Source organism: Bos taurus, chromosome 2, assembly GCF_002263795.3.
Source record: "Bos taurus isolate L1 Dominette 01449 registration number 42190680 breed Hereford chromosome 2, ARS-UCD2.0, whole genome shotgun sequence".
Taxonomy (NCBI): Eukaryota; Metazoa; Chordata; class Mammalia; order Artiodactyla; family Bovidae; genus Bos; species Bos taurus.
In genome coordinates, this window is record NC_037329.1 from 15,507,248 (window position 1) to 15,579,336 (window position 72,089).

At 38.1% G+C, this 72,089-nt stretch overlaps 2 long non-coding RNA genes across 4 annotated transcripts; one reads left to right on the top strand and one right to left on the bottom strand.

Moving 5' to 3' along the window:
- Positions 1–16,232: 16,232 nt before the first annotated feature.
- Positions 16,233–27,140, bottom strand: LOC132342948 (uncharacterized). Of its 2 annotated transcripts, none has more exons than XR_009491507.1 (2): positions 27,060–27,140; positions 16,233–19,074 (listed from the first exon to the last, which is right to left on the bottom strand). It is a non-coding gene; the product is annotated as an uncharacterized lncRNA (long non-coding RNA). The 2 variants fall into 2 exon arrangements; XR_009491506.1 differs by lacking the exon at positions 27,060–27,140 and adding an exon at positions 23,974–25,078.
- A 1,022-nt stretch (positions 27,141–28,162) lies between these two features.
- LOC101905824 (uncharacterized) lies at positions 28,163–52,646 on the top strand. Of its 2 annotated transcripts, XR_009491508.1 has the most exons (4): positions 28,163–28,324; positions 28,736–28,807; positions 36,905–36,956; positions 39,706–52,646. It is a non-coding gene; the product is annotated as an uncharacterized lncRNA (long non-coding RNA). The 2 variants fall into 2 exon arrangements; XR_009491509.1 differs by lacking the exon at positions 28,736–28,807.
- The last annotated feature ends 19,443 nt before the right edge of the window (positions 52,647–72,089 follow it).

Below are 72,089 nucleotides of genomic sequence, written 5' to 3' on the forward strand. Positions count from 1 at the left end.
AGCATCTAGCTTCCAGACTCATAACTGCATTCTGCTGGAACAGGTCTAAATAAAACAAAATCCATCAGAAGTGCTTTTCCTCAAAAGATACATTGATTTTTCTTCTTCAGCTGAACTCTGTTCATCCTGATATACTGAAAAGAGGTTTGTAGTAAGAAAAAATATTTTTAACTATATTTTTACAACTTCTAAAACTGAGGAACTAAACACATACTTTCAGATATTTGACCTAAATTTGTTAAGTTTTGACTGATTTTTAGAATATACAATTATAGGGCAAATCTCCCTTCTTTGTAGCTTTCACTACAAAAATATTCCCAGTCTGCAAAGCTCTGAACTAAAACCATTCAACATCAGACTCGGAAATCTGCTGTACTAGCTGGATCTGAACAGAAGTATGTTCAAAAGACAAAACATTTTATTGACTTGGAAAGATTACAAAGCATGCCAAACAGATTTCAGGCAATTAAGATCATAAGAAGCACATCCAGAATATCAAGAATTTGCAAAACAGAGAGGCATACTCTTTCTGATGACTTTATGGCATGTACTTTTCACAAGGTCTATTATTTCTTCCTTGGGAATGAAATGTTCATAATGAAACTGGATAATCAGAAGTACTCTTTACCTAGGTCCCACAGTACTTGTAGGAATCCTTAGAGTAGCATCTGAAAATGGTGATGTTACTAACTATTCCAAGATGCTGCTGCTGCTGCTGCTAAGTTGCTCCAGTCATGTCCGACTCTGTGCGACCCCATAGACGGCAGCCCACCAGGCTCCCCTGTCCATGGGATTCTCCAGGCAAGAACACTGGAGTGGGTTGCCATTTCCTTCTCCATTCCAAGATGAGCACCCTCTAATTTTAATACTTATCAAACTGAACCATTTGGAAGAACTTTGTTTTCTCTTGCTTCTGAAGCTTATTATATTCATTACCTCACTTCAATCAGGCTCTGGATGACTTGTTTCTATTGTAGTTAGACCCTTTGTAAGAATGGTTTAATCATACTAATAAGTATTGGCCTGATTCTCCCATCTCTATGCCCATGTAACTTCCAAAAAGTAAAACCCTTTTTAAAGTGCTTTAACCTTGAGAATTCATATGCTGTCTATATGGAAATATCTATACATCCTAATGATTGTCTCTTTGTTGCTATTATTATCTTCTCCTCAAAACAAACAGAACAGTGTATGCCATGCCCATCATTTTCAGAGACAAAATCTCCAGAAAGTACTTAATGGTCCAATTGGAAAATGTTCTAACAATACAGCCTTTTTTGGTTCTTCAATTTACTACAGGTGGATAATCTCTGAAAAACCCAAGACAGTGAACAGATTGAATCACTTGTAACAATTTGATTCTTGAATGAATTCCAAAGTACTAAGAGTGAAGCTGTTTCGCCTTAAACTAATACCTCAAATAAAGATTAAATAAGTTTTTTGTTGAAAATTGGCCCAAAGTACTGGAAAATTGTGTGCTTAGAAAACCACATTCATTATAAGATGAGCATTTGGGCATTAGTTACACTGATATTTCAACTGGCATTTTTATAAATTTGGGGGTAGGGGATATCTCTTAAAATCTTACCTTGGTATGCTAAAGTTCTCTAAAAGAAACACAATTCTAATAAATCAAGAAATTAAGACATAGCTGGAATATAAAGGGGCTTTAAAAAGACAAGCTGCAAACTTTCAACTCTGAATACAGTAAGGTATTTTCCAATCTTATAGTGGGGTCTCAGAATTCTCCTTTGGTATAAAGTCATCACCACCATGATACAACTGTTCTAAATTTAGTACTAATTACTGTTTTAGGCTGAATTTGCCATCAACTAAAATAAAGGCCAACAAAGTCAAAGTGTCTATATGGCTTTAAAAGATGGCATGTGTTCTATTAAACTGTAACACATAACAAAATAAATCAAAATATAAAGTTTGCCCAACTAACATGAAATCTCAGATTTGATTTCAGTATACCCAAAAACAATCCCTCTTTTTAAAATATGTACATTAAGATGTTTTCAAAATTTACTTTAGATTTCCACTGTTGGTGAGCACAATCAAAACTACCTCTCCTGTGATTTAAATATGGCACATGTGAAAAAGAAAGATTACTGATTCTGGACATAAAGGAAACAGTACTAGCAACAATGCCCAATAGATCAATCACAGTATATGACAAAATGTACTTTTTATAGTCATCCTGTGTCAAGGAAAACCATTCAGTCGAGCCATCTCACTCTGCAGTGTGCCCAGGAAACGCTCACCGTCAAAATCACAAGGGTCAGTGACTATGGTAGAAACCCTGTAAACGAGCTCAGACTTTGTCCTAACTTTGGAGCCAACAGATTCCGGCCAAACTTTCACTGATGGAAAATATAAGCTATTGGCAAGGTGGCATAGAGATAATTTATACAGTTGCTTTTGAATTTGAACATTAGGGGAAAAAAAATCAAGATCAAAATTGGCACCTGTACTGTATAAAATGCATAGCTACATAAGAAAATCGCATCTTTTTTTGTAAAAACTTCTGTTTCCCCAGTCGCACTGCTTGAAAGTGAATCTGTGTACCAGAAGGTTGTTCAGGATTATGAAACTTAATGCATTTTACCATAAGCAAATATAAACATTTTTAAGGAAAGCACAAGGCAAGAAACATGAAAGACCATATGTTTTCAATGCTCTCTGTGTCAAAACAATACCAGTCTCCAAAAAATAACTGCTAGTCATATTGAATTATTTTGCCAGATATCTTCCAAAAGTTACTTGGAAGAAAGTACAGTGCACTCTATGTACTATGCAATGAATAAAAATAGATTTCACCAGACCAAACATATTACATTCATGAATTATCTTGTTAGCTGTAAAACTTCATAAGATTTCTGAGTTTACTGCTCATGGGTTAGTTGCAAAGGTAAAAACGAGATAAGAGAAAACAGCGGCTTATCTGGAAAATGTTTCTCAACAAGCTATGTAAACTCCTTTAGTTAAGCTAATGGGTTCAGTTCAGTTCAGTCGCTCAGTCCTGTCGGACTCTTTGCGACCGCATGGACTGCAGCACACCAGGCTTCCCTGTCTATCACCAACTCCCAGAGCTTACTCAAACACATGTCCATTCAGTCGGTGATGCCATCCAACCATCTACACAAAATAGGGTTTCCCCCGAGGCTAAGTTTATTTTTCCTCCTTCTACTGAGAGCCTTAAACCTTTCACAGGTTCATGCCACCCTTACCCTGTTCTACTTTGAAGTTCAAACACACACAGTGAAGAAATCTACCTGGGAAAATGTACGCTGGGGTAATGGCACTTTAAGCAGCCTTTCAATTCTAACATTTCACAGCCACCTTTTTAATCTGTATCGAAACACTGCTCAGCTGACCGCAGGGATGGAGCACTGCAAAAGATTTGCTAGATTTAGTGTCTTTTCTCTAACTGCTCTTGAAATCTTCAAGATCAAAGGAACAAACCACGCCCTAGAATTAGCCAGGGGTACTCATGATGGGGAAAGAAGAGCAAAAGTAAAATCAAAGGACTCTGCTCACGATTCTGTCAAGACTAGCAGTCCCTTCCAAAACTTCCCTCCTAATGTTTTTGTACTTTGAAGACGCCCAGTTTCCTTCCTAAGCCTTTTGTTTATCAGAACCCACCACGTTACCAGACGCTTTGCTAGACGCTCCCTATACCTAACCTCTTCAACAATCTAATGCATGTCTGACACACCCAGTAAGCCAAATAATTTGCAGGGCTCAGTACCTAATGAAAATATGGGGGTACCTGGTTCCAAAAGCCGGTATAATGTGTCATTATAGATACTAAAACACAAAACTTTTACCTTTCTTCCTTGGTCTCTCTCTCTCCGGGTATTTTTCCTTTGAGCTCCTTGAAGCGCAGGAGTAAACGTGCAGCCACCAGCCGCGCCCGCCCCACCTCACCTGGCACTTTTCACGTGGCGCATGCGTACCTGCATGTGGGAGCTTATAGCTGCCAGGAGCCCAGCCACTCTTACCAGCCACTCAACCCACACACTAGGCCTATCTTAGGAGCTGGGTGTTGAGCCAGGCATCTTCCCCTCCTCCTAGCCCAACACTCCAACCCAAGTCCTCAGAAATGCACTTGTTACCTGGATCCCCAGTGGGTAAAAGGCTTGCCCCACCCTCAGCCCCTGCAATGCCCCGCTCTGAAATACCCGGGGCAGGAGAGACCCGCTTCGTGCCTGCGCCCAGACGCCTGCTAACGGGGGAGGTCCCACCTGTTGCTGATAGAGCTAGAGGGAGGCTAGCAAGGGCCCAGAAAGGCAGGAGCCGAGGCGTGACCTAGGAAACAATCTCAGACTGGTGGGAAGGCAGAGCAGAGGTCCAAGTATGTCTCCATCCTCATATCCAGCTTCACGTACAGACCACAAAATCAAAGATAACGTTATTAAGGATTTTAGAATGGTGGCCACCATGAGTAAACCAGGCACAGGACTCTGCCGAATGCAAAGCCCAGTACGACTGCACTGGTCACGTGTCTGTGAAGCCTAGCACTGCCGTCACTGAGAAGACAATCAAATATTAGTTGCTTTCTCGCCCTCAACCATTCCCTCACTCTAATAACACTGACCACCCCCTCCCACCCATGCCATATAAGATTTCTTTGACAAAAATATAGCAGATATAGAGATATATTTTCACTAAGGGTCGATAAGAACCGTTTTGCCCTCTATGGCATTTTTTTTTTTTTTTTTTAACAAATTAGGAAACTGACACAGAGCTTAAGTGACATGCTAAGAGATAATCCACCTGGTATGTTTGTCTGTGGACCTAGATCTAAAACCAGGGTCGTTGATCTTTCTATTGTGTGCATCTGTCGGGAAACTAGAGTGGAAAATGCATAATGAACACTTCTTAATAAAATATTTTATATCTGACAGGGTTATAACCCTATTTACCATTGACTTTTAGGGGAAAAAAAAATAACCAAAACACCTTGGCTCTTCTAGCAGATGTTTAGGAAATATCCTTTTGTGTGTTACGGTTTTAATGAGAATGCAGTACTTACTTAGTAGAATAAGCGTCTTCTCGAAGTTGGTTATCATTAACTTGTTAATTACTCGTGTATGGTATAATGCATTAAAATGATTTATATTTTATAAGACATAGCTAATTGTAAGTTTATTCTTGTATTAGTCTTGAAATGCATTGTCAATGTCATCCTGTAATAGTCTCGAAATGTATAAGCATGTCATTACATAAGCCAATATATTTTAGATGATTTTTGTTTTATTCTTTAAATAAATTTTTATCGAAACATAAAAAAATCACATTATAGAAAATTTAGACTATGAGGAAAACAAAACAGGTCACCTATGATCTCTCCAGTCTCACACAACCCACTATTTATTTTGGTGTATTTTCCTTCCAGTATTGTTATATCAGCAACAATACGCATACATACTACAGTGTTTTGCTTAAATAAAAGGAAAATCTAAAGCCAAAAATAAGAAAAGCCTCTCCACATGATTTTATTATTTTTTCTGAAGACAGAGACATGGACTAAATACTTTGTAAAGACTGTTCTATATTGGAATTAAAATCATAACTCTGTAATCTGTAAAATACTAAAAAGAAAAGTAAAAATCTTCCAAAGCTGACCTAAGAAGAATTCCCTTCCCTATTTCATCTAATTCCCTCCCCTAGACTTACTCTTGTAGTTTGGTGTATATCTTGCTTAAAATTTCCCAAATCTACATTGGCATGTATAGAAATACATGAATTATTACAAATCTGAGTTATACTGTACATACAGGTCTGTAATTGTATTCGTATACTCAATAGTTTATCATCTACAGCTGGTACTACAATGTTAAATCGTAGTATTGACCTGCTTATGTTTATTAATGTCTATCTAAATGAGTAAAACCTAAAGGGTAAGATGTGTTCAGGTCAGAACATAATAAATCTCAATATCTTGTAATAACCTATAATGGAAAAGAATCTGAAAAAGAATAGATATAGATATATGTACAGCTGAATCACTTTGCTGTACACTTAAAGTATTGTAAACCAACTGTACTTCAACAAATAAATAAAAGTTGTTGTTGTACCAAGTAGTTAAAAAAAGAAAGAAAAAAAACATTTCTCACACTGGCATGTCTACAGGTCTTTTTAATGTGAAGATACTTCCATTGGTCCGTCATCAATCGAGCATCCTTCCTATCTGGGCAAAAGTACTTTGCCCACTCCTAGTCTTCCTTTATAACTCCTGCTGGGACAGGAAGTCTCTGTGTTTACAGTTAAATACGCAAGTGAAATCTTCTTAATTAAACTACAAGATGCTGAGGAAAGAACAAACCTAATGTATCTTGCTTTTCCTGAAGTCCTTAGAATAGTGTCTTATATAAAATATGCCCTTAATGTTTGTTGTTAAAATAAGGGCATGAATGACTAATCCATTGTTTCACAAATGGTAGTATTACATTTGCACTGATCATTCCAAGCCCTCATGTAGTCTTTCTTGGTGGACAACGTTAAATGACAGATCAGATTCAATATGTGAGCAGTGCCAGAACTGATGGGTCCAGTGCCAGAACCTCAAATAACATTTTGAAATATCCCCTCACATTTATTTAACCATTTTAAACCTATTTGAATAAATCAAGACAGTGATAAAAGTCTATAAAAGTTTGACCTGTTTAGTCTCGAGGAATAATTTTCCAAGTAGATACTTTTTTGTAAGATTTTAAACTACCAAATTACACACATATGCCTTAATTTATTAATAGATACATCCATGCGTATCTGTGTTTCCATTTTAGTTTCTCTGGTTTTATACTCACTTAACCTTGTAAATAGTGTTTTCTTTTGTTTTGATTCTCTATTTCTTTTAGATTAATTTTGCAAAATTTCAAATGTACACAAAAAGAGAATAGTATAATAAACTCATCCCCAAACCTCAACAAATTATTTAGCCAATGTTTACAATCCTAAAAGTGACATAATTTGTTTCTAAAGCACTGTACAACAGTTCTTATCAGGCACCCTTTCAAGCAATAAACAAGGCTCTATGCAAAAGTAAACAGGACAAGAGTCACCTCAAAACAAATGTTTCTTAGGAAGTGAAAACCAGAACCACATGTGCACCGTTAACTGCAGCTCTCCATGCAGGACAGGCCTTATACTTAAGTGTCTTGTTTACAAAATAAAGCAGGAGAATGCAGACTTAAGAGCAGACAAGGTTGCACCAGATGTCCAGAGTGCTACTGTGCACTCAGAAATTGCTGGACCCTGTAGAGTGCACAGGGTAAGTATGAGGCAAAGTCCTTGCCATCAAGGAATGCATGGATTTGTAGGGGATGATAAACCACATACTTACCAGAAAAACAGTGTATACATTTAATCTGATAATCCAGAAATGTCATTACAATTGTGTTGAATCATTTATTTGTATCCTATATACTTTTTTTTCCAAACCAAGTAATAATTGCACTTGTTTTCAAACTCAGAGAGATATTAAGGATAATAAACTTGCAGGTTGGTGGAGAATTCCAAGTTTCCTACCTTTATCAGCAAAACTACATGAAGCTTAAAAAAAAAAAAAAAAAAACTCAGTGCATATTACCAATGATTTTGTGATTTCTGTTGTAGCCCATGAGCCATCTTGACTGAAAAAAACATGTAACTTCTTTTCAGTTGATTTGGAAGCAGAAAAGTTTTATAAAAGTTATCCTTAAACTCATCCCCTTAACATCACAATCCATTCTGACCTGCCTCAGTTAAAAGATAGGTCAACTGTGGGAGAAAAAGGAGATAAAGAAAAATGAAGTGGAATCATAGTATGTACTCCAGTTCCCCATCCACTTAAGGTGCAAAGATCAGGAACTCAGGCATTGCCTGAAACTCATTAGCAATGCAGACTCTAAGTCTTCACCCAGCTCTCCTAAGGCAGAATATTTATTTTAAGAAGATCTTCAGCTGCTTCTTTTTTGCCTATTATAGTTTGAGAAGCACTGTCTTCAGCTTTCTTCCATCTCTACATGGATCCTATACAATGTTATTGCTTTGCCACATCTCTGATGACATTTTCTCTTCCGATTAGAGAATCAGATTTCACTTAACCATTTTTGAATGATATATATGCTCACTGATACATTTGATTTAATAATCTTTTTAATATGAATCTTGGGTTTAAAGACTAGTCATATTAGCTGCTCTCTTTTAAAATTAAAGTTAACTTATTTGGAAGTCTTAACTAAAGCACTGAAGTGGGAGTTAGAACCTTTGATTTCTGGAAATCAATTAGAAGTCTCAGCTAGAAAAGAAAGACATTTCACATTTTCATAATTAACAGATTCATCCATGTCTCTATATCTTACCAAGAAAGAGTGAAGAAAGAATAAATATTAAAACAAAATATTAGGTAGAATAAATGGAAATACTACCATTAGCATGCTCCAACCCAGGCCATTATAAAAACAATTAAGTACAAATTTCATAGCATCTTCTATAATAATTTCTTACAGAGGAAATATAGATTTAATCTTTAACATTTTATTTTCTTAATACCTGCAAAATAATTTTAATTGAAGATTTATGAGGTTAAAGTGCTTTTCATTCTATTATATTAGCTATTTTTCATTTAAGTGGACTATACTCTGGCTTTTAAATTTATTTAAAATGTTGAAGTGTTAGTTGCTTCGTCAAGTCCAACTCTTTGTGACCCCATGGACTGTAGCCTGCCAGGCTCCTCTGTCCATGGAATTTTTCAGGCAAGAATACTGGAGTGGGTTGCCATTCCCTTCTCCAGGGAATCTTCCAACCTAGGGTTCGAACCCAGTCTCCTACATTGCAGGCAGATTCTTTACCATCTGAGCCACCAAATATTTGGTAAAATAATAATAATAGTTAATAATAAATATTGGTTTCTACATACATTTTGATTCTAGCAATGATAAGTCTATATATGGTCTCTTGTCTGGGTTAGAATACGTATGTCATGAATGTCTTTATGAATCCACAAAATATTCAGCAGATCTGCCCAAATGTACCACTTTTATTAAAAAAGCTTCATCTGAACTCAAAAAACTAAGTTCATTCTGAAAACTGCAATTTGGTAGGGCAGAAATGAGAGGAACTGATGAACCAGAGGAGAGTTTGGCTTTGGTTGTGGGTAAAGGGTCAGACCCAGATATTGGACATGGTGAGTTCTAGGGTGGAGGTGTCGGGATAATGAACGTGAGACAACCCCCAATCTTCTTCCTTCTCTCTGCTTCCTCCTCCTCTTCCTGCAGTGTCACCATCGGCTCCTACACTTCTTTGTTCACAGATCAAAAAATTTCTGTCCTCATCAGCTAGGGAAAGTAAAGAAACATCTTCAGAAACTGTTCCCATAATTTTCCACAGACAGCTCATTAGGGATTGTCGCTAAAGACAGAGACATTTGGTAGTCTCAATTTTAAATTAATCATATTCATGCTTTTAACACAGAACATAAAATCACAGTTATGATTTTAGTAGTTAAGTACCCTCTTTAAAGTCTTTATTGGGCTTCCCTGGTGGCTCAGCAGGCAAAGAATCTACCTGCAATGCAGGATGTCTCTCAGGAAACAGGGATTCTATCCCTGGGTTGGGAAGATCCCCTAAAGGAGGGCATGGCAGTCCACTCTGGTGTTCTTGCCTGGAGAATCCCATGGACAGAGGAGCCTAGTGGGCTACAGTCCATGGGCTTGCAAAGAGTCAGACACGACTGAAGTGACTGAGCATGCACAAGAATTCTTTATTGGCTTCCCTGGTGGCTCAGTGGTAAGGAATCTGCCTGCCAGGAGACAAGGGTTTGATCCCTGGGTCAGGAAGATCCCCTGGAGAAGGAAATGGCAACCCACTCCAGTATTCTTGGGAAATCCCATGATCAGAGGAGCCTGGCGGGCTACAGTCCATGGGGCAAAAAGAGTCAGATACAGCTTAGCGACTCAGTTCAGTTCAGTTCAGTTGCTCAGTCGTGTCCAACTCTTTGCGACCCCATGAACCACAGCACTCCAGGCCTCCCTGTCCATCACCAACTCCTGGAGTTTACCCAAACTCATGTCCATCGAGTCAATGATGCTATCCAACCATCTCATCCTCTGTTGACCCCTTCTCCTCCTACCTTCAATCTTTCCTATCACCAGGATATTTTCAAATGAGTCAGCTCTTCGCATTAGGTAGCCAAAGTATTGGAGTTTCAGCTTCACTATTAATCCTTCCAATGAATATTCAGGACTGATTTCCTTTAGGATGGACTGGTTGGGTCTCCTTGCAGTCTAAGAGACGCTCTAGAGTCTTCTCCAACACCACAGTTCAAAAGAATCAATTCTTTGGCGCTCAGCTTTCTTTATAGTCCAACTCTCACATCCATACATGGAAAAATGATAGCCTTGACCTTTATTGGCTTAGCAACTAAACAACAACAAAAGTCTTTATTAGAATACATACCTATCCAATATGTTGGGACTTTACACAAAAGAGTGATTCAGCATCAGGCTTGCCAAGACCTAAACTGCCTGAAAAAAGGAAAATACTGGAATAAGGCAGACTTAGGGCTAAGAAATGAAATTAACTTCATCAGGGTTCAAGAGAATGTAGCAGAAGTCTAAATTAGGCCCTCCAAAAAGGGCATGGAGAGACCAGTTCATCCCTGGTCCCTTTTCGCCTCCGTAAGCAAAGGGATCCAAACCTGTAGGGCAACAAGGGGAGCTGTCAGCAGGGACAGTCCTTGAGGACAGCCGGGTGGTAGGGTTCATCCAAAATCTTTCTCTTTCTTTGATAAAAGATAGTGTTTTGGAAATTGGAACATAGATAACTAAAGCCTCGAAAACAGCTTCTGATCACTCTTCCTGCTAAGAAATACTTGCACAATTCCTCCTTTGGCTTTCCTTATGCCAGATTCTCCAATTTCAGTTTAAATTCTCTTCTCAAATCTGAGATTATCTTGACAGACTCACATGCTATAAGATGTTTCCTCTTCTTGTCAGATCCATGTGTTTTTCATCATAAGCAGTGGTATCAAAAAAATCGTACTAAAAACTTCATTATTTGTGAAGTCAGGGTTTTACTTCCCTTCTTCTTTCTATTCCAAACTCTTGACTTACAAATACAGGAAGAGTATTTGCTGTTGTTGTTATTTCTGTTTGTTTTTTCGTTTGATTTTTAAATTCTAGCTGTTAACCCAAACATTCAGTTTCTGTATTAGAAATAAAAGTTACAAAATTAAATATTCTAGATATTTTTCTAAGTGATTTTTTTTCTTGGTGTATTAGCAGAAGTGTGTAGAAGTTGATGGACTATGAGAATCTTGATACCTTGAGATGTGCCATGGAAATTACACCACAGCAAGTAGTCTCCACATACCAACATGATTTTTCCTCTGAGGCTGATGCCAAAAGATCACACTATTCCACAGAATGTGGGAAGGTTCTGCTTCAAAGGTCAGAGTTTTGAGAGAAGAGCCTTATATTTTACTAGATGAGCCTTATCTAACTCCATAAGCAGTTTCTTCCATTTTTTCTCTGTGACATAACATGTGTATTCACTCACCCGAATTTCACCCTAATATTTGTTTTCCTACACCTCCTCAAGCTATTGTGTTTTGTTCCTGTTTTATGCATCTTTAGGAAATAGCAACCTACCCCAGTATTCTTGCCTGGAATATTACATGGACAGAGGATCCTGGTGGGCTACAGTCCATGGGGTCACAAAGAATTGGACACGACTGAGTGACCAAGCACACACGGTTTCATGTAGAAGCTCTTCATCCTCCTGAATAAATTGGAACAAAACCAGAAACTTCTCAAGAGCTTTTTCAAAGTTTTGTTGTGTATTCCTCTACCAGGACTTCCCTGGTGGCTCAGACAGTAAAATGTCTCCCTACAATGCGGGAGACCCGGGTTCAATCCCTGGGTTGGGAAGATCTCCTGGAGAAGGAAATGGCAACCCACTCCAGTATTCTTGCCTGGAAAATCCCATGGACGGAGGAACCTGGTTAGGCTACAGTCCATGGGGTCGCAGAGAGTCGGACACGACTGAGCAACTTCACTTTCACTTTCTTTCCTCTACCAGCTTATAGTAACATTTTTACAAACTTCTTTTGTGTTATATTTTTAAGGTTTCCATATATCATTAAACTTTCTATCTCTCCCTAAAGGTTATATTTTCCTCAGGAGACACTGATTTTTTTAAATTTAAATTTATCTATTTTAATTGGAGGCTAATTACTTTACAATATTGTATTGGTTTTGCCATACATCAACAAGACACTGATTGTTAACTAACACTGTAACCACCATTGCCACCACTGAGTGTAATATATCTGTGACGTCAAATACGGATCCAATAAATTTTTGTTGAATTACCAAATGAGCCAAAAACCATTCTTTTTGTGGCCCAAATTCTTTTGGTTCCATATGGATTATAATCCAGTATAGTAGAACACTAATGCAAATTCTTAAGTAATAGGAGATCCCTTTGAACTCTGAATGTCTACCTCTTGGGTCCAAAATCTACTAATTTCCAAGTATTAGAAATCAGCTTCGTAAAACACAATTGGACCTAAAGATTATCATACTGAGTGAAGTAAATTAGACAGAGAAAGACATATTTTATGACATCCCTTTTATGCAGAATCTAAAAAGAAATGATACAAATAAATTTATTTATGAAACAGAAATATATTCACAGACTTAGAGAATAAACTTGTGGCTCCTAGGAGGGGAGGATAGGCAGAAGTCTAGGATTGATATGAACATATTGCTATGGGTACATATTAAAATGGATAAGCAACAGGACCTACTATAGAGCATAGGAAACTCTACTCAATATTATGTGGCAGCCTGGATGGGAAGGGAGTTTGGGGAAGAATGGATACATGTATATGCATAGCCAAGTCCTTTTGCTGCCCACCTGAAACTATCAGAACATTGTTAACTGGCTGTACTCCAATATCAAGTAAGAATATATGGTAAAATATTTTCAAGAAAGCAGTGCTCCTTCAAAAAAAAAACTTTCAGAAAATGAGAATGAATACGATGGCAGCTAAAACAAAATATGATTAATCAAGAAAAGATTCAAAGACAGAAGTCCTGACTGAGTTCTGAGGATGACATATTTGGAGAAGATGGGAAAGTTGTAACAAGGCAAGACTAACAAAAGGTTTTCAACTCTCATTTAGAAGAAATATAAAGAACTGAATACTCTTCAGCTTAAGTGGAGTGGTATAAACAAACTAAAGGTGAAAAGAAAGGAGAATTTAAATAAAATTTACTAGAATAGATGAAGAACAATTCCAACTTTTAAGCCAAAGCTTTCACAAAGATTGTGTTTGTAGGTACACCTATATTTATGTGATTATGAGTACACCTTCAAACCATGAAAACATGAAAGTAAATGCAGCTTGTTACCTACACTAAGTAATATTAGTCTAGTATTTATTATATCCTGCTAGACTCTTGAGAAGCCTCTATGCAGTTCAGGAAGCAACAGTTAGAACTGGACATGGAACAACAGACTGGTTCCAAATAGGAAAAGGAGTACGTCAAGGCTGTATATTGTCACCCTGCTTATTTAACTTCTATGCAGAGTACATCATGAGAAACACTGGGCTGGAGGAAGCACAAGCTGGAATCAAGATTGCCAGGAGAAATATCAATAACCTCAGATATGCAGATGACACCACCCTTATGGCAGAAAGTGAAGAGGAACCAAAAAGCCTCTTGATGAAAGAGGAGAGTGAAAAAGTTGGCTTAAAGCTCAACATTCAGAAAACTAAGATCATGGCATGTGGTCCCATCACTTCATGACAAATAGATGGGGAAACAGTGGAAACAATGGCAGACTTTATTTTGGGGGGCTCCAAAATTACTGCAGATGGTGATTGCAGCCATGAAATTAGAAGACACTTACTCCTTGGAAGGAAAGTTATGACCAATCTAGACAGCATTTTCAAAAGCAGAGACATTACTTTGCAATGACTTTGCAACAAAGGTCCGTCTAGTCAAGGCTATGGTTTTTCCAGTAGTCATGTATGGATGTGAGAGTTGGACTATAAAGGAGACCAGTGCTGGGTGTTCGTTGGAAGGACTGATGTTGAAGCTGAAACTTCAATACTTTGGCCACCTGATGCGAAGAACTGACTCATTTGAAAAGACCCTGATGCTGGGAAAGATCGAGAGCAGAGGAGAAGGGGTTGACAGAGGATGAGATGGTTGGATGGCATCACTGCCGCAATGGACATGAGTTTGTGTAAACTCCAGGAGTTGGTGATGGACAGGGAGGCCTGTCGTGCTGCGATCCATGGGGTCACAAACAGTCAGACACAACTGAGCGACTTAACTGAACTTAGTCCAAAACTAGGCTTCCTTATCTGAGAATCTGAAGGTCATCTTCCAAATTGAGTGTCCATTTGGATGTAATGAGATACATTTGAGGTTTTGTTTTTTTTTTGCTGAAAGAAAGAAATGAAGTATGAGGGAGATGGAGATTGGAAGAATCTTGGGAAAATAAGGGGAAAATGGCAAATAATGGGATGTCCTGATGTCATTCTGCCAAACGGTTCTAAGGATGGATTTTGTAACAGATAAAGAAGAAAGATTAGATTCAGAGCTGAAGATGCTATTTTCCAGTAAAACTCTTGATAGTCTCTGTCACATAAAGAGAAGTTTAAAACTAATATGGAAACAGAAACATCTCCAACTCAGGACCAGAGAAGGTGGTAACATCTGGTGGCACCTGCAGGGTTGTAGCCAAGCAGTGGTAGCCACCCTTGGGGCCAGTTGAGCAGCAGGGAAGATTCTTTCCCCAAGAGGGCATCAGTTACAGTGGTTGTGATATGACAAATCCCTCAAAAGACTTGTTGGTAGCCTGGGGGAAAACATGAGTGCATTTTTTTTCTCTTGTATGTGAGACATCACTGAAGACTTGCAGAAATAGGTGGTGCTGAAGTCCGATAGCCATACATGTGAATAACCATAATCATTAACATTAATGAGACTACTTGAACAGATAGGTTGGTCAGACCTGAGGGTATGCATGTAAATGTGGAGATACAGTGCTTCTATCTGGTGCTTGAAGACCTATTCTAGATCAGGAATTGCCAACAGTAATGTCTATGATGGTTGAGGGGGGCATGCAATACATACAAATATGGGTAGTGCACCAGCTATAACACAGTAGATATGGTCTCTACCCCAACCCAGCATCACTCTTGACATGAGGTTTTACAGTTTGAAACACTATCTGGATGTAACCAAAAGGCAGTAAATAGCTCTACTGTTTGACGTTTGCTCTCAAGGCTTCTCTTGATCTTCAATTGTTGCCCATTGTGTTACAAATAAAACCCTATCTCACTGCCATGCCTCTTGAGGGTTCATCATAATTTAGATTAGCATTCTGTCTTCATTTCCTATTGTCCCTCATTGATACTTTAGAATCCAGCTGAAAATTCACGATGAAGGAATAAATAATAAATGCTTTTCCCCCCAAAACACTGCTAAAAGAAAGACTGTGACAAATATTAGGATCAAATAACTTTTAATCAAGAATTTGATTCCCTATTTGTCCATGAAATGGTCATAGACTGTAGAACAAGAATATAATCTAGTTAATGCTACAAGGAAAAGTCTAAGAATAGTTCTAATCCATTTGCCACATGCTGCCATGTGGTTAAGAGACTTCTGTATACCAAACCTCCCTCCAACTGCTCACAAAGCTGCAAAACCTCTCAGGTACCAAAATAGCTCTGTATTTCCCTTCAGTCCCCAAAGCTGGAGAGAATGACTCTTACTCATAGATTAGGCTTGTAAATACACCCCATTATGTCTTTATCATTTCAGCATCATCTTTCTTTATGGCCCCAAGATCCAATGCACAAAACTTCATCCCTGTAGACCCTCTCCATTATACACAAATACTATAGATGGGTACTGAGAGCAGTCACCATTCCCAAACGGTCAACTTCAACGCATGCTTCAGTAAGATCACACTGCTACACATTGACAGAAATAATGACTATCAATGTTTCTCTAGTTTGCCTAAATTAATGTTAATAATTTCTATCCCATGTTCCTCTGACTATAACTGTCATGAAATAAAATCTATGAACTGTAAAGAAAGAGACCAAATTTTGAACATATCTATCTTTATGAGTGGTACTCACCACTGTAGTTAAATGGACTACTAGCCTCCACATTTTCTCCCATCAAGATGCTATAAATAAACCACTTCACTGAAATGAGAACAATTTATTGGGTCTAGATCACCAAGATCCACATATTTCCACAACAGAAACAGCTTTTCTGGGTCCCAGACTAAGACAAGTTCAAAGCAGGATTTTGAAACATCATTTTTGATCACTCTGATTTTTCTCACAATAATATGATTTGAAATATAGGATTTTCCTCAAAAACCAAAACAACAACAACAAAAGACACTTTTCTTAGACTTGTTTGGAATCCATGTTTATGCTTGAAGAAAACCAACATTGACAAAAGCAAAACTATTTACCAATTGAGCCAGAAAAGGAAAATGATGTTAAATGTAACTTCTTTAATTTACAAAAACGCCTTCAACAGGAAACTGATGGGGAAATTTGGTCATACTCATCATGCCTTTTGTGCTGATGAAATGCAGCTCTAGGGCTCTCCTGGTGCAGATGCTGCTTCTTGATAAGGCAAGCTTCCTTCTCTGTAACTGCCTTGGCAGACATGCTGGCTCCATGTGGCTAGTGCGTGGACCAGGTTTCAGATTCTTGAGTCTTTAGAAGCACTATAGTCTGCAGGATCTGGAAAGGTTATACCATAGTAAACATTCTGAAGTGGAATGGTTAATTCACCTCACATTTAAAAGGTCATTTCAAATCCTTTCTATTTTTATGTCCCATATCCAACATCCATTTTCCAAGCCAAGTGCACTAAATCTAAGAACTTCAAAGAATCACAGACTCCAGAAAAACTTTGAGAATTCACTGAATATGGCTTCTTGCTTACAAGCAATGTTACACTTCAGCTGTGACAGAAAACTATCCTAGTTTTAAAGCTGTCATAGAAAGATTTTCCCAGTCTGCCCAAATATCCTATTACAAACCCTTGGCAGACTTTGTTCACAAACAATTCTTCCTCACTCACTATCTAAATCCTTCACATTCTAGCTTGAGTGTGTTTTTTTCCTACTCTAATCCTTTGCTAATGCACCATCTTTCCTACCAACTTCAATTGCTTATTTCAGTTGATGGCAATATTCTCTTAGTTATTAGTGATCTACATTGTAGATATCTATCTTTTAGGACTTCCAAGCCATCACTTGATTGGTCACTGATCAAATCTTCCTCCATAAACTTTCATAAATCCATTTGTTTTCTCTGCATTCCCAGGGTATCCAACTGAGTTCAACTGAGCTGCCTTATAAGTAGGTTATAGTGGGAAGAATGCTGAATAGAATTCTGAAAACTTATCTCCAGAATCTACCCAAAGTAAGTTAATGATTAACAGCCTTGGACAAGTCACTCAAGTCCCTGCATCTTCCTAAGCATCAAATTACTTCTCTGTAAACTGAAAGAATTAAAATACATTTCTCAGACTAGTTTAGTCTATTTTTTCTATAAGTTTTAAAACTTTATTGGTTCTTCATCTTTATACTCTACTCACCTTGTACACTATCACTAATTAAAATTCTGAAGTTGCCATTACCTCTTTATGATGAAACTGAGGTTTTAAGAGAGTAATATACTTCCAAGGTCTCATACTTCATAATTGATAGACTCAGTTGGAAAGTCAGGAAGGATTGAGAAGGGAAGCCCAAATCTTTGGCCCTTTAATTATGCATGTGTGGGGCAACTACAAGTAGCCTAACTGCAATTAAAGTAACTGAAGTTAAATTTGAGCTGCTGCCCACTGAAGGAGAGAAAGAGTTTATAATCTGACTTCTATCAAGCTAACTGCCTGCTGAAAAATTTACAAAACTCAGTATTCTTTAGATAAATAACATAAACCGGTCTCTACCATGTATCATTCACAATGATGATAAAATCTAAAACTCTTTGATAAACAAAATAACAGGAATACATGAGCCATTCTCAAGAGAAAAGACATTCAACTGAGACCATTTGAAATGACACAGTTGTTTAAATCAGCAAATAAGGATTTTAAAACAACCATAAAATCACTCTTAAAGAAATAGAAGAAAATATGTGTTCAATGAATAAAAAGATATAAAATCTCACCAGAGAAACAGAAGCTAAAAAAGAATCAAATGGAAATTCTAGATTTGAATATAAAATACTTGATATTTAGCAATTTACTGGATGAGCTTAAAAAACAGAAAAATCAGTGGACTTAAAGATAGATCAATATAACTAATCCAATCCAAAGCAGAGAAAATGATTAGAAGAAATAAAGAGTCTCAAGGACATGAGGGACATTTTCAAACATGGGTATAACTGGAGTCCCTGGATGATAGAAGAGAGACTACATTAAAAAAAAAAAAAATTAGAAGAAATAATGGTCAAATATTTCCCAAAGTTGGTTTTAAAAAAGACATAAATGCACAGATTCAACCTCAACAAAACCCAAACAGAATAAATATCCCCCAAATTCACATACACATAGATCATAATTAACTACTAAAAACAAAATTCATTTCAGTTTAGTTCAGTTCATTTGCTCAGTCACGTCCAACTCTTTGCGACCCCATGAACCACAGCACAACAGGCCTCCCTGTCCATCACCAACTCCCGGAGTTTACCCAAACTCATGTCCACTGAGTCAGTGATGCCATCCAACCATCTCATCCTCTGTCGACCCCTTCTCCTCCTGCCTTCAATATTTCCCAGCATGTGGGTCTTTTCAAATGAGTCAGCTCTTCGCATTAGATAGCCAAAGTATTGGAGTTTCAGCTTCAAGATCAGTCCTTCCAATGATCACCCAGGACTGGTCTCCTTTAGGATAGACTGGTTGGATCTCCTTGCAGTCCAAGGGACTCTCAAGAGTCTTCTCCAACACCTCAGTTCAAAAGCATCAATTCTTCGGTGCTCAGCTTTCTTTATAGTCCAATTCTCATATCCATACATGACTCCTGGAAAAACAATAGCGTTGTCTTAGGCAGACCTTTGTTGACAAAGTAATGTCTCTGCTTTTTAATATGCTGTCTAGGTTGGTCATAACTTTCCTTCCTTCTGACAGAATGTGATCCACTGGAGTAGGGAATGGCAAACCACTTCAGTATTCTTGCCTTGAGAACCCCATGAACAGTATGAAAAGGCAAAAAGATAAGATACTGCAAGAGGAACTCCCCAGGTTGGTAGGTGCCTAATATGCTACTGGAGATCAGGGGAGAAATAACTCCAGAAAGAATGAAGGGATGGAGTCAAAGCAAAAGCAACACCCAGTTGTAGATGTGACTGATGATAGAAGCAAGGTCCGATGCTATAAAGAGCAATAGTGCATAGGAACCTGGAATGTTAGGTCCATGAATCAAGGCAAATTGGAAGTGGTCAAATAGGAGATGGCAAGAGTGAACATCAACATTCTAGGAATCAGTGAACTAAAATGGACTGCAATGGGTGAATTTAACTCAGATGGCCATTATATCTACTACTGTGGGCAGGAATCCCTTAGAAGAAATGGAATAGCCATCATGGTCAACAAAAGAGTCCAAAATGCAGTACTCAGATGCAATCTCTGAAACAACAGAATGATATCTGTTCTTTTCCAAGGCAAACCACTCAATATCACAGTAATCCAAGTCTATGCCCTGACCCTTAACACTGAAGAAGCTGAAGTTGAATAGTTCTATGAAGACCTAAAAGACCTTCTAGAACTAACACCCAAAAAAGATGTCCTTTTCATTATAGGGGACTGGAATGCAAAAGTACGAAGTCAAGAAACACCTGGAATAACAAGCAAATTTGGCCTTGGAGTACAAAATGAAGCAGGGGAAAGGCTAACAAGGTTTTGCCAAAAGAACACACTGGTCATAGCAAACACCCTCTTCCAACAACACAAGAGAAGACTCTACACATGGACATCACCAGATGGTCAACACCAAAATCAGACTGATTATATTCTTTGCAGCCAAAGATGGAGAAGCTCTATACAGTCAGCAAAAACAAGACCGGGAGCTGACTGTGGCTCAGACCATGAGCCTTTTATCACCAAATTCAGACTTAAATTGAAGAAAGTGGGGAAAACCACTATACCATTCAGGATGACCTAAATCAAATCCCTTATGATTATACAGTGGAAGTGAGAAATAGATTTAAGGGACTAGATCTGATAGACAGAGTGTTTGATGAACTATGGATGGAGGTTCATGGCATTATACAGGAGACAGGGTTCAAGACCATCCCCAAGAAAAAGAAATGCAAAAAAGCAAAATGGCTGTCTGAGGAGCCCTTACAAACAACTGTGAAAAGAAGAGAAGCGAAAAGCAAAGGAGAAAAGGAAAGATATACTCATTTGAATGCGGAGTTCCAGAGAATAGCAAGGAGAGATAAGAAAGCCTTCTTTAGCAATCAGTGCAAAGAAACAGAGGAAAACAATAGAATGGGAAAGACTAGAGATCTCTTCAAGAAAATTAGAGATACCAAAGGAATGCTGCTAAGTCACGTCAGTCGTTTCCGACTCTGTGCGACCCCATAGACGGCAGCCCACCAGGCTCCGCTGTCCCTAGGATTCTCCAGGCAAGAATACTGGAGTGGGTTGCCATTTCCTTCTGCAGTGCATGAAAGTGAAAAGTGAAAGTGAAGTCGCTCAGTCGTATCCTACTCTTCGGACCCCATGGACTGTAGCCTACCAGGCTCCTCCATCCATGGGATTTCCCAGGCAAGAGTACTGGAGTGGGGTGCCATTGCCTTCTCCGACCAAGGGAATATTTCATGCAAAGATGGACACAATAAAGGACAGAAATTGTATGGATCTAACAGAAGCAGAAGATATTAAGAAGAGGAGACAAGAATATACAGAAGAACTGTACAAAAAAGATCTTAATGACCCAGATAATCACGATGGTATGATTACTCACCTAGAGCCAGACATCTTGTAATGTGAAGTCAAGTAGGCCTTAGGAAGCACTTCTCTGAACAAAGCTAGTGGAGGTGATGGAATGCGAATTGAGATATTTCAAATCCTAAAAGATGATGCTGTGAAAGTGCTACACTCAATATGCCAACAAATTTGGAAAACTCAGCAGTGACCACAGGACTGGAAAAGGACAGTTTTCACTCCAATCCCAAAGAAAGGCAATGCCAAAGAATGCTCAAACTATTGCACAATTGCACTCATCTCGCTCAAAATTCTCCAAGCCAGGCTTAGGCAATGCATGAACCGTGAACTTCCTGGTTTTAGAAAAGGCAGAGGAACCAGAGATCGAATTACTAACATCTGCTGGATCATCGAAAAAGCAAGAGAGTTCCAGAAAAACATCTATTTCTGCTTTCTTGACTATGCCAAAGCCTTTGACTGTGTGGATCACAATAAACGGTGGAAAATTCTGAAAGAGATGGGAATACCAGACCACCTGACCTGCCTTTTGAGAAATCTGTATGCAGTTCAGGAAGGAACAGTTAGAACTGGACATGGTACAATAGACTGGTTCCAAATAGGAAAAGGAGTATGTCAAAGCTGTATATTGTCACACTGCTTATTTAACTTCTATGCAGAGTAGCTCATGAGAAACACTGGGCTGGAAGAAGCACAAACTGCAGTCAAGATTTCTGGGAGAAACATCAGTAACCTCAGATATGCAGATGACACCACCCTTATGGCAGAAAGTGAAGAACTAAAGTACCTCTTGATGAAAGTGAAAGAGGAGAGTGAGAAAGTTGGCTTAAAGCTCAACACTCAGAAAACGAAGATCATGGCATCTGGTCCCGTAACTTCATAGCAAATAGATTGGGAAACAGTGGAAACAGTAGCTAACTTTATTTTGGGGGGCTCCAAAGTCACTGCAGATTGTGATTGCAGCCATGAAATTAAAAAATAAAACCAAAATAAAAAGAGACAAATGTTGACAGAGGTCAATAAAAAATGGTATACTTCATATAGGGGAACAACAATTCAAATGACTGTTGGTATCTCCTCAAACAATGAGAGCTAGACTGCCAAGAAACCTCCTTCATGGGATAAAAGAAAAAAAAATCTTTCAACCCAAAATTCTATATGTTGTGAAAATATATTTTTAAAATGAAGACAAAATATATACTGGTAGACATGTGCCAGTAAATTCAGAATCACTTGCTATTTTACCTCTGCTTCTTTGATTCCCTCAGAAATTTTGTTTCCTATCCTGCCTCAAAAATTCAAGATTTATAACTATTCACACAAAGCATCCACCACCCTCCACTTAGTACAGTGAGTTTTCCTTGCTGATTTACCCATTATATCAACAGGTTTGTAAACTTTGTAGGGATTAGGGACCTACTTTCTATATCTTTATGTCTCCCTCAGTTATGCCATTGCCTTTATAAATGTGGGACTTGCCATTAGAACTTCAGCTATGTTCTAATTTCCCATCAACAAGAAAGCTGATAATACTTCCCTTATATGGTAGGGCAAGTAAGGGCTTGGGTTACTTCAATATTTTGAAAGCCTTATGCAGCAAGTTATCAGAATGTTGTTTTTATCAAAGTTAAAAAATCAAGCTGAACTCAGATGTAAACATAAAGTAATTTGAATTCCTTGGGCAAAATAATCATATAAATACACCATATATCCTGTATAAGCAAATACCCTAGAAAACTTTAATATGATGATAAAATTAATAAGTAGGAACATTGCTATATCCATTTTTCTCTTTCTCTAAATCTACCAAGAGTAAAATCTTCTTTGGGGAAATATAACTCAGAAAATTTTGTTTTTGTCTGTTTTCTCTTTATAAAACCATTAACCGTTAATGAAACAAAAATACTGAAAGTTGTTTATGCCTGGAGTATTTGCTAAGATTCCTGAAGACCATTTTCCTTCCTTAAACATCTGGTTATGAAACCAGAAATGCTGACTTCTAAGTCTGAGAAGAAAAGTAAGCAGAAAAATTTTTCACAGTGATTCCTGTTTCAGAGAATCTCCATTAGCATTTCTGGTAGGAGTACTGAGTGCAGAACTGAGGTAAGCCACATGGAGAATTCTATTGTTAACTGAGAGGTCCTTAGCCAAGTACTGTTTGGGAGTATTGACTTTGTGGCTTGGTTTTATACATCAACCTTCTCATGTTACATACACTAGTCTTAACCCTGATATGAACTCTTTCAAATTGAAGAGTAATTTTAAATAAGTTATTTTCCCACCACACGAAGTATTCTGTTAAGAATTCTGTAATCACAAACCACATAGTAAAACTGCAAGCAGGGCAAGCAATCGCTCAGTCATGTCCGACTCTTTGCAATCCCATGGACTGTAGTCTACCAGACTTCTCTGTCCATGGGATTTTCCAGGCAAGAGTACTGCAGTGGGTTGCCATTTCCTTCTCCAGGGGATCTTCCTGTTCCAGGTATCGAACCCAGGTCTTCTGCATTGCAGGCAGACGCTTTACCCTCTGAGCCACCAGGGAAGCCCATAGTAAAACTGATACATTTGCAAATCTTCCTGCATATTGGTTATTTTCATTCTCATAAATCTCACCCTTCTGAGTCATTCAAAAAATAAACAACACACCACTTGTTTGAGAACATCAAATTATTTTCCCTTGTTTTAGAGATTGTAAATCCATGCTTTGTTTTTGAAAGTCACATCATATATTATAAAGTAGTTCAGTATGGTCACTAGAATTGGGATGAAGTAAGTGAATATATTAACACTTACAAAACTTGCTGCTGTGAACTGCCCCCTCTTGTTTTCTCCCTTGTCTGCAACTTATTTTGTTTTCCAATTGCCAGCTACTTCAGTAAGTATTTTGTATACATCCCCTTACTTCATTCTCACAAAAATTCTAAGAGGATGTTAATTTTCCCCATTTAAAATGGAAAACACTAAGACTTACAGAAATTCAGTTCATCTCAGTCACCCATCGTGTCCCACTCTTGGCAACCGCATGGACTGCAGCACGCCAGGCTTCCCTGTCCATCACCAACTTCCAGAGCTTTCTCAAAGTCACGTCCATTGAGTCGGTGATGCCATCCAACCATCTCATCCTCTGTTGTCCCCTTCTCGTCCCACCTTCAATCTTTCCCAGCATCACGGTCTCTTCAAATGAATCAGTTCTTCACATCAGGTGGCCAAAGTATTGGAGTTTCAACTTCAGCATCAGTCCTTCCAATGAATGTTCAGGACTGATTTTCTTCAGGATAGACTGGTTGGCTCTCCTTGCAGTCCAAGGGACTCTCAAGAGTCTTCTCCAACACCACAGTTCAAAAGCATCAATTCTTCAGCGCTCAGCTTTCTTTAAAATGGTCCAACTGTCATATTCATACATGACTACTGGAAAAACCATAGCCTTGACTAGACAGACCTTTGTTGGCAAAGTAATGTCTCTGCTTTTGAATATGCTGTCTAGGTTGGTCATAATTAGTTACAGAAATTAAGTATCCTAAATTGCATAGTTAATAAGAGGCAGACCTAAAATCTAAAATGTGTGGAACTGATTCCATTATCAACTGCCTCCCTATTGTATCTCTTCCAACAGAGTGAGGTAATATACAATAGTCGATCGAATTATATATGGTATAAAACTATATAACTATATATGTTTATATAATATATAATATACTTATATAGCATATAAAATGTAGTGCTGTATATTTAAATAGATGGGCTTCTCTGGTAACTCAGTGGTAAAGAATCTGCCTGCCAATGTGGGAGACACAAGTTTGATGCCTGGGTCAGGAAGATCCCCTGGAGAAGGAAATGGCAACTCACTCCAGTATTCTTGCCTGGGAAATCCCAGGGACAGAGGAACCTGGTGGTTCCATGGAACCACAAATCCATGGAGTTGCAAAAGAGTCAGATATGACTCAGCAATTAAACAACAACAATTTATATATAAATCATATATAGCATAAATTAATATACATATTTATTAGCAAATTATACAAATAAATACTACATATATTCTGTATCTAATGAATATGTAATTATAGTATCTGAGTTCTAAACAATTTGTAATAATCTGAAAGTAGAAAGTTTAGAAAATCAAAGTGTTCTGTATCTTAGTTATTACTGAATATTATGAGGTGATATATTTTAGTTATATCTCACACTTCAAAAGCACTCTTGTACCAGATCTATGTAGTGCCTCAAGTTTTGGTTGCTTCTCCCCTCAAGTCAGTCTGACTAATAATGGCTTTGCTAATTATGCCACTCTAGAAAAATTACAAGTAATTATTAACTGTTGGGTTGCCAAAAAGTTTGTTTGGGTTTCTCTGCAAAATGTTATGGAAAAACATGAATGAATCTTTTGGCCAACCCAATAGTATATGTGACAGTAATTTTTGTTAAAGCAACTTGTATTGATTACAATGAAACATTTGAATAAAATTTTTAAAAATTTATTTTATGAAAAACAACAGTTTTATAACATAGAAATGCAATAACCTTCTGGAAAATGTATTATTACTTTTTGATGTTGACGAGAATCTAACTGTATGCACCCAAACAGATAACAGCAAAATAATATGTGTCTGTTATGATTAGTTGCTATGTTACTTGTAAAATATTTAATAGTAACCCTGATGCTGCCGCTGCTAAGTCGCTTCAGTCTTGTCCGACTCTGTGCGACCTCATAGACGGCAGCCCACCAGGCTCCCCCGTCCCTGGGATTCTCCAGGCAAGAACACGAGTAGGTTGCCATTTCCTTCTCCAAGACATGAAAGTGAAAAGTGAGAGTGAAGTCGTTCAGTCGTGTCCGACTCTTAGTGGCCCCGTGGACTGCAGCCTACTAGGCTCCTCCGTCCATGGGATTTTCCAGGCAAGAGTACCGGAGTGGGGTGCCATTTCCTCCTCCAATAGTAACCCTAGTTGCATAATACATGCATCTTGAACTTTGCTGTGATTGTTTGGTAAGCATAAACACCCCTAACACTCATATTTTAGGCATTTGGTTTAGAAATAGCAGTATATATTTTCTTTGTGGTTCCTTTAACCCATTTTCAAAATACATCAATTTAACTGAATGTTTCAGCTGGATAAACTTGTTTCTGTCTGATAAAAGTGTATAGTCTAAAGAAACAGTATTCAAATAAAGAAGACTGAAGGAATGAAATTTTTTTATTCAAGAACAAAATTTCAAAGGACTAAGATCAGCTTGAAAAAGATTATTTCATTTTTAATAGTCATGTGCCAACTTGGATGCACATATATAGGGGTTTAATAAGGAGGTCTGCATTTTCTCCAACAGACGAAAAAGATTTAAAATGTTGATTTGACAATTTGAAACTTTTATTGGGTAAAGTGCTGCTTGTATTTTTTTTTTTTTTTTTAGCTAAGATCTTAACTTGCCAGAAAATAGCTCCTTTTTATTATCTTTATAATTCCTTAATAATACGGTATTTTATCAATAATTTCAAATATGAATATTATTTTCTGCATTGCTTTTTGGCAAAGCAGATCATTTCACCAAGCATAAGCAGAGAGTGATACAGGTTGAGTAGAAAGGAAGTAAAACTAATGAGCTCTGATACAAAAAAAAGTGTGAAGCCAAGTTAGAAGTGAGAAAAATGTACACAAAAAAACAAGGGCAAGCATTGGAAGATATGCAGTCATTAGTTTACTAATAGGTGTGCATATAACTTAAGGTGCTTGCAGAGAAAAAAGTGTAAAATAGTATGCAAAATTAATTAAGGCCATGTTCACAACTGTGATTCCTAAAAGAACTGTCACCAACCAGCCTAAGTAAGGGTCCTGGGACCTTAAAAGTACAGCCTACACAGAAACTATGTAATTTCCATAGTGGCTCAGAACACTAGTAACCCTTGAAGTCTATACAATACACATCTACACTGGGCGACTTATGAAGGACAACTTCACTTCAGTTCAGTCGCTCAGTCGTGTCCGACTCTTTGTGACCCCATGAATCGCAGCACGCCAGGCCTCCCTGTCCATCACCAACTCCCGGAATTCACCCAGACTCACGTCCATCGAGTCAGTGATGTCATCCAGCCATCTCATCCTCTGGCATCCCCTTCTCCTCCTGCCCCTAATCCCTCCCAGCATCAGTCTTTTCCAATGAGTCAACTCTTCTCATGAGGTGGCCAAAGTACTGGAGTTTCAGCTTTAGCATCATTCCTTCCAAAGAAATCCCAGGGCTGATCTCCTTCAGAATGGACTGGTTGGATCTCCTTGCAGTCCAAGGGACTCTCAAGAGTCTTCTCCAACACCACGGTTCAAAAGCATCAACTCTTCGGTGCTCAGCCTTCTTCACAGTCCAACTCTCACATCCATACATGACCACTGGAAAAACCATAGCCTTGACTAGACGAACCTTTGTTGGCAAAGTAATGTCTCTGCTTTGGAACATGCTATCTAGGTTGGTCATAACTTTCCTTCCAAGGAGTAAGTGTCTTTTAATTTCATGGCTGCAATCACCATCTGCAGTGATTCTGGAGCCCCAAAAAATAAAGTCTGACACTGTTTCCACTGTTTCCCCATCCGGATGCCATGATCTTTGTTTTCTGAATGTTGAGCTTTAAGCCAATTTTTTCACTCTCCTCTTTCACTTTCATCAAGAGGCTTTTGAGTTCCTCTTCATTTTCTGCCATAAGGGTGGTGTCATCTGCATATCTGAGGTTATTGATATTTCTCCCAGAAATCTTGATTCCAGCTTGTGCTTCTTCCAGTCCAGCGTTTCTCATGATGTGCTCTGCATATAAGTTAAATAAGCAGGGTGACAATATACAGCCTTGACGTACTCCTTTTCCTATTTGGAACCAGGCTGTTGTTCCATGTCCAGTTCTAACTGTTGCTTCCTGACCTGCATACAGGTTTCTCAAGAGGCAGGTCAGGTGGTCTGGTATTCCCATCTCTTTCAGAATTTTCCACAGTTTATTGTGATCCACACAGTCAAAGGCTTTGGCATAGTCAAGAAAGCAGAAATAGATGTTTTTCTGGAACTCTCTTGCTTTTTCCATGATCCAGCGGATGTTGGCAATTTGATCTCTGGTTCCTCTGCCTTTTCTAAAACCAGCTTGAACAATCAGGAAGGACAACTTAAGTGTTTCCAGTTAGGTGGTTGTGGTGTCTTAGAACTCTGCTATTTGTTTGACTTACAGCTGAACCACAAAGAATCACACAAAGAATAACACTATATATTTTGTTTCCAAGAGACAGAAAGTATGTCTAAGTGGGAAAACATAGCTTAATTTTTAATCTGGAAGGAGTATGGCACACAGAATTTAAAGGTAGGTAAATATTTTAAATTTTTGAAGATTTTCTTTTCTTTAGTATGGATTTGCCTTGTAATCTTTTAAGTAAGCCACAATTAGATATACTCCCGTATATATTTTAGTGCTTGCCTTTGAAGTTCTCTTATACCATCTTAACTGAAACATTTCTGATGTATTTTCTTGGGAAAATAATGATCATGGAGTTTGAAATCAGAAAAAGTAGGTTTAGTCTCAGCTGAACTTGAAAAAATTGTTTATCTAAGTCAGTTTCCTGGAGCTAGCAATGTCTGTAAAGTGTTGAATAAGTCAGTTGAATGATAGTCACTATAAAAAAAAAGAGTAACTACTAATCTAGATGCTTTACTTACTGTAATTTATTTAATCTTCATAATTCTCAAGGAAAGGATTCTTTATTTCACTTTTCAGATGAAAAATAAAGGCAAGAAGAGGTACCTAACTAGACTCAGCTGACAAACACAGCAAGTATGGGAGCCACAGGTTATATCCAAACCTTTCTTATCTCAAAGACCACATTCTTGTCACTATTCCACCCCACCTACCTAAAGAATAGGACTGTATTTTGTAAATTGAAAATTTTATTAAATATTATTATTATTGAAAACAAGGATTAATTATTAGAATAATTATCTAATAGAGTTGATTAACCCTTTGCTTCATATTCTGAGTAGGATGTGATACACTAGGAATTTCTTGTTTCTACTTTCTATTCTGGTTGACAGGCTTCCCTGGTGAATCAGTGGTAAAGAACCCGCTTGCCAATGCTGCAGATGAGGTTGGGAAGATCCCTTGGAGAAGGAAATGGTACCCACTCCAGTATTCTTGCCTGAGATATCCCATGGGCAGAGAAGGCTGGTGGGCTACAGCTCATGCAGTCGCAAATAGAGTCAGAAACAACTTAGAAACTAAACAACAATGACAATATCCTGGTTGACACGTAGGTGAAAGCTCAGGAAGAAGTCTATAACAGATACTTCCTTTTCCTTCTGGGACCAGCTGGACTACAATTCCCAGCATCCAGTGCAGTTAGAGTGGGCCAGGTATTGCAGTTCCAGATGATGAACTGTGAGCAGAAGTAATATACGAAGCTTGCAGTATTGGTCCATAAACCTTTCCAATTTTCCTTTCTTCTCTCATCAACTGGTCCAATGCCAAGTATCCAGGGGCATAGCGGAGCCACTAGACAAGGGGGTCATGTCCTTAAGTAACTACATGAAGCAGAGCTCCCAACATCACCCAGACTCCGCCAATCCATACTGGCCTGTAATTTGAGCCATATACCTTTTGTTGTATTAAGCCACTGAGATTTCAGAGTAAGTCATAAAGCAGTCTACCTTGAATCATGCAAGATTGTACCGAAGAAATGGTTTATAAAATCATATCTGTGGCTGATTTAGCTCAGACATCTGTTTCAGTCACTCACACAGGGGTATATTACAAAGGAATAATGTAAACAACAATAACCATCCTATAAAGTGCTTACTGTGTGCTAAGCACTGTGTTAAAATCAAAGCACCAACATCAGCTTTACATGTATTTTTTAAATTACAAGTTCAGTCTTTGAGAAGAGGGGTTTGGGGGGAGACAATATACATGTATTTGTATGACTAAGTTCCTTTACTGATCAACTGAAACTATCACAACATTGTTTTTTAATCAGCTATACTCCAACATTGGAGAAGGCAATGGCACCCCACTCCAGTACTCTTGCCTGGAAAATCCCATGGACGGAGGAGCCTGGTAGGCTGCAGTCCATGGGGTCGCTGAGTCGGACACGACTGAGCGTCTTCACTTCACTTTTCACTTTCATGCATTGGAGAAGGAAATGGCAACGCACTCCAGTGTTCTTGCCTGGAGAATCCCAGAGACGGGGAAGCCTGGTGGGCTGCCGTCTATGGAGTTGCACAAAGTCGGACACGACTGAAGCAACTTAGCTATACTCCAACACAAAATAAAAAGTTTTTTCTTTTTATTTAAAAAAAGGAGATTCTAACTCAAATAACTTGCTCAAATGTTTCCTTCTGACTTTCAAGCTCATGCCTACATCATTGTACAGGAAGATTTTGTTATCTTGGATTCCTTGAAGAATCTAACCAGAATCTGCCATTATATGTTTATCTAGATATTCTGACAATATGTGTAGGTTCAATTTGGACCACCTCAGCCTCAAACATTTACTAACTTCTTTATATGTTTTCAAGTTTCCTGCTTGAAGCTATAAGAAGTGACCACTCATTCTCTTCAATTTATTGGCTTTCTTGACACAAAATATACAAAACAATAATAGCTAATCAGTTCAGTTCAGTCGCTCAGTCATGTCCGATTCTTTGTGGCCCCATGAATCGAAGCATGCCAGGCCTCCCTGTCCATCACCAGCTCCCGGAGTTTACCCAAACTCATGTCCATCGAGTTGGTGATGCCATCCAGCCATCTCATCCTCCGTCATCCACTTCTCCTCCTGCCCCCAATCCCTCCCAGTATCAGGGTCTTTTCCAATGAGTCAACTCTTCACATGAGGTGGCCAAAATATTGGAGTTTCAGCTTCAGCATCAATCCTTCCAAGGAACACCCATGACTGATCTCCTTTAGGATGGACTGGTTGGATCTTCTTGCAGTCCAAGGGACTCTCAAGAGTCTTCTCCAACACCACAGTTCAAAACCATCAATTCTTCGGTGCTCAGCCTTCTTCACAGTCCAACTCTCACATCCATACCAATAATGTATTTCAAAATTCTATTTTTTAAAATGGCTTTATTATAATACTTTGGTTGGTTTCGAAGAGTAATTCTGATACTTTTCAGGATTTCCTATTTGGTCATAAAAGAATGTCAAGCTAATGTTGACAAAAAAAGAACTACAACATATCCATTAGCTCAAGAATTTCCCTGGTAGTTAAGTGGTTAAGAATCGTCTGCCAATGCAGGGGACACATGTTCGATTCTTCTTCTGCAAAGACCCCACATGCCAAGGAGCAACTAAACCCACGCACCACAACTACTGAGCCAACACCCCTAGAGTCTGTGCTTCTCAAAAAGAAGCCACCACAATAAACCCACACACCACGATGAAGAGTAGCTCTCGTTCACTGCAACTAGAGAAAGCCTGCATGCAGCAACAAAGACTCAGTGCAGCAAAAAATAAACAAATGTCTGTTAGTTCTTAAGGTTCTAATTACTTTCCATACAGACTGTCTTAACAGTTGTCTATATCAAAGTTACTGGCTATTATCGGCTCACTTGCAGACCCTGCAGTTTATACGCTCTGAGATTTCATTGGCCAGAAAAAGCTGTATCATAAGGAAATTTGACATGTCTCTCTGCCTTCTTTGCTGCAATACTAATTCAAATAGTCAATAAAACAACGTCACCACTAATTCACAATGGACACTAGTGCTAGACCTTTGTCTATATGGTGAAAAAATAACTGTTTATCTCTAATTATTCCTTTCTTTTCTAAAGCCAACCCCAGCCACTTCTAAACCATCTTCTTCAACATATGTGGCAGCTTTGTGTGCCAGCATAAAATCAAAAGAGTAAGGGGGAGAGAATGAGAGTTAGGGAATATTTTGAGACTGCCATTGAAAAGGGTAATGAAAAAGCTGGAGGGATTGTAAAGGATGTTTCACCTGATTTAGGGCTCTCTATATATTGGTTTGTTCATAATGAAAAAGATTGTACAGTATTAACAAAATTCATACTTGCTCTTACACAGTTACCTAATTTTTTTTACTATAATCCTTTCTTTAGCTTATAATCCTTTATGATCAATGAAAAAATTATTTGTTATCTCAGACTCTTCTGTCTTAATTTTTCCATTCCATACATTTATTCTATTTCTTCAAAATGGATATTGGAAATAGAAATGGAATCCGAAATATAGTAAAAACCTGGATTGCCAAATCAATTAAACTAATGACTTCTAAATAACTTCTTCAAATCAACATTTTGCTTCTAAGAAAGCCATTCTCCAGTGGTAACTGTTAAGCAGTTTTCACCTATATGGTCTGCAAGGAGCATAGCTTCCATTTTTCCCCTATTGCAGGGGAGGCTGGTAGGAAAATCTCATTGTTTTTCTTTTCCAGTAATCCATCTACCCACTATGCTTTTCCTCCATAAGCTTCTCTGTCCACAGAGGAGAGCAAAATTGTCACACAAACACCACACAATGATTTTTAGCTTTTTGGTTAACTTTCCGAAGATTCTATGAAGAAATTCTAAAATGTCAAAGGGCAGGGGTTGCTTGGTGACTCAGTGGTTAAAAATCCACCTGCTAATGCAGGAGACATGGGTTTGATCCCCAGTCCGGGGAGATGCCATATGCCATGGAGCAAGTAAGCCCGTGCGCCAAAGCTACTGAGCCTGGGCTTTAAAGCCCATGTGCCAAAACTATTGAAGTGCATGCACCCTACACCTGGCACTGAGCAACAACAGAAGCCCGTGTACCGCAACTTAGAGAGCAGCTGCCACAACTAGAGAAAGCCTGTGCACCACAATACAGACCCAGTGCAACCAAAAGTGAATAAATAAACTCATCTGGAAAAAAAAAAAAAAGTTATAGAGCATCAACATTCTCTCTGCTTTATGCATATGTCATTTCCCTCAACTCATCCACTACGGAGATAGCAGGATAACCAATCTAAATTTGAAGCTTTAAAACTCTCCAATGATTCCTCCTTCCCCTGCAGAGTAATGCCTGCTCACATAGCTAACCATGCTCTTTCATAATCTAGCTGTTGCCTACCTAGCCAGTCTCCCAGCCTCACTGATTCAGTTCAGATCAGTTCAGTTGCTCATTCATGTCTGACTCTCTGCAACTCCATGGACTGCAGCACGCCAGCCCTCCCTGTCCATCACCAACTCCCAGAGTCCATCCAAACCCATGTCCATTGAGTCGGTGATGCCATCCAACCATCTCATCCTCTGTCGTCCCCTTCTCCTCCTGCCCTCAATCCCTCCCAGCATCAGTATCTTTTCCAATGAGTCAACTCTTCGCATGAGGTGGCCAAAGTATTGGAGTTTCAGCTTCAACATCAGTCCTTCCAATGAACACCCAGGACTGATCTCGTTTAGGATGGACTGGTTGGATCTCCTTGCAGTCCAAGGGACTCTCAAGAATCTTCTCCAACACCATAGTTCAAAAGCATCAATTCTTCGGTGCTCAGCTTTCTTTATAGTCCAACTCTCACATCCATACACGACTACTGGAAAAACCATAAGCTTGACTAGATGGACCTTTGTTGACAAAGCAATGTCTCTGCTTTTTAATATGCCTCACTGACTTTGCACAAACAACACACAGCTGACACACTGGGCACTTTGTCACTTCCAGGGTTTGGTTTATATGTCTTCTATTTTACACTATGCTTAACTCCACATAGTCATATAATCCAATGTCACTGCCCCAGGAATCCTTCCCTGAAATTGTATTCCCCCACCCTCACTCAGGTAAGACTACACGTTCTTTCTCCTGGATGTTATAATAACCTGGCATAACACCATCCCTGTTTTTGCCATGTTGCATTTTAAATTACCTGTGTATGGGTCTGTCTTCACCTTTACACTGTGACCTGGAGGCCAGAGACTTTATCAATTCTTTGAATTTTAAATTTGTCTTAGCAGATGGTCTAGCATGTAGCAGACATTCAGTAAATATTTCCTGGCTATTTTCCTGGAAAAAATTAAACGTATGTATTGAAAGTAAGGTCAGCTATTACATTGCTATTGAGGGCAGCCAGAAAGTGCTCTGTAAACTGTGACAGAATGATGTGCTGCAGCTATAAAGGAAGGTGTTATTATTATTACAGGTAACTGCCCTGAAAATACCTACTTATTTGATGACCTACTTTTAAGAGTAACAGGTTTGAAACTGCTTAAAAAAAGTAAGCTCAGCTAAACCATCCAAATTTAAGGTCTGATTCAGCTTTGCTGCTGTGCATCTCCGTGGATGCAACTTGCCTCAAATCTAGTCCTATAACTGCCCTTTTACCTGAGTATCTCGTTTAATCTGTGTGGGTTTTTTTTTATAATTGTACTTTTTATTTTTGTACCTTTACTCATTGTCTGTTTTTTTTCTTTTTTTAAGTTCTCAAATCATATTATATAGTTAGTAATAAGTAAAGTTAAAAAATTAAACTACAATGTATTTTTTAATTGTCTTTAAGTAACTGTAAATGCTATGAGGTTTAATAAACTATGGTTTAACTAAATTAAAATTATTTCAACATATGTGTATTTACACCTATTTTGATCATCAGCAGATTGAAAATCACTTTCATTCTATAACTTAGCTTTACTGACTATTGGGTTCAGATTGTTAGTCCATAGGGGTTTCAGATTTCTGCATTCTTAAAGCTGAGGGTTTTATCAACTTCCTTCCCTCAACCTCAAACTTGCATAGTTCTTTTGCTTTCAATTTTGCTATAATTAAGGTGTAAAGACAAATATACCTAAAAGTAGAACATTTTGAATGCTTATAATGTAGCTGAGTGAAATGTACTTGATTTGGAGATAGAAGTAAACATAAAGATGGTTGTTCTTATATTTTTAATATATTAGAGTAAAAACTCTTCACCACCCAAAAGTGCGAAATACAGGAGGTACATATATCATACTGCAATGCAAACAAAACAGGAATGAAGAAGAAAAATTGCTTTGTACGTATATATGTACATGTGTATATGCTATATGAAGAAAGAGAGATTGACAATAGTAACTTAAGGAAGAATGGCTTTGAATTACATTTTAATGTTGGTATGCTAGCAAATTCAAAAATTATAATTCTAAGTAAATCAGAGAAGACAGATATACGATATCACTTACATATGGAATCTAAAAAAAAATTATACAAATAAAGTTATTTAGGAAACAGAAACAGACTCACAGACATACAAAACGAACTTAGAGTTACCAAATGAGAAAGGGGAAGGGATAAATTGGGAAATTGGGAGTAACACATGCTGCTGCTGCTACTGCTAAGTCCCTTCAGTCGTGTCCGACTCTGTGTGACCCCATAGACGGCAGCCCACCAGGCCCTTCCGTCCCTGGGATTCTCCAGGCAAGAACACTGGAGTGGGTTGCCATTTCCTTCTCCAATGCATGAAAGTGAAAAGTGAAAGTGAAGTCGCTCAGTCGTGTCCGACTCTTCACGACCCCACAGACTGTAGCCTACCAGGCTCCTCCATCCATGGGATTTTCCAGGCAAGAGTACTGGAGTGGGGTGCCATTGCCTTCTCCGGGGAGTAACACATACTCACTACTATATATGAAAGAGGTAAACAGCAAGGACCTACTGTATAACAAATGGAACTATATTCAATAGTTTGCAATAATCTATATAAGGAAAGAATCTGAAAAAGAATATTTACATATATTCAGATATATTATATATACATATATTCATAACATATATATAAAATATATTGGAGTATTTATATATGTATGTATATATCTGAGTCACTTTACTTTATACCTAAAACTGACATAAAATTGTAAATCAACTATCCTTTAATAAGATTTTTTTAAATTAAAGACATCAATACCAAATTACATTTCCACAGTATAACTTAAATAATATGATGTATGGAAAGTAAATAGAACTACATCAAAGTACTAACAATATTTGAGTGGAAGAGATATAAATTTCTTTTTCTCTCTGCTTTTCTGTATTTTTCAGTTTTACAAACTAAAGATCTATTCAAGTGGAAAAAATAATTTTTGTTTAAAAGGAAAAGGCAAGGACATGATTTTTTCCTTTTCATAGCTCGCTAACAATTTGCAGCTATAATCTCTAATAATTTTCAGCTTTTAAAGTATTTTCACATTTAATATGTCATTTGAGCTTCACAAGAAAACAGATACCTACAAATAAGAATTAAACTTGGAAATTAAAGAACCTTCTCAAGATTGCTCAGCTATTAAGTGACAGAGACACTTTTTAAACAATTTTGTCCAACTTTCACATCCATACATGACTACTGGAAAAACCATAGCCTTGACTAGACGGACCTTTGTTGACAAAGTAATGTCTCTGCTTTTCAATATGCTATTTAGGTTGGTCATAACTTTCCTTCCAAGGAGTAAGCGTCTTTTAATTTCATGGCTGCAGTCACCATCTGCAGTGATTTTGGAGCCCAGAAAAATAAAGTCTGACACTGTTTCCACTGTTTCCTTATCTATTTCCCATGAAGTGATAGGACCAGATGCCATGATTTTCGTTTTCTGGATGTTGAGCTTTAAGCCAACTTTTTCACTCTCCTCTTTCACTTTCATCAAGAGGCTTTTTAGTTTCTCTTCACTTTCTGCCATAAGGGTGGTGTCATCTGCATATCTGAGGTTATTGATATTTCTCCCGGCAATCTTGATTCCAGCTTGTGCTTCTTCAGCCCAGCGTTTCTCATGATGTACTCTGCATGTAAGTTAAATAAGCAGGGTGACAATATACAGCCTTACTGAGACATAAACCAAGAACTGACCTTTAATAAGTGTGGACAACCTGCTCCCACTGAGTTCTAAGCCTTTTTGTTACAAAATGGCCTTTAATATTCTATGAGGTACCTAATTTCCCATCTCCATTTTACAGATGGGGAAATTGAAGTACAGGGAAGCTAAGTAAGTTGATCAAAGTCACAGAGGTAAGTGGCAGAGCCAGAATTGAAACCCACACTTTGTGACCCATTAACTCCAGACTCTAAAACCTACTCCACACTATTTCCAGTCTGACTCATAGAAGTCACCAATGAACAGACCTCCAGCTCCAGGTCTTCTTGACAGATCTAAATAATCAAAAATGAATCCATTTTCACTAATTTCAGCTTATTTGTATAGAGAAGAACCTTTGTATTCTAATACAAGTTAATCATCAAAGAAATGCTGCCTTTAAGCTTACACAAAATGGTCCCTCTCTGGGAACTCTGCCTCCCAGATAATGAACATTAAGTTAAAAAATATTTGTTTAAGCTCACAGGAAAGATCCTGACCAGGCCCACATGTGAATGACTACAGGATGGAAGAAATTAACACATCCTCTCTGAAGGCTGACCCAAACCAGGAAATGATTGACTTTATTCCCTCCTCTTTTAGTATGAAAGAAGCCCGAAGTCTAAGTTAGGCAAGATGGTTCTTAGAACATGAGTCTGCCATCTTCTTGGTCTGTGGACTTTCCAAGTAAAGTAACCATTCCTTGCCCCAGTAACTAATCTCTCAATTTATTGGCCTGTCGTGTGGTAAGCAGTGTGAGCTTGGACTTGGAAACAAACTAACATCTTGAAAAAATCATTTTTTTTTTTACAATATTTTTCGTTTCTTTTTAAGAGGTGGTGGGAAATCAAAGGATTAAATAGCAAAGTTTAGCAGTGATTTAGTAACCTATTAGTTTTTTAAATGACTACTTTATTGAAGAAAAAATGCTTTTATTACATGAAAATACAAATTATCTGGATATGTTAATCGTGAGCTAGATTTGATAGCAGATTAAACAATAATAAACAATTACCCAATCTTGAGGCCACAATATAGGAACATCTTCAACCCTTCCCAGTTATCTATAAATCTAACATCATAGTTTTGGTTTTCCTCCTGCATATTGCTGTAGGTATAACCATTTAAATGGGGAAGGAGAGAAACATGTATATACATATATACACACACATATACATATATAAAACAAATATATACTGACAAAAAACAGGCTTATAGGAGTCTTGTCTTCTCACACTAAACCCAGAGGTAGAGCAGTTTTACCTTGGGCTTTGAGCTTCCCTTGTGGCTCAGATGGTAAAGAATCTGCCTGCAATGTGGGAGACCCAGGTTTGATGCCTGGGTCAGGAAAATCCCTTGGAGAAGGACATGGCAACCCACTCCAGTATCCTTGCCTGGAAAATCCCATGCATGGAGGAGCCTGGTGGGCTACATACAATCCATGGAGTCGCAAAGAGTCAGACACGACAGAGCAACTGCAATTTCACTTTTTCACTTTACTAGACTTTATTGACAATAGATTTTCTGACTCATGAGATACCCACTGAGTCAAAAAAAAAAAAAAAACAAACACTTTTTAATCTTTGAGCTCTATAAAACTAGATTTGAATGTACCATTTAATCATTCCAGGCTATATGCCTGTTTCCTATGTCTCTAGACCAAGGGAATTTAAAGGTTATCTCTTGCAATCATTTGAACATAGTACACTCAATCATAACAAGCACAAAAACAGTGAAACGAGACCCTAAGGCAGATGCTGAGTCTCCAGTTTACTTCCTTTAGGCTTTCTACATGGAATTTACTGAATCAATTATTAAATATCAGTGTCACTCATTGAGTTAGATAATCCACTAGCTTTACAGTTCTACTCTTCCCTATTCACTTCCTTTGTCTGGACTGATTTTCACAGATAGAGACACAAGATAAACAGCATGGCTAGATCTTAAACTCTTTACCTTGAGGCATTTTCTTTGCTGTTCTTTTTTTTTTTTTTTAATCCTTGCAAATTTAGACACGTAGAAAACTATTATTTGCCTCATAATGGCCTCTTCAGTGTGTTTCACAGTCTTTTGTGGAGAATAATGACATAATGATAGTGTTCTCAGACCCATATTTTCTACTTGATAAACTAGCAATTATATGATTAAAGGATTTTTACAAACTCACATTAAGTATATGATACTCTAGAAACCAGTCCATCATGTAATTATACAGTCAGGAGAGAAATAATTTACATAACTAAAAGCTGTCAAATGGTACGCATGACCAGTGTGTGGTTTTTTAATGGATAAATATTTAAGAAATATCAATTCTATAAATAATATACTTTCAGTTAGGATCATAAATTCTGAATTTTATCAACTGTGTTTAAACTTTTATTTTTTTGTCCCTACTGAGAGAAAACTATGCTAAACTTTGCTGAAAACCTGAGCTGGATACATTAGGACCAACTAAGAAAAACCTTGTTGTTCAGTCACGAAGTCCTGTCCAGCTCTTTTGCAATCCATGGACTGTAGCCTGCCAGGTTCTCTGTCCATGGGATTTCACAGGCAAGAATATTGGAGTGGGTTGCCCTTCCCTTCTCCAGGGGATCTTTCCAGTCCAGGGATCAAACCCATATATCCTGCAGGCAGCAGCTTCTTTACCACTGAGCTATCAGAGAAGCTCAAGAAAAATGTCATCTGTCTCCAAAAATATATATATTTATAGAACAGAGAAAGGCAGGCAATGCCTAGGTATTTAAACTCCGTGATAAACACCAATTTGACCAAGATTTTTCGTAGCTATCTCTGAAATGCAAATTGACTAGATACTTGTGACTCTCTTTAAATGTCAGGTCATTATACTAACACCTTGAGTTGGAGAACATATATTCATAGACATTACTTTCTTTTGAAAAACAGGAAGGACATTTAACAGGATGCTCATGAGCTTCAAACAGCATGTACTGAGAAGACCCATCCTCAAAACGTAAATAGAATTACATCTAACTCTTTTCACATTTTTTCCTCAATTTCTGGACAAACCAGTTACCATGCTTTTCCTCAGTTTCTTAAGAAAAACTGAAAATAAGTTGCAGAAGTATATCCTGAGAACCCACCCATCAAAGGGATAATTTTATACATACAATTACATGGGTGAGTATTGCCTAAAAAGAAAGATTAAGATATTAAATAAAAATAATCAAAATGCCAAACCATGTACACATTTTTTTAAGAAAGACAAATAATATATATTTATATTGAGTTACAGCTATTAACAAGTATTTCTGTAAATATAAACAGGAAATCTATGGCAGGGTTACCCTGTTTATTGCTGGGTGGAGAAGGATGTATATAAATTAAGCATGTGAGCAGGGAAGCAAGGAAGACTTTTCATGTATTTGCACACTTTCTGCTTTTTGAGTCATTTGGTGTACTATCTACTTAATAGTTATGTCAATTTAAAAAAGAAGAAAGGAGTCTTGATCCTTGTATGGAGTAGATAAGAGAGAATGAGCTAGACCCAGTGTATCCTTAGCTGTGATGACAAATGAGCTTTAAGAGAAAAGACGTGCCAAAGTTAGATGATTCATTACTGGCTTATTCCACCACCATTACCACCTCACTGACACTGGCTTCTAACTTAAAAGACGTTGAAAAACACACCATACTTTATGTTATAACGATAGCAACAGGACATTTGGTTATCCATGCCGTTATCAGCATAATCATAAATAGTCTTGACAATTCCTGAAAGAGATAAGGACACTAGCCAGGGCCAATCACCAATTGCTATCACCCTATATAAAGCTTAACCTTGAGTCTCAATGTGGGATACCCATTCTCAAAAGCCCTGCCGTTTAAAGCACTACCTAGGGTTGAGAATAAAAACAGACAGCTAATGAAGTCCATGAATACCATCACAACCTTGCTAACATGATCAACTTTTCTGCAGTAATCTGGTAATTCCAGACCTACACTTTCTGCACCATTCACCTTGTGACTGGATACCATTGACTCTGGTTAGGAGCAAGATAAAAAAACTGTTAATTTGTTAGACCTTGTGTAAAGGATAGAAATGATGGAGGTACTTGGCAGGAAGCTTCACAGAATTATCACTTGCAGAATCTGATGACTCTGGCAGTCAGGTAGGGCAGGGGTCATTAGCCATGTTTTCCATCATTTAGTGTTACTGCTTCAAAGCTAGTAGGTGGCAGGACCAGGACTCTGTCCAAGGTCTTTCTGAGTTCATAGTCACTGCTATTATATACTCTGTGTCTTCTGAGTGTCAGGGTTTTCGTCTTCCCTAAAGAGCAAATGCTTTCCACAGTTGTGGAAAGTGAGACATGTAAATATTTAATAAAGTTTACTGCTATTCTGAGGGAGAAATCCAACAGCGTGATGTTATCTAGGTCTTAACTGAAATTTCTCTATGAAGGTAAAAAACTGCTAAAAAGGAACTGCTGTATTTTGCAAAATGAAACAAATACTGATTGCAACATTTGAGCTTTTGACTCAGACCCTCAGAACACTGTGTGCTGTAATTTTGATGTTAGATAACCAACTGTAACTACTGATACAACCCTAGGCTGACCTTCTTGGTTAATATCTAGGAATGTGTTAATGAAAAAATAGTGAGTTAAATGTTTATCTTACTTCTGTCCACTCATATAATTCACATCTTCCTAGCCACAATGAGAGGCAATGTGATAGCAAGTTGATATAAATTGAAGGGAAAGTTTTAGTTGCTCAGTCATGTCTGACTCTTTGTGACCCCATGGACTATATAGCTCACCAGGCTCCTCTGTCCATGGAATTCTCTAGGCAAGAATACTGGATTGGATTGCCATTCCCTTCTCCAGGGGATCTTCCCAACCCAGGGATGGAATCCAAGTCTTCCACATTGCAGGCAGATTCTTAACCGCCTAAGCCACCAGGGAAGCAAGTCTGTATAACGTACTATGAAAGAGAGTCAAAACTTGATAGGAAATCTAACTCATACTCTACTTTGGGCTATTCAATTAAAAAAAAAAAAAATTCTTCAAAATTTGTTATTTTCATTCCTACTACATTCTGGTAGTGCTGGTAGAATGTCAACTAGCTCTCAGACCTTCAAAGTTAAAAAAGGGGAGGTCTGGAGGTCAGGCAGGCTACCTTGCTGTCACTCATTTCCTGTGCTAATGCTACATGAAGGAAGTTTTAATGGTTTGGTGTAAACAGAGCAAGATTAAAAAGAAAGCTTCTAGAAAATAGATTTTCATAAAATAAAAAAGGCAATAATTATTGCATGAAAAGCTCCATCATTTGTGCCTTAATATTATAACCTATCATAAAAATGCCACTTTAATTGCTTTAACATCTCTTTAAATGTTTTGTACTTATTGTTATTCCCAGCAGCTAACAATAAGAAAATAGCAACATTAAGCTCAGTTTGAGACCATTTTTACTAGAAATCATGATACTAATGAGCTGTGAAGAAAATGTTGCTAATCATACTTCCTCTGCAGTCTTGTAAAATAATCACTAACGCTTAAATATAAAGTATACACAAAGTAAATATATACGCATTCATGTGTATGTTTAGCTTGACAGGTAAACGTCTTAATTCAAAAAAAAGATATCCGAAACTTTAGTTTCTCTCTTTTCCATACAACAAATCATGTTTAATGAATTTCACAGTAGAGATTAAACAAAGGAGAACACATGGCAATAAAATATTTCAGCAGACATTGAATAGCATTCAGACATTGTCTGTGGATATGTATCCCAGAAGCAGATTATCCTGTGCTGTTGGGGTAACTAAGAGCCACTCTGATGACAAAGCCCATGTAACTGGTCTTGGGGTCAGAAGATCTGGAGCCTACCCCTGACCGAGCCATCAACTGTAGGTTGGAGAGCTCATTCTCACCTTTGTATCTTTAAAAAGGAGATCTTAATTTCTGTCTTATGGGATATTTGAGAGAATTAAATTTAGGGTGTAACATGGATAGACCTAGAGATTGTCATCCTAAGTGAAGTTAAGTCAGACAGAAAGACAAATATCATATATTGCTTGTATGTGTCATCTAAAGGGGCTTCCCTAGTGGCTCAGTTGGTAAAGGGTCTATCGGCAATGAATCTAAAAAAAAGGTGGGGGGGGGGAGTACAAATAAATGTATCTACAAAACAGAAATAGAATTTCAGATGTAAAAAACAAACATGGTTATCAGGGGGAGGAATAAACTGAAAGACTGGGATTGAAATATACACACTACTGTATATAAAATACGTAGGTAACTAATAAGGATGTCACTTCATGGCAAATAGATGGAGAAACAGTGGAAACAGTGGCTGACTTTATTTTTCTGGGCTCCAAAGTCACTGAAGATGGTGATTGCAGCCATGAAATTAAAAGATGCTTACTCCTTGGAAGGAAAGTTATGACCAACCTAGATAGCACATTGAAAAGCAGAGATACTACTTTGTCAACAAAGGTCCGTCTGTCAAGGCTATGGTTTTTCCAGTGGTCATGTACGGATGTAAGAGTCGGACTATAAAGAAAGCTGAGCACCGAAGAACTGATGCTTTTGAACTGTGGTGTTGGAGAAGACTCTTGAGAGTCCCTTGGACTGCAAGGAGATCCAACCAGTCCATCCTAAAGGAGATCAGTCCTGGGTGTTCATTGGAAGGACTGATGCTAAAGCTGAAACTCCAATACTTTGGCCACCTCATGCAAAGAGTTGACTCATTGGAAAAGATCCTGATGCTTGCTGGGAGGGATTGAGGGTAGGAGGAGAAGGGGACGATAGAGGATGAGATGGCTGGATGGCATCACCGACTCAATGGACATGGGTTTAGGTGGACTCTGGGAGTTGGGATGGACAGGGAGGCCTGGTGTGCTGTGCTTCATCGGGTTGCAAAGAGTCAGACACAACTGAGCAACTGAACTGAACTGAATAAGGACCTCTTGTATATATAGCACAGGAAACTCTACTCAATACTCTGTAATGGCCTATATGAGAAAAGAATCTAGAAAAGAGTGGATATATGTGTAACTGATTCAATTTGCTGTACTCCTAACACTAAGAGTTGGACTCTGAAGAAAGCTGAGAGCCGAAGAATTGCTGTTTTTGAAATGTGGTGTTGGAGAAGACTCTTGAGAGTCCCTTGCAAAGAATCGGACACGACTGAGCGACTGAACTGAACTGAACTAACACTAAGACAACGTTGTAAATCAACTATACTCCAATAAAAATTCCTTTAAAAAATTAGCAGGTAAACAACAGTACCTAAGAAACTATAAAATGATATACAAATGGAAAGTATCATGTTATCATTATTAATACCTGAACTCAGTCATCAACAGCATTAAAATTCTAGTATATGGATTCAAACTATCCCCCAAATTTTGTAAGTGAGTATACGGAGGAAAATAGATAATCATTTTATTATTTACATTTTGAAAATATAAGACAGATTATACTTGTACTGGAGGGAAAGCAGAAAATCTGCACTTATCCTCAAAAGTAAATGTTTATCTCCTGCTCCTACTTATTTGGTAAAGTACAGAATGTTCATCTTCTATTTGATAAACAAAACATAAAGATGTTAGTAATGTTATTTTAAATAAGGCAGTAGAAGAGCTGGGTTCTAGAATCCTACAAAGTTCTGAGATTCACCTAATAATTCTACAATCTCAGGTTAAATTAACACATTTCAGTTTCTTCGCTTACAAAAAGCAGACAGTGGAAATAACCTCAGAAGACTTGTGGAGAGAAATGAGTTGTCACAGGTTTAGAACTTATCATACCGTCTGACACATAGTAAGAATGCAATACGTGCTTGCTGTTCAATATGACTATGTCTGTCCTTAAATGAGCATCTCAGACGTGACATCTAAGTGATCCTTGCTTTCAAATGCAGCTGGTGAACTTGGCAACCAAAACCATCTCACCAAAAATAGCTCTAATACACTTTCACAATTTACTGGACATATTTTCTGTCTTAATCACAGCAGGGAGCTTGCTGCTGGTCCAGTGTTTAAGACTCTGCTCCTGTGCTGCAGGGGACATGGGAACTAAGAGTCTGACTGCTGCGTGGCCAAAACAAAACAAAACCTGGTAAAGCTTTATGCCAAATTCTTGCCATAAATGAAAGAAAGAAGTATTTATAGAACCCCTATCATATCCCAGGCACTGTATTTGGTGGTGGGATACAAGGTCAAGCAAAAAAGAGATGCACTCTCTACTTTCATGTTTTAAAGAAGGTAAACGTTGATCAAAATTATTACACACAATGAATATAAAATTGCCAACTGTAAAAAGTGGCATAAAGGAGGAAAACCCAGTTCTTATGGGAGTATAATACTAAAAAGAAATGAACAAATGTGCTGGTGAAGGAAATGTTCCCTAAGGAAAGGATAATTGGGTTGATATCAGAAGAATGAGTGGCATTAGGATAAAAAAGTGTGAGCTGCTGTGCTTCAAGTACAAGGATCTATGTGTTGGTGGGAGGGAACTTGGCCTCTTTGAGGGCATGAAGGAAGGTAAGTGAGATGGGAGCTCAGAGAAGGAGAAGCAGGGAGTGAATGAGGGGGGCTGTATGCCGTGATAAGAGTCTGTTTTCTTATCCTAAGAACAAAGGAAATCCATTGAAGAATGTTAAGCCTGGTATGTGATTGGTTTTGAGGAGAGGAAGGGGTTGACATGATGCAATGTGAATTCTATGTGCAAAGAACAGTTTAGAGAGGATCAGAGTACCTATGAAGAACCCAGTTAGGAGACTGTTGCCAGGGTTCCAAAAAGATAATGTGGAAGCATAGATTAGGGCAGCTGAGCTAGAAATGTCTGCAAGTGATATACAGAGGAAGAGTTTCGTTTTCCATAAAACATACATCCTTTTCTTTCTCTGTCTGGACACATTTTTTTCATGTAAAAACATCTTCCTTTTGGAATATTCTAGGGAATACAAGTAAAGGTTAATGGTAGGTAAAGGGTTTTCACACACTTGAATTCAATGAGGGATCAAAATGCCAATTTCTAAATAATTCACCCTTTGGGTGAAAGCCCTTGTCCCGTTTTACTATAAAACATGCAATACCAAAAATGAACAAAAAGGAAATAATTTCCATTGAAGCACGTTTTTATTACAAAAATGCCATAGGTAAACAATCATTTATTAAAAATTGGATCAAAGAGCAGTAACACCTTTCAAGTTGAAAAAAAGGCAAACAGATCCAGGAAAGAAAGAAAGTCACAGGAAACAGCTCTGATAGCAATTATAAAATTACCAGTGGCATTGTTTTTGGAATTTGCCAGAAGACTCACTGCTACCTTAGGAAGAGTATCTCCCATATTTTGGCCACTAAGCAAAGATACTTTGTGCGTAAAAGTGAATGTGCAATAACCAAGGCATCTTCCCAGTATCACATAGCAACGGAATGAATGCAAACACACACACACGACCACATACAAACACATTGAAATGTACTAAGCTCATACATTTTGAAGGATTAAGCAGAAAAGCAAGAAGAGCAGTACAGTACATATCTTCACTTTGCAAAAAACACAAGCAAAAAAAAAAATCTACTACAATTTTCTGTAAGATGAATTGTCTCTCTCAACTAAAATAAAAAAAATTGAAATCATTGGCTGACTAGTTCTCCCAGAGCAGAAGTGAGACATTAATTTAGATGACTGTACACAGAGAAAAGCTATTGCACTGCAGGGATTTCCAATTACATAATGCAGACTCAGAACTCTGTCTTGGTGTCACTTGGCTGCCAGCGTCCACGGATGAGCTGTGTAACACTCCTCTGTCACGTAGCTCATGTGAGAAAAGAATTCTGCTGTTCCAAGAAATGGCACTCATCTTGGAGACCTTCCCAGTTACTCAAAAGAGCATAATTTCCACATTATCCCCAGGCATACTGTCTCGGATGATGAGTCTATGATAGCTTTATGTGTAAATTATACAGACAGTTCTACTAATGAAAGGCGAGCAGACTGCTTTTTGGTAGTGGCAGTGCAGAAAAACAAAATCAATTTGTTTTTCAATTTAAAAAAATGACACTTGAGCTATCTAATAATCAAAAGAGACTGTGAGGGTTAGATGGCAGATAAGGTAATTGCACTCCGATTCGAACAGGTCAGAACTGGTTTTGTCAAGCAAAGTCTAGCGTGCAGACTTACCAACCACCTCATAACATGCCTGTTTCATTACTTTAGTTTTAAGTCCTTGATACTTTTAGTATGCTACTTATCTCAGTTTTTCATCAGGGACCCCACTCTTGATTCTGGTTTAATTTTTCCTAGCTATGAAAGCATACTACAGAGGAGAGACTAGAAGGAAAGACGAATATTTTCATGTTTTTGTCTATTTGGTGACAAAATTCCATATGTACTGCATGGTGTGCACCAGATGTAGGAGATAAACTGAAAAGCAAGACAGTTTTCTTGCCTTCTAGAAGTTCACAATTCTCTTACTGAGATATTCAAGACATGAAAACGTTTGTATATGAATTATCAGTATTATTTGAAATATTTTTTTTTATTTCATTGTCGTTCAGTCACTAAGGCGTATTCAACTCTGTGACCCCGTGGACTGCTGCACACCAGGCTCCCCTGTCCTTCACAATCTCCCAGCGTTTGCACAAATTCATGTCCATTGAATTGGTGATGCTAGCCAACCATCTCATCCTCTGCTGCCCTCTTGTTTTGCCTTCAAGCTTTCCTAGCATCAGGTCTTTTCCAATGAGTCAGTTTTTCCCATCAGGTGGCTAAAGTATTGGAGCTTCAGCCATCAGCCCTTCCAATGTGTATTCACAGTTGATTTCCTTTAGGACTGACTGCCTTGATCTCCTTGCAGTCCAAGAGACTCTCAAGAGTCTTCTCCAGCACCACAGATCAAAAACATCAAGTTTTCTCATGCTCTCACCACTAAGCTACATCCCTCTGCCTTTATTTCATTAAGTTCAATCATTTTTACACCAAATAAAAATGAGACTAGAAAATTGGGATAAGCATAATGTCTAATCTAATATTTCATGAACATTACTATACATACAAGTTTTGCATATATCAAAACCTAATGACAACCTAGACATTAGATTATGAAAGTCTTCATTTTAGAAAAGAAAACACTGAGGTTTACACAAGTTATATCACAAACCTCATGTGTAGCTTGAATTTAAACCACTATAGTGCAATCTGATTCCATGGTGCTCTCTCTTATTTATTTCTCTACACTCTTTCATTTTTAATATTTACTATAACCTGAACAGGGCATCTAAGTTTTTATTTGTTTAATTTTATTGCTTGATTTGGAAACTTTTTAAGAATTCATTCTCCTTTCATCTTATCTTGAGGATCTTGGTGAGGAAAATAAACAGTTTTCCATTATAGCTAAATACATAACAATGTTGCTCTCTCAAACTATTGACCTATTCTATTCATGCTAAAATTTATTTACTGAGCCTCTGTAATATGCCAGGGGCTTCCATGGTAGCTCAGCTGGTAAAGAATCCGACTGCAATGCAGGAGACCCCAGTTCAATTCCTGAGTCAGGAAGATCCTCTGGAGAAGGGATAGGCTACCCACTCCAGTGTTCTTGGGCTTTCCTGGTGGCTCAGCTGGTAAAGAATCTGCCTGCAATGAGGGAGACCTAGATTCGATCCCTGGGTTGGGAAGATCCCCTGGAGAAGGGAATGGCCATCCACTCCAGTATTCTGGCCTGGAGAATTCCATGGACTATATTATAGTCCATGGGGTCACAAAGAGTCCAACACGACTGGGCAAATTTCACTTTCACTTTCTGTAATATGTCAAGCACTGCATTAAGTGCTTTATGAGTAAAGATGTGATCCTTGACCTATAGTGACAGGCAAATCAGAATTAAAACACCAGCAAAAGTCTAGCAAGAGATATTTCTCCCAACAATCTTGATTTCAGCTTGTGCTTCATCCACCCAGCATTTCGCATGATGTACTCTGCATAGAAGTTAACTAAGCAGGGTGACAATATGTAACCTTGAGGTACTCTTTTCCCAATTTTGAACCAGTCTATTGTTTTATGTTCTGTTCTAACTATTATTTCTTGACCTACATACAGGTTTCTCAGGAGGCAGGTAAGGTGGTCTGCTATTCTCATTTCTTGAAGAATTTTCCAGTTTGTTGTGATCCACACAAAGGCTTTGGCCTAGTCAATAAAGCAGAAATAGATGTTTTTCTGGAACTCTCTTGCTTTTTCCATGATCCAACAGATGTTGGCAATTTGATCTCTGGTTCCTTTGTCTTTTCTAAATCCAGCCTGTACATCTGGAAGTTCTTGGTTCACATACTGTTTGTTGAAGGCTCGCTTGGAGGATTTTGAGCATGACCTTGCTAGCATGTAAAATAAGTGCAATTGTATGGTAGTTTGAGCATTCTTTGGCATTGCCCTTCTTTAGGATTGGAATGAAAACTGACCTTTTCCAGTCCTGTGGTCACTGCTGAGTTTTCCAAATTTGCTGACATATTGAGTGCAGCACTTTCAAAGCGTCATCTTTTAGGATTTCAAATAGCTCAGCTGGAATCTCATCACCCCCACTAGCTCTTCTCACAGTGATGCTTCCTAAGGCCCCCTTGACTTCACACTCCAGGATATCTGGCTTTAGATGAGTGATCATGCCATTGTGGTTATCTGAGTCATTAAAATCTTTTTTGTATAGTTCTTCTGTGTTTTTTTGCCACCTCTTCCTAATATCTTCTGCTTCTGTTAGGTCCATACCATTTCTGTTCCTCATTGTGCCCATCTTTGCATGAAATGGTCCCTTGGTATCTTTAATTTTCTTGAAGAGATCTCTAGTCTTTCCCATTCTGTTGTTCTCCTCTATTTCTTTGCATTGATCACTTAGGAAGGCTTTCTTATCGCTCTTTGCTATTTTTGAAAGTCTGCATTCAGATGGGTGTCTCTTTCCTTTTCTCCTCTGCCTTTCACTTCTCTTCTTTTCTCAGCTATTTGTAAATCCTCCTCAGACAACTATTTTGCATATATGCAAATGACATGACCTTTATGACAGAAAGTGACGAGGAACTAAAGAGCCTCTCAATGAGGGTGAAACAGGAGCATGAAAAAGATGGCTTAAAACTCAACATTCAAAAACGAAGATTATGGCATCTAATCTCATCACTTCATGGCAAGTAGATGGGAAAACAATGGAAAGAGTGATAGACTTTATTTTCTTGGGTCCTAGAATCGCTAGGAAATGGCAACCCACTCCAGTGTTCTTGCCTGGAGAATCCCAGGGACAGGGGAGCCTGGTGGGCTGCTGTCTCTGGGGTCTCACAGAGTCGGACATGACTGAAGTGACTTAGCAGCAGAATCGCTGCAGATGTTGACTGCAGCCATGAAATTAAAAGATGCTTGCTCTTTGGAAGAAAAACTATGACAAACCTAGACAGCATTTTAAAAAGCAGAGACATTACTTTGCTGACAAAGGTCCATCTAGTCACAGCTTTGGTTTTTCCCAAACCAAAGGTAGTCATGTATGGACATTAGAGTTGGACCATAAAGAAGGCTGAGCACCAAAGAATTGATGCTTTTGAACTGTGGTGTTGGAGAAGACCCTTGAGAGTCCCTGGGACTGCAGAAAAATCAAACCAGTCAATCCTTAAGGAAATCAACCCTGAATTTTCATTGGAAGGACTGATGCTGAAGCTAAAGCTCCAGTACTCTGGCCACCTGATGTGAAGAGTCGACTCATTGGAAAAGACTGATGCTGGGAGGGATTGAATGGGGATGACAAAAGAATGAGATGCTTGGTTGGCAGTACTGAATCAATGAACATGAGTTTAGCAAACTCCAGGAGATGGTGAAGGACAGGGAAGCCTGGCATCCTACAGTCCATGAAGTCGCAGAGTCAGACAGCACTGAGAGACTGAGCAACTGATGTCTATTTTTAGCACAGAGGCCAAAACGATGCTTTAAAATTTGTCAGGTCATATCAGTAACCCGGTGAAGACTTTCCAAGAGACTCATTTCAAAGAGTAAAAGGCAAAGTATTTACAATGCTATATAAATCCTACACAATGTATTTTTCTGTACTTTTTTCCTTTTACTTCACCTTACAGTACTTTCCTTTCCTTTACTCCATTCTATACTGTCTGACCTCCTTGCTCTGTTTAGAGTATTTCAGGCACACTCCCACCATGCAGCACTTGCTGTCCTAACTAGAAAGCTCTCACCCCACCCCCCTAAACCTACATGGATCTCTCCTTTACCTCTTTCATGCCTTAGCAGAGGTCATCTTTTCAGCAAGGCCTTCCCTGATACCCTATTCACGATCTCAGTTCTTCCCATCCCAAACCACCCTTGACTCTCTAATTTCCCTTTCCTGCTGTATTTTTCTTCAAAGTGCATAACACTGTCTAACGAACTGTATAATTAACTTGTTTTGTTTAATGTTTAACTCCCTGCTAGAATATAAACTCCTCAAGCACATATTTTCTTTTTTTTTTATTTTATTTTTAAACTTTACAATATTGTATTAGTTTTGCCAAATATCAAAATGAATCCACCACTGGTATACATGTATTCCCCCTCCTGAACCCTCCTCCCTCCTCCCTCCCCATACCATCCCTCTGGGTCGTCCCAGTGCACCAGCCCCAAGCATCCAGTATCGTGCATCGAACCTGGACTGGCGACTCGTTTCATACATGATATTATACATGTTTCAATGCCATTCTCCCAAATCTTCCCACCCTCTCCCTCTCCCACAGAGTCCGTAAGACTGATCTATACATCAGTGTCTCTTTTGCTGTCTCATACAAAGGGTTATTGTTACCATCTTTCTAAGTTCCATATATATGCGTTAGTATACTGTATTGGTGTTTTTCTTTCTGGCTTACTTCACTCTGTATAATAGGCTCCAGTTTCATCCACCTCATTAGAACTGATTCAAATGAATTCTTTTTAATGGCTGAGTAATACTCCATCGTGTATATGTACCACAGCTTTCTTATCCATTCATCTGCTGAAGGACATCTAGGTTGCTTCCATGTCCTGGCTATTATAAACAGTGCTGCAATGAACATTGGGGTACACGTGTCTCTTTCCCTTCTGGTTTCCTCAGTGTGTATGCCCAGCAGTGGGATTGCTGGGTCATAAGGCAGTACTATTTCCAGTTTTTTAAGGAATCTCCACATGTTCTCCATAGTGGCTGTACTAGTTTGCATTCCCACCAACAGTGTAAGAGGGTTCCCTTTTCTCCACACCCTCTCCAGCATTTATTGCTTGTAGACTTTTGGATCGCAGCCATTCTGACTGGTGTGAAATGGTACCTCATAGTGGTTTTGATTTGCATTTCTCTGATAATGAGTGATTTTGAGCATCTTTTCATGTGTTTGTTAGCCTTCTGTATGTCTTCTTTGGAGAAATGTCTATTTAGTTCTTTAGCCCTTTTTTGATTGGGTCATTTATTTTTCTGAAATTGAGCTGTAGGAGTTGCTTGTATATTTTTGAGATTAGTTGTTTGTCAGTTGCTTCATTTGCTATTATTTTCTCCCATTCTGAAGGCTGCCTTTTCACCTTGCTAATAGTTTCCTTTGTTGTGAGAAGCTTTTAAGTTTAATTAGGCCCCATTTGTTTATTTTTGCTTTTATTTCCAATATTCTGGGAGGTGGGTCATAGAGGATCCTGCTGTGATGTATGTCGGAGAGTGTTTTGCCTATGTTCTCCTCTAGGAGTTTTATAGTTTCTGGTCTTACATTTAGATCTTTAATCCATTTTGAGTTTATTTTTGTGTATGGTGTTAGAAAGTGTTCTAGTTTCATTCTTATACACGTGGTTGACCAGTTTTCCCAGCACCACTTGTTAAAGAGATTGTCTTTAATCCACTGTATATTCTTGCCTCCTTTTTCAAAGATAAGGTGTCCATAGGTGCATGGATTTATCTCTGGGATTTCTATTTTGTTCCATTGATCTATATTTCTGTCTTTGTGCCAGTACCATACTGTCTTGATAACTGTGGCTTTGTAGTAGAGCCTGAAGTCAGGTAGGTTGATTCCTCCAGTTCCATTCTTCTTTCTCAAGATAGCTTTGGCTATTTGAGTTTTTTTTTGTATTTCCATACAAATTATGAAATTATTTGTTCTAGCTCTGTGAAGAATACCGTTAGTAGCTTGATAGGGATTGCATTGAATCTATAAATTGCTTTGGGTAGTATATTCATTTTCACTATATTGATTCTTCCAATCCATGAACATGGTATATTTCTCCATCTATTAGTGTCCTCTTTGATTTCTTTCACCAGTGTTTTATAGTTTTCTATATATAGGTCTTTAGTTTCTTTAGGTAGATATATTCCTAAGTATCTTATTCTTTCTGTTGCAATGGTGAATGGAATTGTTTCCTTAATTTCTCTTTCTGTTTTCTCATTATTAGTGTATAGGAATGCAAGGGATTTCTGTGTGTTGATTTTATATCCTGCAACTTTGCTATAATCATATTTTCATCCTTTAGTTTACTACTAAATTTCTAGCACTAAATTAGTGCCTGGAGCATGGTCTTCACCTCATAAACATTCATGAATGAATGAAACAATGGGAAAGCAATAAAATGAAGCAGGTTACATAGCAGACAGAATTTGATGGACAATGTGGCAGGAAGAGTGGAAAGAAAGTGGAAACCATACCTTTCTATTGCATTGACCCCAATCTCAACTTGGCGGTAAGATCAGTCTGCCCTATGATAGCTGGTTAAAGCTCTATGGGGCAATAAAGTATACCAGTGTGAATAAACCTCTGATCTAGTCAGTATAATCTACTGAAAGGTGGAAAGGGCCAAGAACTTGCTTGGATCATAAACTTTGATGAACTAGTGTCTGCATAGAATTTCAGATATTAAAAGTAAGCCACATTTTTCAAATTTTGGAAGGTCAGTCTCTGAACTTACATTCCAACAGACAGGTAACCACATAGCAGCAGACAAACAAAAACCAACACAAAGCCTGAGACGAGCTTAGTAACTGCTTTTAGAAATTCTAAACATCATGGAAGAGTGGGATCAGTCATCCAACAGCTAATGTTAGTTGGAAACTCACAAAAACAATTTTTATGTGTGAGAACAGAATTCTCAATGTGAGAGTCTCTTGGGAAAATGAAAACAATGATTTTGAACATACAGAATACAATCTGATCTCTCAGAAATATCACCTGTCCTTCATAGTCTCTGTATTTTCCTGAATATTCCTTACGGATATTTGAAAGAGCTTTCAAGAACTCCAAGTTGTCTGGCAGTAGGGCTGAGCAATTAAAAGTTAACTATATTATAGGCAATGAAACATACAGTTGATACAAATGTAGTCAGAAATAACATAAGAATTAAGATTCTCCTAGCACAGGTAAATATGATACAGGAAATGTTTATATTGTATGTCCCAGAATTCTTTTTTTCACTTATTTCTTCCACTCTCTCATTTTTTTCTCCCCTCAATATCCTCATGTGACCAATATTCACATATTCGCTCTACTCTCTGATCTTTATCCTCAGGAAATTACCTCATAAAAAGTCTAATTTTTCTCTAAAGTAATAGCTCTTAGACTAAAAGAGATTATTATCAAATTGTGAATTTTAGCACTCAATTAAAAATTAGCAATGATAGTTTTTCCAGCATCAGGAAATCACATCAAATATGACTTAAATTCAGTCATTTCCTTCGTTCAGTCAACAAAGTATTGATTACCTGCTATGTGATAGGCAGTATTAAGTGCTGGGTATATAGCAGTGAGCAAAGACATATGGTTCAGATGCTCCAAAGTTTACAATTTAGTAGAGACAGATAAAAAATAGGTAAATAATAGCTACATAAATACAAAATATAGTCACAAGATGATCAAGTTCCATAAAGATAACAGGCAGGATTCCATGATAACAAACAACAGAGTACTTAAATAGGAAAGTTAGTGAAAGCTTGTCTGCAGAGATATTATTTAGATCAAGACTTGAAGCACGAGAGAGCATAGTCATACTACAAAACTGGAAGAAAAAAATTCCATGTGATGGCAAGATTCTAAGGTAAGAAAGAGTTTGGAATCTTCTAGAAAGGATAGGTGCAGTGTAACTGAAGCATAGAGGGTGGGAATAATTCAAGATAATGTTGGTCAAATTTTTTGTATCTTATAAAACATTGTAAGGAGTTAGGACTTGTATGTGCAGTAAGAAATATTTTAAAGGGTTTTAAGAAGTGTAATTTGACTTGGTTTGCAGCTTTTAAAGCTCAAAAACATTGCTATGTGATGAATGTTATGGTGGGCTGGAGGAGAATGTAAAGGAGGAAATGGAGCGATTAGAAAACTATTACAATAATCCTAGCTCAACTAGTATGATGGAAAAGATGGAGAGAAATAACTGGATTGAAGGTATGCTTTGGAGAAATAATCTATGACTTGCTAAAGGAAATCAAGAATGATTAGTCAAAATAACTTTAAAAAAAGAAGAATAACACTGTTTTCAAAATGGATACATGACATTAATGAAAGTGATGTGGCATTGACATGAAAATACACAAATAGAAAAACAAAACAGAACAGAGTCCAGAAACAGACCTGCACTCATATCGATAGCTATTTTTTTAACAAGGAAGAGAGACAATTCAACTGAGAAAATAGTCTTTCGAAAAGTGGTTCTGAAGCAATTGAATATCCATATACAGGAACTGGGCTTCCCCAGTGGCTCAAACGGTAAAGAATATGCCTGCAAGCAAGAGACCCATGTTGGATTCCTGGGTCGGGAAGATCCCCTGGAGGAGGAAATGGCAACCCACCATTTCTTTGCCAGGAGAATTCCATGGACAGAGGAGCCTGGCAGGCTATAGTCCATGGGGTCACAAAGACTCGGACACAACTGACTAACACTTTCACTTTCATGCAGGAATTGGATATCTATATGCAGTAAAATGAGCTGGAATCCATAATTACCACACAAGGATTCAGTAAAAATGAATCCATCACCTAAGTAGAACATAGAATTATAAAACTTCTAAAAGAAAATATGTGAGAAAATAATACATACCTATTAAAATTAAAAAACTACTGACCACACCAAGTGTTATCAAGGATGAGAAATAACTAGAACTCTCATACATGGGTAGTGGGAATAACAATAGTACAACCACATTAGAAAACAGTTTGGCAGCTTCCTGGAAATTTCAACATAAGACTATGATCCAGCCATTCCATTCCTAGGTATTTCTGTTCAGTTTAGTTCAGTTCAGTCGCTCAGTCATGTCCAACTCCTTACAACCCCATGAATTGCAGCACGCCAGGCCTCCCTGTCCATCACCAGCTCCCGGAGTTCACTCAAACCCACATCCATTGAGTCAGTGATGCCATCCAGCCATCTCATCCTCTGTCATCCCCTTTTCCTCCTGCCCCAATCCCTCCCAGCATCAGAGACTTTTCCAATGAGTCAACTCTTCGCATGAGGTGGCCAAAGTACTGGAGTTTCAGCTTTATCATTATTCCTTCCAAAGAATACCCAGGACTGATCTCCTTTAGAATGGACTGGTTGGATCTCCTTGCAGTCCAAGGGACTCTCAAGAGTCTTCTCCAACACCACAGTTCAAAAGCATCAATTCTTCAGCGCTCAGCTTTCTTCACAGTCCAACTCTCACATCCATACATGACTACCGGAAAAATGATAAATTAAAACATACGTCCATGCAAAGGCTTATGCAAATGTTCATAGCAGCCTTATTTGTCACAGGCAACAATTGGAAAGAACTCAAATGCCCGTCACTAAGTGAATGGATAAATGAATTGTTATATATTCATACAATGGAATGCCATTACAATGATATACCACTATTCAGCAAGACACAGGAATGAACTATTGATAAATTCAACAACACGGATGAACCACAGAATAATTAGGATGAGTGAAAAAAGGCCAGATCCCCCCTCCCTCCAAAAAAGATGAAAAAAATTATTGCAAATGGCTGTTTAAATTAACCTTGTTTGTTTGTAGTTTATCAGCTTAAAGCTAAAGCCTTGAAACCCTTTAAATAATATAGGAAGATTCCTCATACACTATATTAGGTCATCCCATTTATATAAAATTCTAGAACTTGTAAACCAATGCCCAGTGATAGAAAGCAGATTTGTAGTTTACTGGGGACTAAAGAGGTGGGGGAGGGAAATGGCAGGAATTAGAAAAGGCAGGAGGAAACTTTGGGAATGTCACCATGTTCACGATTTTATTTGTGGTGATCATTTCGTGGGCAAATACGTATATCAAAACTCACCACGGACTTCATTTTAAATATACGCAGTTTACTGCATGTCAAATTATTCCTCCAAGCTGTTAGAAAAAGCAGGAGAATGGAAAAGGGAGAAAGTAGATACATGAATTGAGAGAAGTCATGTTTGCTAGAGAGAGAAGTTTGGAAGTCATCAGAATGAACATGGTACTTCAGACCCTGGAAGTGAATGAAGTCACCTAGGGAAAGATTAGTCAGAAAAGAGCAGGGGACCTTGGATGCTGCCTTAAGAAACATCAGAATTTAGAAGTTTAGGATGAAGAGGATCTTGACACATTGCTCGGTTTTCTTAAATTGTTTAAGTTTAAAGCACATCAAGCACTTTAACATCAAGTTTAAAGCAGCTGATCATTATCTGATTCACTATAGGTTGAATCAGTAGGAATGCAGACCCATTTAAGATAGCCTGTAACAAAACTTATTGTGTCTTTTTATCCTTTTTCCTATTCAGTGGTCCACCAACACAATCATTATTGATCTTAATTGATAGAAATTGTCTTTTATTTTTTCCTTAATATTATTTTTAAGGTTTCATTCCAAACTATCATAGTGAAAATATTTCTTTTATTTCTATGAAGTATGCTAGCATATTCTGAAGATACAATGCATTGTTACTCATTTAATGTTCAACTAACAACATTATATTTGGCATGGGTCATCAATAGCATGCAGAATATAAAGTATTCACAGAAATGTAAATGTGAACATTGTCATTTTAATTGATATTTATGAGATACGTCACTGTGTCCTAAATAAAGCTAATTAGAGTTTAAGAAAAATAAATTTTGTTTATGCTTAGTGTAAATTAGTTCAAGTGGCTAAATTAAGTTTGTCAGTTTATTTCTATTTTGTTATATTAAAGCTCTAGCACTGAAACCTTCTAAGTACTACAGGAGCTTTTCAGATTCTCATATTTATATCAGAAATGGAGGTTTAGTTTCAAAAACCAAAAAATCAAACACATCTCTTGTCTCAATCTTCCCTCCAGCTCAGACTATTCACTCTATTTCCCATTACCAAATATTCCCATTAGTGTTAATGCTCACTGGCTCCCCTTCCCGCCCTTCTCAGCCAGTCAGTCTTCTCAAACTGCTCTCCCAAAGTCCACCACGAAATCATGGCCGCCAGCATCCCTGAGCACCCGGCTGTCTCCTGTTACTTGAGATGTCACCGTGACATTTGACATTACAGATGGCCCCATTCTTCCCACAATTTCCTTTTCCCCTTCTGAGGTCCTACATTCTCTCACTTTGCTGACTTATCCTTTTCAGTTTCTGAGTTTCTCATTCTCAGTTTAAATTTTAAATTTGTGTGCTTCCGTCTTTTTCCTCTTTTCTTTCTCTTCCCTCCTCTTGGACAATTCTATCCCCATAATGTCTTCCCCTTCTGCCTCCTAAATTATTTGCATCTTCATTTTTCTCCCTCTTGGAGTCAAACACACTTGCCTACTTTAGTTTCTTGGCTTATTCACACTGGAACTGAAAGACTCAAATCAAGAAGATATGTGATTCTTGGTATTTCCTTAGTGGTGCAGTGGCTGAGACTCAGCTCTCCCAGTGCAGGGGGCCCAGGTTTGATTCCTGGTCAGGGAACTAGATCCCACTTGTTGCAACTAAGAGTTCACATACTGCAACTGGACATCCTGCATGCCACAGCTAAGACCTGGTGCAGTCACATAAATACATTTTTTTTAAAAGAAAATATGGAATTCTTAATGGCTTAGAAGCCATATCCATCAATAAGCAAGTCTGAATAAACCTTAGCATAATTATATTGCAATACTCTTTTTTAATCAGTTCCAATTTTTAACAAAATTACTTCAGGAGTGGTTTTTAGATAAACAAAGAAAAACAAGTATGAACTTGAGGCCATTGGTTACTGAGCAGTATATAAAAGTTGTGGGGAAAGGCGCTAGAAAGTAAAAGCTACAAAAGGGCATGAACTTCCCATTTGGCCCAGAGCCAGGGCTCATTCTACATGAATCTCATCAACATCCTGTCTAGTTGAAAGTAAACAAAAGTAAATTGAGGTATAATTGGCAACCAGAGGATAAAGCATTCTGCAGAAGCTAGAGAAACTCAGTTCCTAGTATCTGTGACTCCTCACTCCTCACTGTTCTAGAGGAAGCCAATTTAAGTGCTACACTTTGAGTATAAACCTCTTTGGACTAAACACAAGAGGTAAGTGAGGAACGTTTTAGTGGTTAGGGAACCCAGAGGATTTGGGAAGGCTTTATTCTGGTAGATGCCACTGATGGAAGAATATGCATTACTGTCACAAAAGCAAATTTCTCTTCATTCCTAAATCAAATTATTCACTGAAGAAGTGAGAGTCTCTCAGTTGTGTCCAACTCTTTGTGATCCCATGGAATATTCCATGGAATTTTCCAGGCCAGAATACTGGAATGGATAGCCGATCCCTTCTCTAGGGTGTCTTCCCCCAAGGATCGAACCCAGGTCTCCTGCATTGCAGGCAGATTCTTTACCAGCTGAGCCACCAGGGAAGCCGTCACTGAAGAAATTCTTAATCAAATCACAGTTTATGAGGAATAGAGTGTATGTATTTTGGCCACCTGATACAAAGAACTGACTCACTGGAAAAGACCCTGATGCTGGGAAAGATTGAAGGCAGGAGGAGAAGGGGATGACAGAGGATGAGATGGTTGGATGGCATCACCGACTTGATGGACATTAGTTTGAGCAAGCTCCGGGAGTTGGTGATGGACAGGGAGCCTGGAGTTCTGCAGTCCATGGGGTCCCAAAGAGTGGGACACGACTGAGCGATTGAACTGAACTGCAAGTGTATATGAACTGTATCCATGTGTTCTATAATCATGGAAAATTAGTCTGTATACTCCACTATTTTTTTCATTTCTTAGAAATTCTTAAGTTTCCTAAATAAAATCTTTGTGCTGATAGCTGTTATCGTCTGAAGTCTTATATGGACCCCAATCTCTTAATGCCCATCAAAATATTCCAACAGTGCATTTGGTAAAGAAGTAGGGGCAGGGGTGTTTGTGTGTGTGTGTGTGTGTGTGTGTGCAAAGAAAGAGAGGAAAAATGGGATTAAGAGATGATATAGTAAAACATTTATTAAATTTGCATCTAAGAAACATGAGACAAAATATTAGATGTTTTAATACACATAAGATTTTAGTTAAGAATTTTTAAATACTTATTTTAAAGATGTTTACTTTCACATGTAAAAAACACTTATATATCTCTCATTATGTTCCCAGTAACACATCTGTTTTTCTTATTTTTTTTTTACTTTTGTGATCCATTGAAAACATTTTGTGAGCTCGCCACATGAAATTATTTTTAAACCTATTTTTCTCGCAATTTCCTTGCAGATACAGCAGTACATAAATACAGTTAAAAGAAAGTCATTTTGTTTATTACTCTTTGATGACACTTTACTAGAAGTGATTTATATTTATCTAGTTTAAAGATGAGAACAGAAAATTATAAATCTTAGAGACAGCAAGTATGGAGCCAGCAATTCAATGACACTTATAAAGAACATTATCTTAAATAGCTGTCCACTAATAAGTTTCTGAGCATTTTGCTTGGCAGACACATTTATAACACAGGGAAGAGTCTGCAAAGGTTTTGTTTCAATTATTATGAAGATTCTCCAGGGTGACTCTTGGTGTCTGGTATAAAGGGCCATTGTAGTTAGTTAATACTTTTTCCACTACTCGTTTTCTCTATTATTTTCTCTCTTAATAAGATTGAAGTACATTACTTAATTGTTTTAGGTTTCAAGATCTTAAAAAGGGTAAAGATGTTAGACTTTACAATTAAGCGAAACCCTAAGGTACTGGGGGGATCCTCTCTGTGGAAACCTGTCTTGTCAAGAGTTATTGAGCTGATGTCTAATTATCTATACTAACTTCTACCAGAAGGCAACTGACTGTTGCATGTTAATACTGAAAGTAAGTGTCTGAGATAATCAGACTTCCCACAGGATTCTGAGTACAGGCTTTCAGAATGTTTCGATTATTCAAGAAGTCTACATTAATGTTGAAAAAGACACTGAAAACATCTCCACCCCAAAGTCTTTTTTTCAGAAGAGTTAAGTTAAAATAACAGGAAGTAAACGGTTGTTCATGATGCACTGTTGATTTTCTTCAACAAGGATATTTGCATGTCCTTATTTATGTACTCTAGACTCTGCCAGTTCACATATTCCAAAGACTTCTGTCCTAAACAAGTGATCATCAAAGCACAGTGTTTATAGGGAAAGAAGACAATTACAAACCTTTGTAATCTGATGCTGTTTGGTGATTATTGCTCATATGTTAGAAACTCAAAATTCTTACGCTGTATTAGTCTATTACTCCCTTACTTCTCCTGTTTATAATACATAACATTTTTTGAGAAAAGGAAAGTTTGGTTTTTTAAATAGGTTGATGGGGAAATTACTCAAAGGAAACCTAAAGTTAAAACAAAAATTACTCAAAGATTTCTTTTTCCCAACCTCAAGGTTTAAACATTTTTCTCCTCTTAGAAAAATAATGTTTGAATTAATTTAAAACTGTCTAAAATGGTTTATGTATTAGTCCAGTTTCCTATTGTACTAGGATGATTTTTAACATCCTTCCTAAGTTACACCACTGATGTTCATCTTTAAGATACTAATAAACTAGTGTCAACTAGAAAGGACTTCCCTGTAGCTCAAACAGTAAAGAATCTGCCTGTGAAGCAGGAGACCAGGGTTTGATCCCTGGGTTGGGAACTGCAATCTGCTCCAGTATTCTTGCCTGGAGAATTCCATGGACAGAGAAGCCTGGCAGGTTACAGTCCGTGGAGTCGCAAAGAGTCGCACACGACTGAGTGACTGACACGCACACAGTGCTGACTAGAAAGTGTCCCTCACCATCTGCCTCTACAAGGAGCAGATTACTAGTCGCTGCAGTCGCTGACCTTCAACACACCCTAAAAGGAGTTCAGGGCAGAGACCAGGAATGAGGTACTCTGTGCTCTGAGGAAACCTGGCAGAATATCTAACCTTCAGTTAGATATTTTCAGAAGAAATTAGCCCAATTTCTTGCATCTTCTATCTAGGAAAGCACTGAAATCATTAACGGAGACGTCTGCTCCTCCTGCCCAGCAGCAACCGTCTTGTGACTAGCAGTGACAAGAAGGTCACAAAACAGTTGCTGCTACTTATGAGGAGCAGATGTCTCCATTAATGGTTTTAGTGCTTTTCTAGATATGAACATTGGAGTGCGTGTATATTTTCGAATTAACAAAAACATAAATACTACTTCCTGTGCGACATGCACTGTTCTACTAAACACTTCGTAAATAATCCCATTTAACAACTCAGTGTGGTAGAAATCATTGTTTTACAGACAAGGAAACTAAGGCAAATGGCTAGTAAGTAATCTGCCCAAGATCACATGACCAGTTAGCAGTGGTTGAGGAATTTAATGTAGCAACCAGACTCTGGAGTCTATACAGCTGTTTGTCAGCCATTTAAGTTTGCTATCTATAAAAGCTAACCATAACCTGAATAGGTATTAAGAGAATAAAACAAATATATGTAAAATTTACACAAATGCAAAATATCCCTGTTGGCTTATCATGTCTGTTGAACCCAAAGAGAAGTCTGGATATTAGATCCAGCAGTGAAAATGAAGATAGTTTTACATTGGAAAACATAAGTCATCTGAGAAAAAAAATGGAATTCAGGTGTGATCTCAGGTCCAATGTCCTCTGGGATAATAACTGCCACTGTCAGAACTACAGACGTCAAATTGGCACAAATATATAATACAAAGTTATTAGACAAGATACATTGCTAAAAGGCCCAATACCTATGAACACAGGTTATAATATTCTGTTTTGAAAGTTTTGAAAATATGCCCAAGTGCTGACTCTCAAATATAAGAAAATATTTTACATCAATAAAAATGTACAGAACATACAACAATCAAAGTTAAAAGAAATTTGTTCTCATTGCCACTGTCCAGTCTAGTCTCAAAGCCTCTGGTTTCATTTCTTAATTGATATGTCTTAATTGGTAAAGCTTACATTCCATGAGGGCGGAAGATGGGGGAGTAGAAACAGTCTGGAAAATGCACAAAAAGCCTGAAGGTCAATGGGAGATGAACCCCTGAAGAAGGAGGACCACAAAATCTCTCTCGTTTATGTTGCCTCTTCATGAAAAAGAAGGTTGAAGGAGCACTTACTACTCTAATACTTACAATATAGGAATAAAACTATTTCAAACATTGAAACTTAGAGTATTTTTAATTGATTGTTAAAAGGCCATTTAAAACAGCCATGTACTCTGTATTTGCCGAAAGGAGGCTAAGAAAAGTCTTAATCATGATGTTGATTTCACCCAAGCTTTAAAACTCCTAAGGGGAAATTTAAAAAAAAAAGAGGATGTCTGCTGCGCACAACAGGACTATATCTTTTTGAAATCACTAATCTAATTCAGCTTTACTTTCCATTTTGGGCTTAAATACAGACTTTTAGAATGAGACAAAAAGAAAGTCTTCTAAAAAAACAAGGAATCAGTAAAACTTCACTTATATTTTCTAGCGATCATTTGGCTTCTAAAATTCTAATAATTTTCCCTCAAAAAGAAAACATTTCCTCTTGTCTAGACAACATAGCCTGATTCCTTCTCAGATGGGGCTCTTGGGACCCTGGCTCTGTCTCTTTTCACTCACATCATCTATGATCCCACATGAACCAGGGCTGTGTGGCCCTTCCACACTCCAAATAAGAAACCTTGCAAGGTAGCGTTTCCTATCATTCTTGGGCCACTGCCATCACCAAACTCTTTTGAAAAGCACTTATTCTTGTTTTTTGTTGTTGTTGTTGTTTTTCCATTTACACTTGTAAAGTCTCATCTCTGTGACATCTGACAGTGGCTTTGGGTGTAGGCATACTCAAAAAGAGAAAACAGCAAGCGGTGGTTAGGGAGGTGAACGTCTGTGGGGCAGACAGGTTGAGTAATCTAACAGAGCACGCCAAGTTCAGGACAGCCTCGAATACTAAAACTGAGAAGTCAACGGTAGTGCTAGTGTGCTGGTAGGCAGCTAAACATTTTCACTACCCATAAATGGAGAAGCGAAGCGCTTTGCTGAATTGCCTTTAACTACAGAATACTGCCTTTTAAAACGATTTCTTCCAACTTACAAAGACTTTTATAAGACTATTTTTTTGAGAAGCGGGAGGCGTTTCCTTTAAGGTATGTTATTCAGGAACCACTGTCTGCATCCCTCACAGGGCATCGCTGTGGCACCTTGTAAGCATTCTCAGGAAGGGACCCATCTCATGTTTCTTTGCATTCCTCACGATGGTAGCACAGTGTGTTCTTAGCAGTTGAAGGTATGCATGTATATATATCATTTACTTGTCCACCCACTCATCCATTTATTCATTCATCTAATTTATTAGACAGATATTGAGCTTCTCTTTACACCGTGAGGATATAACCACAAAAAAGACACAGTCCTTGTTTTCAATGAATTCATAAAGTCTAGCTGGGAAAAGAAACTGGGGAAATAACTGTGAACACTGTTTGAGAGCACAGATAATAGGAGTTGGTACAGAGTACACTGGACCCCAAAGAAGGAGAAAATTGATCAACGGGGATTTTTTAACAGTTGTAAAGCGTATTGCATGTATATTTTCCATGCAAGGAAATGCATTTCCAGACAGGGGCTTAACTTATACAAAGATCTAGAGACACAAAATAGCACAGCAGCTAGTTCATCAGTATATTGATGGGGGAGAGGACCCTGACAAGGGATGAGACAGATATCAACAAGATGATTTTCAATGACAGGAGGCACTTCTCTCACAGAACACAAGTAAATGGCAAGCATATCCATGTAATACTTGCTGCTAAGTCACTTCAGTCGTGTCCGACTCTGTGCGACCCCATAGACGGCAGCCCACCAGGCTCCCCCGTCCCTGGGATTCTCCAGGCAAGAACACTGGAATGGGTTGCCATTTCCTTCTCCAATGCATGAAAGTGAAAAGTGAAAGTGAAGTCGCTCAGTCATGTCCAACTCTTCGCCACTCCATGGACTGCAGCCTACCAGGCTCCTCCGTCCATGGGATTTTCCAGGCAAGAGTACTGGAGTGGTGTGCCATTGCCTTCTCCATGTAATACTTAGGAAATCTTGATTAGGTTGACCACTTTAAAGAAAAATATTAATGAAGTGTATTGAGGTGCTTTCAATAATAGAGCCCATACCAGAAAAAAAGTATACATGCTAACAGATTTTCACAACAGTGAATGTTGTAAGTGCTACCTCATGAAGCAGAAAGTGTTATCAAATCATATCCTTTTTGAAGAAACTGGTTCACTTTATTTTCATTTATCAGAATGATTTAGATCTAACAGAAAATTATAGCATCTATAACAGTGTCTTTGGGCACTCAATAAATAACTGTTGACGGAAGTCCCTCATAGGCTGCATTTGGCAAATAAAGAAATGCTTCGGATACTGCCCCTGGCTCTCCACTTGTTCCTGCTACTGTTTTTTGATAACTAGAGTCTTTTTCCCTTGTGGTCCCCAGAGTTACATTTACTCTGTTTCTCTTCAGTCCCTACTCATAACTAACCTTTCCTCTACCCTACACAGAGCTGGAGATGCTTGAAAATGTTGTCCCAAGGTATGTCTGAGCAGGTTTGAAGGAGGCAGTCATTGAGTCATGGGTCTTGCACCTGCAAACCAAAGGAGCAGAGTTGCAGTGACCATCATCAGTAGCAATTCAAAATACACAAATCAAAGAGGGGAAAGCAAGAGCTCGGGAGCTGCTGCAATAAAGAAGCAGAGACCTGCTTCCTCTGTGCTCTCTCTGCTCTCTACTATTTGGGTGCACAGGGTGAGTGGGTGGGGTGGTGATGACAGTGAAGGAAGTGCCACAGTGAGAAGCAAGTAGGCAGAGAACAAGGCTGCGTCACAGAGGGAGCCTAAGGCAGTGATACAGAATCTCAGGGCCAGACCCCTGAAAGGCCCCTCTGCACTGACTCCTGCTGCTATTTAGCTCTCCTCTTCTCTGTCATTCTGCTTCCTCTGGTACCCTTTAGAACCCCTTTCCTGAGAAGCCCTTCACTCTGTTCTGCAATGATCTCATTACACTCTTTTCATCAAAATGAATCAAGTAGTCAAATTATGAGCTAGATGGGTTTTTAGAGACCAAACTCAAATCCCTCATCTCACATTTAAAGAAAGAGCAGGAAAAGACTAGTTTCTCATCCAAACCCATATCTCTAGTGCCCAGCAGAGATGAAATTCTGTCTCCTGACAACCTCCCCTTCCCCCCGCCCCCCACCAAGTCGAAGGCCATTCTACTAGGTCAGGTTATCACTGTTCCTACATGACTGGTTAGTGGATGATTATGGCTTGAGGTAGGTAGCACACATCAAACCTAGACTCTGTCTTCTGTTTCATTGACACTTTCCAATAAATCACCAACTGATATTGAGTCCTTTTATCCAGTGCTCTGTTCTTTTGTTCCATTTTCATCCACTCAAACATATACTTTCAAGTTCCAACCTCAGCTGTCCCGCCCTTCCATGAACCCATCTATCTCAATTCCAGTACAGTACTCTTTCCTTCTGAACTCACGACACCTCTCATCTGAACTTTATTTCACCAGCATGTTTTCACTTTCTTAAGTTCTTGAATCGCTACTTGACTTACTTGTCTGTATCTTTTTTTCTTACCAATATGCCAGCAAATTTGGAAAACTCAGCAGTGGCCACAGCACTGAAAATAATCAGTTTTCATTCCAATCCCAAAGAAAGGCAATTCCAAAAAAATATTCACATGCTAGCAAAATGATGTTCAAAATCATCCAAGCCAGGCTTCAACAGTATGTAAACTGAGAATGTCCAGATGTTCAAGCTGGGTTTAGAAAAGGCAGAGGAACCAGAGATTAAATTACCAACACCCATTGGATCATAGAAAAAAGCACAACAGAATTCCAGAAAAACATCTGCCTCTGCTTCATTGACTATACTAAAACCTTTGACTGTGTGGATCACAAGAAACTGTAGAAAATTCTTCAAGAGATGGGAATACCAGACCACCTGACCTGCCTCCTGAAAAATCTGTATGCAGGTCAAGTAGCAACAGTTAGATCCGGACATGGCACAATGGACTGGTTCCAAATTGGGTAAGGAGTATGTCAAGGCTGTATATTGTCATCCTGCTTATTTAATTTATATGCAGAGTACATCATGCGAAATGCCAGGCTAGATGAAGCACAAGCTGAAATCAAGATTGGGAGAAATATCAGTAACCTCAGATATGCAGATGACACCACCCATATGGCTGAAAGTGAAGAAGAACCAAACAGCTTCTTGATGAAGGTAAAAGAGGAAGTGAAAAAGTCAGCTTAAAACTCAACATTCAAAAAATGAAGATCATGACATCCAGTCCCACCCTTCATGGCAAATAGATGGGAAAACAATGGAAACAGTGACAGGCTTTATTTTCTTGAGCTCCAAAATCATTGCAGATAGTGAATGCAGCCATGAAATTAAAAGACACTTGCTCCTTGAAAGAAAAGCTATGACCAACCTAGACAGCATATTAAAAGGCAGAAACATTACTTTGCCAACAAAGGTCCATCTAGTCAAAGCTATGGTTTTTCCAGTTGTCATGTATGGATGTGAGAGTTGGACCATAGAGGAAGCTGAGAGCTAAAGAATTGATGCTTTTGAACTGTGGTGTTGGAGAAGACTCTTGAGAGTCCCTTGGACTGCAAGGAGATCAAACCTGTCATTCCTAAAGGAAATCAATCCTGAATATTCATTGGAAGGACTGATGCTAAAGCTGAAACTCCAATACTTTGGCCACCTGATGCGAAGAACTGTCTCATTGGAAAAGACCTTGATATTGGGAAAGATTGAGGGCAGGAGGAGAAGGGGATGACAGAGAATGAGGTGGTTGGATGGCATAACCGCCTCAATGAACATGAGTTTGAGCAAGCTCCAGGAGTTGTGATGGACAGGGAAGCCAGGCATGCTGCAGTCCACGAGGTAACAAAGAGTTGAACACGACTGAGTGACTGAACTGACTGAGAAGACAGTCTTCTTGATGGAGAAACCACATTTGTTTCTGTGTTTACTCACCAACTAGTATTGTGCTGTGCACAGGACAGAAATGTAAGAAATATTTGCACAATGAATAGACCCTGGGAACAGAATTGATGCTTTCACGAAAGAAAGGCTATAATAGAAGATAAACATTTATTGGCATGAAGACCTTTGTTTGAATACTCTATCTTGCTATATAGTGCACTTACACATAGCAAACAGAAAAGTGGGCCGGGGAAAGCATGAAGATTCTTTGGACCTAACTTGTGTTTAAGAATTAGATAAAGTGGGAGGAGAAAGAATTGTCATTCAGTTTGGGTTTCCTTGTTGGCGCGAGTGTAAAGAAGCTGCCTGCAATGCAGACGACTTGGGTTCAATCCCTGGGTTGGGACGATCCCCTGGAGAGGGGAATGGCCACCTACTCCAGTATTCTTGCTGGAGAATTCCATGGACAGAGGCGCCTGGCAGGCTAGGGCCCATGGGGTCACAAAAAGTCGGACACAACTGAGCAACTAGCACTTTCACTTTACTCAAATCAGAAGAGTATGCCTATATATAAGGATTTCAGAAAGATGGTACTGATGATCCTACGTACAGGGAAGCAGAGAAGACACAGATGTAAAGAGACTTTCAGACTCAGTGGGAGAAGGAGAGAGTGGGATGATTTGAAAGAATAGCAATGAAACATATACATTACTCTATGTACATAAAATAGATAACCAGTGCAGTTCAATGCCTGAGGCAGGGCACCCAGTGCCAGTGCTGTGATCACCTGGAAGGATAGTGTGGGAGTGGGGTTCAGGATGGGGGGGACACGTGTTTGCCTATGGCTGATTCATGCTGATGTATGGCAAAAACCATCACAATATTATAAAGTAATTATCCTCTAACTAAAATAAATTAATTTAATAAAAAGAAGAGTATGCCTAACTTGCTGATCATGAAAGTTCTATCCAGGTTTTAAATTCTATGTGCTATAACCCATGCGGATAGTTGGAATTTGGAACACATATTTGCAATATTCTACAAAATGTTTTCCTCGTTATACTGCAAATCTGGCAAATAACTTCACCCTTCAGTCCTTTCCTCCACGAACTTCTGCCTTATCCTGAGAAAATATGGAAGGACATGACTTCAACTCTGGGATTTTGGTTTGTTTGTACTCTTAATGCTGTTTCCTCATTAACAATATAATCCATGAAAAGCAGGGCCTAAAGCACAGTTAGTTCTATAGTTGAGTTACATCATAGGTAAAATAAATTCCACTAGTCAGATTAAGGACACATCTGACTTTGCAGTTCTATATATAGAAATTTACATATAAAGTCTTAGAATATCAAATTACAAATAAACCCTTGGAACAAAATCTGTTCATACATTAGGGGCTGTTTGCAGCCACATTTTATCTAGCAAGCTCAATGTTCTTGAACTTATTCAATTTTCTATTAATAAATTGAATATGGTAAACACATTAAACTATATCCAGTCTTTCCTTGACTGGACCCATAAGAAGGGACAGAGCTCAGCACATAATCAATCTGTATTCTTTGTAAAAATCTATTTATTTCCTTAGAAAGAAACCAGCTACCAGATAGCACTGAATACATGTTACTGCTCAGGACAAACCACTTATATATATAAAAATTTTAAACCTTAAAGTATCCCCTATAATTTAAGCTTTAGTTTATGTTCAAAATTTATGTTCATTTCGAATTTAAGCAAAATTCTCTCACTTGGTTCAGTTCTATTTAAACTAAATTACCTCAACTGATAAAAAATAACAGCATTTTTAATAGCATTTTTAATATCTTGCTCTTACAAATAATTGCATTTTATGTAAAAAAGGGAAAAAAGCTAGTAATTATAATATTTATAATTATTAATATATATATACTTATTATATTATATATAATATACTTCATATATTATATAAATAATATATAATATACATTATATAATATATAATTATTAATATTATATTATATAATAGTAATAATAGAATATACCCACATACTTCTCTATGTAGAAGTACAACAATAAATGTTTTACTTTAATTCAACAAACTATTACGCATCAGTTATATGTAGGAACTTGTACCACTCTAAAGGCAATCATTTGAGTGAAATAGACTTGCTCTGCTCTCAGTCAACCATCACCATTCACTTGTTAGGATATCTCTAATGTCTTTATCCACATTACACAGACAGAATCTTAGAAAAAATTGAAGTCTTCAGTGCAAAATTTCTAAAAAGCATTATAGCAGCAGAACACCATTGGGATAAAAAAAAAGAGAGAGCTTGGTTTTGGAGTGAGACAGCTATGGACTTGAATGCTGACTCTGCCTTCCAATAGCTGTGTGATTTGGAGCAAGTTAATTAACCTCTCTAAGCAGCAGTGTCTTCATCTGTAGAATACTGCCTATCTTTGGGATTCATGTTCAGCCAGCTCAGAGAGGTGTTGCCACGCTGGTTAATAAAGAGTTGAAACACTTCCACATATTAATAAATAGCTGCTGCCTAAATTGCACCATGTGAAATGCCTCACACAGATATTCTTGGGATTTAGTGAGATAGCAATGCCTAGCATTTAGCAGGAATGTGTTTTCTGTATTATAGACTGTCCTATATGCTCAGTGTCATAGGACTGAATGTGTCCTCTTTGGCTTGGCAGGAAAATCTCTCACTTCAGAAAAAGATAGAGCTTTTGCCCCCAAATTATTTCTTCTTTTCTTTGATGGCTGGCAATTCTGATTACATGTCTTGAGTGTAAACATATTGATATTTGCTTGCACACTCAGTTATGGCTGACTCTGTGACCCCAAGGACTGTAGCCAGCCAGGCTCCTCTGTCCATGGAATTTTGCCTATCCAGGCAAGAATACTGGAGTTGGCTGCCATTTTCTTCTCTAGGGGAACTTCCCAACCCAGGGATCGAACCAGGGTCTCTTGAGTCACTTGCATTGGCAGCCAGATTCTTTATCACTGTGCCACCTGGGAAGCCCTATTAGCAATCTTAAAATGCAGGGGAAATGAAGGATTTCTAAACTAAATAAAAATGAATTAGTAGAATTATTTTGAATTTCAAAATTACTTGCTTTTTTGTCTTCAAGGCAATTCATTAAATTAATGATGTGTATATTGTTTCTATGTTTGTATGGTTTGACATTGTGTAATCATAAACCCATACAAAATTAAGAAGAGAAAAAGGGTTTGCAATTTGATTTAACTATGAAGTATTAATCCAAATTGTGATTTCTATGTTTCAGGCAAAGAAAGATTCAGTTCTCAAAAAATATCATAATTTTTTTTTCTCCAACACTATTATTAAAGAAAATGGCTAATACAGAAAAACCAAAATCCAGGGATCATATAAATCTTTGACTTTGAAAGACCAAGTGAATAAAAAAGTAAATCAATGCACTGGAAAGAGGTTTGTTCCTTCCCCTGGTTTGCTGCTGGTCTCTTTTAGCGGGGAACAGTAATATGAGTATACATCCCTATGTATTTCTACCCACTGCTGACCTGTGTGCATGGTTTCGAAGCCTCTCAACTCCTTTCTATTCCTGCTGGCCTGATACGATGTAATTAGTGTAGAATATCAGTCAGGGCAGAGAATGGGTAGCTTGCCAACCAGATTTACTATTGAAACAGTGGGTGTTGCCACTTCTAGCCATTTCTGACAGTACTGTTAGGAATTAAATCATGGCATTAGCCGAGCACTATCTGGCTGTGGAAACCTCGTAGGTCATCAGTTTATGCCCCGACTCTCCAGACAAGTGGCAGGTGGAGCCACACAAGCCCCTACTGATGCCACGAACTGGAGGCTCTAGCCAGTAGATGAGGGTTGTACAGGGTTTTGTTTTTTTTAATTCATCAGGCCATATGCTGCCAGGCTCTCATGCAAATAGACAAAATTACAAATAATAAAAAAGAACCAACTGTTTTAGGGGTTGGC